Source organism: Aricia agestis, chromosome Z (assembly GCF_905147365.1).
Source record: "Aricia agestis chromosome Z, ilAriAges1.1, whole genome shotgun sequence".
NCBI lineage: Eukaryota > Metazoa > Arthropoda > Insecta > Lepidoptera > Lycaenidae > Aricia > Aricia agestis.
Genome location: NC_056428.1, coordinates 8234796 through 8306884, shown reverse-complemented (window position 1 = coordinate 8306884; position 72089 = coordinate 8234796). Strand labels below are relative to the sequence as shown.

General features: G+C 34.6%; 4 protein-coding genes across 6 annotated transcripts; 2 read left to right on the top strand and 2 right to left on the bottom strand.

Moving 5' to 3' along the window:
* Window positions 1–15214: 15214 nt before the first annotated feature.
* Window positions 15215–20017, bottom strand: LOC121738963 (acyl-protein thioesterase 1). Its single transcript, XM_042131252.1, has 5 exons — window positions 19874–20017; window positions 19752–19783; window positions 19465–19678; window positions 19128–19298; window positions 15215–15514 (listed from the first exon to the last, which is right to left on the bottom strand). Exons 1-5 carry the CDS (start codon window positions 19922–19924, stop codon window positions 15323–15325), a joined length of 660 nt encoding a protein of 219 aa, XP_041987186.1. The 5' UTR covers window positions 19925–20017; the 3' UTR covers window positions 15215–15322.
* Window positions 20018–31399: 11382 nt separating this feature from the next.
* On the top strand, window positions 31400–34270 carry LOC121738964. 3 transcript variants are annotated; one of them, XM_042131256.1, is made up of 4 exons: window positions 31400–31531; window positions 32706–32707; window positions 32885–32962; window positions 33436–34270. In XM_042131256.1, exon 4 carries the CDS (start codon window positions 33442–33444, stop codon window positions 34027–34029), a length of 588 nt encoding a protein of 195 aa, XP_041987190.1. In that variant the 5' UTR covers window positions 31400–31531; window positions 32706–32707; window positions 32885–32962; window positions 33436–33441; the 3' UTR covers window positions 34030–34270. The 3 variants fall into 3 exon arrangements, with proteins under 3 accessions (XP_041987190.1, XP_041987187.1, XP_041987189.1); XM_042131255.1 differs by lacking the exon at window positions 32706–32707 and having other exon boundaries at window positions 31412–31531; XM_042131253.1 differs by lacking the exons at window positions 32706–32707; window positions 32885–32962 and having other exon boundaries at window positions 31411–31531.
* Window positions 34271–55936: 21666 nt separating this feature from the next.
* On the bottom strand, window positions 55937–59222 carry LOC121739221 (UBA-like domain-containing protein 1). Its single transcript, XM_042131575.1, has 4 exons — window positions 59109–59222; window positions 57893–57964; window positions 57514–57771; window positions 55937–56458 (listed from the first exon to the last, which is right to left on the bottom strand). Exons 1-4 carry the CDS (start codon window positions 59214–59216, stop codon window positions 56432–56434), a joined length of 465 nt encoding a protein of 154 aa, XP_041987509.1. The 5' UTR covers window positions 59217–59222; the 3' UTR covers window positions 55937–56431.
* Window positions 59223–63765: 4543 nt separating this feature from the next.
* Window positions 63766–65727, top strand: LOC121739121 (RNA exonuclease 5). The gene is made up of 2 exons (XM_042131453.1): window positions 63766–63909; window positions 64039–65727. Exons 1-2 carry the CDS (start codon window positions 63849–63851, stop codon window positions 65697–65699), a joined length of 1722 nt encoding a protein of 573 aa, XP_041987387.1. The 5' UTR covers window positions 63766–63848; the 3' UTR covers window positions 65700–65727.
* Window positions 65728–72089: the final 6362 nt, after the last annotated feature.

Sequence of the window (72089 nt, the reverse complement as noted above, 5' to 3'; positions counted from 1 at the left end):
ATATAAAAATGAGTCGCTGAATGTGTTGCTAAGCGCAAAACTCGAGAACGGTTGGACCGATTTCGCAAATTCTTTTTTTTTAATATTCCTTGAAGTACGAGGATGGTTCTTACGTCGAGAAAAATTCTAAAAAAAAAATAATAATTTCCTGAAAAAGTCTATAAACAACACTTGTATATAAAAAAACAGTTATATATTCAAATTATAAAAATTACGAATCACATCGAGTTAAAAACAAGAATATTACGACTACCCACTCATTATCTAATAAAACAGTGACAGCTCAAATAGTAAACAGAAAGTGACATTTGACATCAAGCTGGTCAACGAAGACAATATAATAAAAAAGCGCCATCTATTAGAAATTTGATAAACTACTAAGCAATAAAGCAATAGACAGCGAACTAACACCATCTATAAGAAACCAGCGAAACTAATACGAAAGGTGACTAATCAGCACTATAAATTTCTACAGTATCGTAATAAAGAGGGCGCTAGTAATACCGAAATGGCAGACGAGAGTAATTTTAATATGATGGATATGTTAAATGCACTGAGATTACAGATAAAAGAGGACAATGAGCAGATCTTAAAACAATCCGAAGAAAATATTACACAAAAAATTAATGCAAAGTTAGATGAAAAATTCAGCAAATTCGAATCGGAAATTGAACAAATAAAGAGCTCACAATTTGAACACGAAAAAAGACTAGAACATTTAGAAAAAATTATACGTCAGCGCAACGTGATTTTCTTCGGTATTGCGGAAGAGGAAAAGAATGATCTGGAACTAGAAAATATGATGTTGAAAATTATAAGTCAAAAGATGAATATTGAATGCGACCGTAGAGACATAGAGTATGTCGGAAGAATTGGAAAGAAGAGTGAAAAACCAAGACCAATCAGACTAATTTTAACTACATTTGGTATGAAATTAATTTAACTACATTTGGTATGAAATTAAAATATACTGCACAAAAAAGCATCTTTAGAGAGGATGGGCAGGAGCCCATCCTCTCTATGTAGGAACATAAAAGAGGACTTTCCGCCTCATGTTCTGGAAAAAAGGAAAGCTTTAATCCCCCAACTCCAAAAATACAAAGAAAACGGTATTGCGGCGGTCATAAAATATGACACAATAGTTGTCAGAGAAAAATCTAGCAACAAGAGAGCTCTATCAGCTAGTCCGACCGAAAACCAAAATATTGGGACCTCATCAACTCAAAAGAAACAAATGCAGAAAAAGTCAAAAACTACGTACTTACCGGCCATACCACATACGCAGTCTACAATTAATAATAACCCATCAACTTCCAGTAATTCTTCAATCGCATCATACCTGAAAAAATATCAACTCGAAAAGCATGTCTCATCAAATACAGAAAATCAGGCATAGCAAATAAAAAAATCTCAAACAGAAAAGGACGAATACGCCACCAGTAACAATAAACCGAAAAAGAAATCAACGCTCCCAGCACGGGTGGTCGCCGCGGGAGTTTAGGACCAAAACCCTCCACTCCACCCTTTATACATTTGTACATACAATGCTAGATCATTGCTATCTGAAGAAGGATTACTAGAGTTCAAACAATCAATATCAGACATAAAATATGACATCATAGGATTATCAGAGATCCGACGTTTGGGCTATACAATCGAAGAAAGTGAGGATCACATATTCTGCTATTTTGGCCAAACTAAAGGACAGTATGGAGTTGGCGTTCTCATAAAAAAATATCTAAAATATTGTATATAAAGTTTTACAGCAATAAACGGACGAATATGTATACTACATTTGAATTATATGAATACAAAATTATCTATCATTCAAGTTCATGCGCCAACCTCTGAATCTGCAGAATCAGAAATAAATGAATTCTATAATCAAATACAGGAAAATATTAAGTACTGCTACAAAAACGTCATAATCATGGGAGATTTTAACGCTAGAGTTGGTAAAAAAATGAAAGGTGAAGATAAAATACTTGGAAAAACCTGCTTTGGAAAAAGGGACAAAAGAGGTGAAAAACTAATGGAATTTTGTTGGGAAAATAATATGTTTATAATTAATAGTCTGTTCAAAAAAAAGATAAAAAATATTTGGACATGGATATCGCCTAGTAAAAAAAGAAGTCAGATAGATTATATACTTTCAAATATAAAAAACAAATTCTCAAATATTGAAGTGCTAAGCAACTTATCTTTTTCAAGCGACCACCGATTTGTAAGAAGCACCTTGCTGCTAAAGAAAACGAAAAAGTCTAGAATTTCATTCAAAAATAGCAAACCATTATTGAAAAACTTAAGTGAACAAGAGGCATATGTTGAAGCTCTAAAACAAAATATTTCAAGTCTAAATCTAGCGGAAAACGATAATGTAGAGACATATTATCAAAAGATTAGACAAACAATCGATCAGAGCTTAAGGTATTTAAAATCAAACAATAAAAGTATACATAAACAAAGAAACTACACTATCTCAGATGAAACAAAAAATCTCATAAAAAGAAGAAATGAACTTACAAATAAAAAGCATCTATCAACTGCAGAAAAACTAGAGAATTTTTTTTTATATAAAAACATCCATAAGTTGATCAGAAAGGAATATCAAAACTACAGACTATCAAAAATTGAAAAACATCTCAAGAAGTCAGGAAGCGTAAAGAAGGGACTGAGAGAACTAACAACCACTAAAAAATGGATACCTTCTTTGAGAAACAGTACAAGCAATAGAGAAACAATATCGAGGTCAGGAATAATAGAAGCTGCCACAGATTTTTATAAGAAACTCTACGATTACAAAGAACAGTCAAACAAGATAACTGTACCTCTACAAAAAAATGATGCAACATTACAAAGATTTACGATTCAAGAAATTTTAAGCAAGATAAAGTCATTCAAAAAGGATAAAAGTAGCGGTACAGATAACATATCAAATGAAGTAATTTTAATAGGGAAGGCTTTATTAGCACAACCTCTAACCACACTGTTCAATAAGATCCTAGACGAAAGGAAAATTCCATCTGAATGGGGAAATTCAGACATAGTACTGCTCTACAAAAAAGGGAATCCTAATGATATCGGTAACTATCGACCAATTAGTTTGCAATCGAATCTCTACAAGTTGTTTGCCTCTTGTCTCGAAGAACGCCTAGCTAAGTATACCGAGGAGTACCAGCCAGTGGAACAAGCAGGATTCAGAAGCACATACTCAACTATAGACCATTTCCATTCATTAGAGTTAGTGATAGAGAAATATGTAGAAAGGAATCGCCCACTCTACCTAGCGTTCATCGATTATGCCAAAGCATTTGACTCTATTTCCCACAACAGTATGTGGAGAGCCTTGCAAGAATGTAAAGTCCCATCGGAAACCATAGAGCTTATACAATACATATATAAGAAAAGCACAAGTAGAGTAATTCTTGATAAAAAAAAGGTAGTAAAATAGATATATGTAGAGGCGTTCGTCAAGGGGACCCGCTCTCCCCAAGAATTTTCATAACCGTGCTACAAGATATCATGAAGTCCTTAAAATGGGAAAATAAAGGCATATATATTGATGGCAAATTCTTAAGCAACCTTAGGTTCGCAGATGATATTGTGCTATTTGCTGAAAGCCCATCAAAATTAGAGTTAATGATAAATGAAATAAATTTTGTTAGTAACGAAATAGGCCTAGATCTTAACTCAACAAAAACCAAAGTTATGACGAATAGCACCGAAACACCCATATATATCAAAGATGTGGCTTTAGAATATGTCCAGGAGTACACTTATCTAGGCAAATTAGTATCTTTTAAAAAATCAAGACACCATGATGAGTTATTGAGACGCGTTAATATAGCGTGGAATAAATTTTGGAGTTTCAAAGAAATTCTCAAGTCAAACACATCGATGAAATTTAAAAAAAATATAATAGATACATGTGTACTTCCATCTCTCACATATGCATCCCAAACGTGGATATTCAATAAACAGACGAGAAACAAAGTAGCAACAACGCAGAGAGCGATGGAAAGAAGCATTTTGAATCTAAGACTTAGGCACAAAAAAAGAAACGCAGACATTAGGAAAGCCACAAAATTTATAGATGCTTTAGAACACTGTAAAAAGCTAAAATGGAAGTGGGCTGGTCATGTTGCACGTATGAAAAATGACAGATGGGCCAAAAATATAACATTGTGGAAAGGACCTGTGGGTAAAAGAAGTAGAGGCAGACCGACAGAAAGATGGCTCGACGAAATTATAAAATCAGCAGGTAAAGACTGGATAGATAAGGCAAATGACAGAATAGTCTGGAGGGACATGGAGGAGGCCTTCACTCTATAGAGAGGTCCTTGATATAGAATAACTTAAAAAGTAATAAATAAATAAAAATAAAAAAATAATAAAATAAAAAGTAACGCTAAAACTCGAAAACAGCTGAACGGATTGAGCTAATTGTAGTCTTAAAATATTCGTAGAAGTCCAGGGAAGGTTTTAAAGTGACACGAAGTTCACCGGGACAGCTAGTTTTTTATATATACATAGTGGCTGAGTGGATGAGCGCATTAAAATCTCTAGCTAGGGTAGCTGGTTCAAATTCCGCCAACGGAACAAAAAGTTTTCAAAGTTCCTGGATCATGAATGTGTATTAATAAATATGAATTATGAGTATCATATTATAATAAAAATCTTAAATACAGTTTATATTTTATGTACACAATACAGTAACACACCGAAACCGGTGTGGGGAGTATTATTACAGTAACAAATGAGAAAACAAATTTAACATTTGCTTTTTTATGACTCATTCTTAACTTTCGTTAAACTTCCTACCATTGTTTTTGTATTGTTTTCTCATCAATATTGTAACCATTATATTTCGTTGACCTAAACAACGTTGTTATTTTATCGCATTCTTTTCGAATGGACTTTATTCCAATGGTAACGCCTCCGTGGTCTAGTGGTTAGAGCGTCGCTCTCGACTCCGGAGGGCGTGGGTTCGAATCCCGCGTTGGAAACATGTTATTTTCTGCGTACCTGGCCTGGTTTCAATGAAACCGGCCACCGTCACCGAAACCGGTGTGGGGAGTACCTATTATTATTATTGTTGGCGACACGACAAACTCGGCGGGGCCGTGGTCGCCGGGTGGTAGAGCAGTGGACTGTATCTTGAGGGTGAAGGATGCCGGATGGAAGATTCCTGGAGAAGGAGGTGCAGGAGACGAGAAGGAAACACAGGAGTAAAACTTGGTACTGCTTGGAGCGGAGTGTGGTGGAGCAGGGCTTACGCATGCATCTGCTTGGCTTGTCGGAAGTGAATGTGTATGCACCGAGAAAGTGCGTGTTTATATAGGAAATTTGTACCGTTAGAGCCCGTGGGGTCTATCGGTTGTTGTCGAACGAATGCTGTCCGTTTATTGAAATATAACATTTTACACATAATATGACATCAAATGGGATTCTTATAAGCTAATACAATGGTAAACAAACATTCTTATAAGATAAGTAAACAATAAAATGTGTAAATAAAGCTATGTAAAAAAGAGACAACAATAGTTCGAGTGCAACTATGCAAGAAAGAGACAGCAATACCAATTGTGTGAAACACACTACATTCCTGTGCGAAAGGGACAGCAATATTATAAAAATGAGACACAAGATAAACATTTTCCAATAGGAATTACTAATATGAAATCTTAAATCTAAGTGTAAACTAAAAGAGGGAATAAAACTAAGCTATTATTTACAATTATTATTCCAATGGTAAAGTTTATCTGGTGATTGAAAAATCAGCACTTACTATACAATAATAATAAATTTTAAGACCACAGCAACTAATTTTTCCCCATTGATTGGGCACCAGTCACGTATCTGGCAACCCGATTATCTACGCACACAACAATATTTGTGCATTGTTTTACACACACTACAATATTGAGGCACCGGCACTTGCCGCATTCAGAAATCTGTTTTGCTATATAGCGCGGTACAGCGACCACATAACCCAATAGACGCCTAATGTTTTGATTTCTCTTAACAAATTATTGTGTCAATGTGCTGAGGTAAGCGACGCGGGGGGGAGAGGTAAGAAATGCATTACGATTGGCCAATTCAAATTCACGGCGTGTCATAAATCAGAACTAGTGATGGGAAGTACGAGAAGTGCTTGTCAAAAGAAATAAAAAAAACCAGTACATATTTATTTTAAAGTATATAGAATGAAGAAAAGACTTTTATTAATTGTGGCAAGCTTCTAAAAATATACAAAAATCGGATTATATTAAAAAAGTACCTATACATACCTAAGTACTTCGATCACTAACCTAAGTATATTTAAAAATATACTTTTTTTACAAATTATATACTTATATACTTTTTTTTAACTTTTAAAGGGCAAAAATTCTGTATTTTTTTTTATGAAATAAGGGGGCAAACGAGCAAACTGGTCACCTGATGGAAAGCAACTTCCATCGCCCATGGACACTCGCAGCATCAAAAGAGCTGCGCGTGCGTTGCCGGCCTTTTAAGAGGTAATAGGGTAATAGAGGAGGGTAGGGATGGGAAGAGAAGGAATTCTACTCAAAATGACTTGAGCATATCACGCTTTGTTTCGATTTTCGATTAAAAAAAATATACCTCTGAAAGATAGTTGGTATCACATCACTAGTGACGCGTGACGATAACGGAAGAAAGGATAAGCATTACTAATTTGTATTTGATAGAAAGGGATATGACTTATGTCAAATGCTTTCGTCATGGATTCAGACCAGTGTAATTTGAGCTCTGAATAAATTGATTCTTGACAGTAAAAAAAATATTTTGTATGAAACGCACGACTTTAACGACATATTGATTGCAAATAAGTTTAAAATGAAATAAAACACTTGACACTTTACCCATTTGACATCTCTTCTTTTTTCTATCATATTGTATAAATAATTTGATTATTGTATAACAATAATTTAGACGACATTAATTAACGGCCGTTCCCAATATTTGATCTATCTCTGGTTTTGCCCTACTAGAGATAGGAATAGCTCACAATTGACATAAAATATATGTCTCTAATGTCTAATGTGAGCTATTCCTATCTCTACTTCTAGTAGGGCAAAACCAGAGATAGATCAAATACTGGGAACGGCCGTAAGTAATTATAAGATGTAAAACATTGTAGTCCGGCTATATTGGCATGTACTAATATTAATTTATTATGTTTCGTTTTCATATTGTATTGTATGACATTTGGTCATTTGACAGACATAACAAAATTATATTCTAGATTATTAACTGTTCATTAAGTATGTATTGTGATTTGTGGTCTAAACATTTATTTTCTTATCATCTTGACGTTAATATTATAATAATTGTTTTGTATGTGTGATTGACATTATAAATTTGCATCAAAAATAATAATTATGACTGCTGAATATCGCTAAATTTTTTAAGCATTGTTTTGAGATTCCAAATGTTGTTTAAATAATTGGATTAATCTATATATATAAAAATCAATTGCTGTTCGTTAGTCTCGCTAAAACTCGAGAACGGCTGAACGGATTTATCTTATCTTGGTCTTGAATTATTCGTGGAGGTCTAGGGAAGGTTTAAAAGGTGAGAAAAATTTTGGATGTGTGGCGGTACACACAAATCGCCTAATATTCCTGCATCGCGCTATCGAAGTTTTCTGAGCGCGTCGGTATATATACGACAGCTGAAATGTATCACGTGGGCTTCGGCCTGACCGAGCATAACACCTCGCTCGGTCGGAAGATCTTCCTTTAGCGTCGCCACGCATTATCCCACAGATGTATAGATGCATGGATGTATATGTAGATGTATGGATGTTTGTTACTCTTTCACGCAAAAACTACTGAACGGATTTTAATGAAACTTTACAATAATATAGCTTAAACATCATAATAACACATAGGCTACAATTTTAACCGACTTTCAAAATGGGGGAGGTGTTATGTTCGTTTTCTTATGTTCAACGATTACTCCGTCGTTTGTTAACCGATTTTCAAAATTTTTCTTTTGGGTATCATCATAAATATAGGGTATCATCCCAATTCGGTATTATATTCACAAAAGTGGTGATCTGATGAAGGATCCATAAGTAAACGAGGGAACTCCTCAAAAATTATAGGGAAATATGTGGTGACTTCGGTTTCGTGAGAAGTATTCTAAGCATATGCTACCAACAAGTAAGATTTTGAACCGAGGTATACCTGGTATACCGTGGTTCGGAAGGTGCTGAGAGAACTCCTGATTCTTTATAGATACAAGTTTGGGAGTTTCGGCGTTGTTTTAAGAACGGAAAGCATATGCTTCTATGCAAATTACATTCATCATCAACATCGTCATCATCATCACTACCATATTATACCATGTTATTGGTAAGTACTTTTCATAGTCTTTTAGATCGAGACTCGAGTTTGTCAAGCGATAATTTTAAAAAATCTATACCTACCTAATATTATAAACCTGAAGAGTATGTTTGCTTGAACGGAATCGGAGGAACTACAGATCCGATTTAAAAACTTATTTCAGTGTTAGATAGCTCATTTATCGAGTAAGAACTAAGACTATAGGCTAAGACTAATACGACCGAAGAAACTCAGGAAAATGTGGGAAAAACGGGGGAAATATTAGAAATTACGAACTACTGGAGCAATTTTTATGGCAATATTTGGCACAGATATAGAGTAGACCAAGTGAAGGGAGTAGGGACATAAGAGCTATTTTTATGGGAAAATGTACGTTTTCCGTAAAATTCCAAATTTACGCGGGCGAAGCCGCGCGGGACATCTAGTCTATATATATAAAAATCAATTGCTGTTCGTTAGTCTCGCTAAAACTCGAGAACGGCTGAACGGATTTATCTTATCTTGGTCTTGAATTATTCGTGGAGGTCTAGGGAAGGTTTAAAAGGTGAGAAAAATTCGAATAATTGCCGGGAAAATCCTCAAAACAGCATTTTTCTATTTCCCATACAAACGTTTTCTAAATAAAATGGAGAGTCAATTTGTAATTTTTTTATTTCTAAAAATAGTTTGGCGACCTCTGTGGCTCAGTGGTGAGCGCGTTGGTAGCTCAAGCCGGAGGTTGCGGGTCCAAATCCCGCCGACGGAACAAAAAGTTTTCAAAGTTCCTGGGTCATGGATGTGTATTAAATATGTGTATCATATAATAAAAATCTTAAATATATGTATAGTATAAAAGTATTAAATATATTTCCGTTGTCTGGTACCTGTAACACAAGTCCATCAGGTACTTACCACGGGGCCAGACTGACGTGGTGTGAAGCGTCCATAGATAAAAAAAATCTATACCTACCTAATATAATAACATTGAAGAGTATGTTTGCTTGAACGCGTCAATCTCAGGAACTACAGGTCCGATTTAAAAACTTATCTCAGTGTTAGATTGATCATTTATCGAGTAAGACTATAGGCTATATTATATAATATATTATCTCGCTAAGACTAATACGACCGAAGAAACTCAGGAAAATGCGGGAAAAACGGGGAAAATATTTTTTATGGGAAAATGTACGATTTCTGTAAAATTCCTAATTTACGCGGGCGAAGCCGCGCGGGACATCTAGTCTATTATATATTTATGATTACGATTTTAAATTTGTAAAGCTGACAATATTTCCACGCCTGAGAGGCAGAAATTTTGTACCACATAAACAATTTATACTTACCACCTTGTAACAAATTTCTCGGAAAATAAATAAATTCTAAATTCTAAATTCGGATGTACATGGGTCACGGATGTGGTCGATACTAAGACAGTTTTGGCTATCGTTATCTAAAGTAAGACTTATAAGTCTTACATATTGTCTGAAAGTATTCGCCTTGCATTAGGCGTCTAGAGGCTATGTGGTCGCTGGCGCGGTATCTAGTCGAGCGCGCGCGCGAGACCAATCATTTATCTAAGGTTGTGCATTTTTTTTAACCAATTTTTTATGAAAATCGATTTTAAAAAAAATAGTTTTTTTATTAATCGAAAAGCTTACAATCGATTAAATTTTTAACCCATTTTTTATGTTTTAATTATTCGAAACCCTCACTACAATCGATTACATTTTTAACCCATTTTTTATGATAATCGATTTTTAAAGAATCGATTTGTTTAATTAATCGAAACATAAAATATCGATAATCGAAAAAAACAATGGATTTTGATGTTGCAACCAGAGACATGATACTTAGTTGCAACACTACTCTCCAACCGTCTTACGGTTTTTCGATCAGCACGAGAATCTGACGCGAGTTTTACAGTTTTTACCCATCCCACAAAAGTGCGACTTTGTGGACATTCGTTGATGTCCAACTCCAAACCCAATACTAACACCAGCACCAACGCCAACGCCAATTCCAACGCCAACACAAACACTACCGAGCAGCCACAAACACCCACGGACATACACAAACACCCACGAAAGTCCAAAAACACTCACAGACACCCACGAAACACACGAACATCCTCAAACACCTACGTACGCCTACGAACATCCACAAACATCCACAAACACTCACAAACACCATCTCCAAACCCAACACCAGCACCAACGCCAACGCAATTTCTAACACCAACGCTAATACTAACGCCTATACAAACACCAACGCCAACACAAACACATTGGCGTTGGTGCTGATGATGGCGATATTGATGGTGTATGGGTTTTTGTTCGTGGATGTTCATAGACATTCGTGGATGTTTGTGGATGTTCGTGGGTGTTTGTGGAAGATCGTGGGTGTTTGTGGAAGTTTGACGGCGTTTGTGAATATTCATAATCGTCTGTTGGTGTTTGTGGGTGTTCGTAGGTGTTTGTACATGTTCGTGGGTGTCCATGGATGGTTGTTGGTGTTTGTGTTGGCGTTGGAATTGGAGTTGGCGTTGGTGGTGGATTTGGAGTTGGCATTGGTGTTGGTGATTATGTTAACACCAGCACAAACACCAACACCAACCTAAACATCAACGCCAACAACAACACAAACACCAACGCCAATACCAAAACAAACACCAGCACCAACGCCAACACAAACACAAACAAAATCACCAACAATAACTCCAACGCCAACACCAACACAAACACAAACACCATCACCAACACAATCACTAACGCCTACACTAACACCAACGCCAAAGCCAACACGTGTTGGCAACACCAACACCAATGCCAAAACTAACGCCAATGGGTTGGTGATTGTGTTGGTATTTGGGTTGGTGTTGGGCTTAGAGTAATTGGTGTTGGGTTGGTTGTCTGTGTTGTGTGTGTTCGTAGATGTTGGTAGGCGTTCGTGGGTATTTGTGGACGAGCGTGGGTGTTTGTGAATGTACGTGGGTCTTGTGGGTGTTTGTGGATGTTCGTAGGCGTTCGTGGCTGTTTTAATGTTTAGGGATGTTCGTTGGTGTTCGTAGGTGTTTGTGGATGTTCGTGGGTATTTGTGATGTTCGTGTTTCGTGTGTTTTGTGAGTGTTTGTGGGTGGTTATGAGTGTTTGTGGGTGTTTGTTTGTTTGTTTGTTGTACAATGTTTGATAATATCTCACACACGCACGCACGCAAACAAACAAACAAACGTGTTTCTATTGCTGGCACTTCACATGGCTATTAATTGTATTTGCGTATTTGATTCTCATTTCTATATCGATTTTCATTTCCGTCTGTTGCATCATTACCATCCATCTATTTATATCGTAAATATAAATAGCAGACTAAGGCAATTCAGGGATCAGAGGAAGTATACTTATACAAGCCTAAATACAAAATTTTGTCGTAATATCTTGAAAAAAAAATTATTCTACAAAAATGGCCAAATGGGACAGAAAAAATAGAACGACCCTTATATGCATTAGCAAAAAATAACCTCAAAGTTGAATAATTCGGAATATTACTTACCTTGAGTTACCGGAGCTTTAGTCACCATTGATAATAATAATAATAATAATAATAATCTTTATTGTACACCACGAATATATACAGTTATAACATACACATCAGTTACATATAAGTACAATTTTGGCGGCCTTATCGCTAAAAGCGATGTCTTCCAGGCAACCATCAAAACGTTTCAGAGAGCATCACATCTAGAAAATAACAATTAGGGTGGACAAACAAGTAAACAAAGCTTAAAATAATAATTTACACAGATTGTTGACTGATATTGTCGGTCAGGTAGAATTCTTTGAGTAGTCTTTTGAAAATGCTAAGAGATGGCGCTTTTCTTACAGTATTGGGTAATGAGTTCCATAGTCGTACGGCAACGGACGCAAAAGAATTACCATAGTATTTGGTCTTTTGAGTGGGTACATCTAGTTTGTAAGCTAGACGAGTATTCTCGTCCTCAGATGAGAATGTAAATATCTCCTTTAGGTAGGGTGGAGCCATAGGGTCAAAAAGTACATTGTACAATAAGTGCAGCACATGAGTATTCCTACGGTAACGGATCGGGAGCCACTTCAATTTAGTTCTGAACTCCGAGACATGGTCATATTTTCGTAGTCTTACTAATAATCTTTTGCCTCTAAAATTCATGTTTTCAGATTCAAATAAAGTCGAAATCACTATAATCTATATCTATACCTACTAATATGATAATTCTGCAGAGTTTGTTTGTTTGAACGCGCTAATCTCAGGAAGTACTGGTCCGATTTGAAAAATTCTTTTACTGTTAGATAGCCTATTATAGGAAGGCTATAGGCTATATTTTATCACGCTAAGACTAATAGGAGCTGAGAAATAGAGGAAAATGTGGAAAAAACGGGGGAAATTATATGAAAGGACTTTGAACGCGCTAATCTCAGGAACTACTGGTCCGATTTGAAAAATTCTTTCAGTGTTAGATACCCCATTGATTGAGGAAGGCTATAGGCTATATTTTATCACGCTAAGATTAATAGGAGCGAAGAAATAGAGGAAAATGGGGAAAAAACGGGGAAATTATATGAAATCTTAAGAACTACTGGAGCAATTTTTATGTTATTTGGCAAACATGAAGAATAGACCACGTGAAGCGACATAGGCTATTTTTTGCGGAACAATGTACGATTGTGTGAAATTCCTAAATTACGCAAACGAAGCCGCGCGCAACAACTTTATGTAATAAAATCGTAGGAAATTCAATTCTGTACATTGAATATTTTTGTACAATAAATAATACTTGGGATGTGTCATGTGATCTACTATGCTAACGCGGACGAAGTCGCGGGCAACAGCTAGTTAGTTATAAAGTTTTTAATTCCCGCAAGCGCGTACGCACGTGTCACTGCAGATTACCATAATAAACACGGAAGCTAAGTCAAGTTCCTACAGGTCAAAAGTTTTAAATGCATTTATTACACTTAGCAATACGTCTATTTGCAGGAAATGCGTGTTTTGAAGTAAGTACTGGGAGAGAATGATGTGTGCATATACTTATCATATTTTACCAGTAATTAATAAATACTTTTTTTTATAATGGACTTTTAAATTAATATCTTAATATATTAAAAAGATATATATATAAGTATATCTTTTTTCCCTTGTATCCCTTCAGCTCGAATTCAGTAATAAGTTTATTTACTTTTGTTGAATAGAATTATTTTAGATTATATTGCCATTTAGCGTTGTTGACATTTGACCAGTAAGCAGACGAGATATATATATATATCGTCTGCTGAATATATAGTCGAATACTGAATATATATATATATATATATATATATATATATATATATATATATATATATATATATATATAATTGGAATCTCGGAATCGGCTCCAACAATTGTCATGAAATTTAGTATATAGGGGGTTTCGGGGGCGATAAAGCGACAGAGATACTTTCGCATTTATGATATTAGTATAAATTATTATATTATTAGATTGTTTAGTCTATTGCGCTCCATGCGATTGATACAGGCCCGTAGTGCCGTGGGATACTGTAAAGTGTATAGTTTTATACTAAACAATCTAATCGTGCGATGTCCAAGTCGATATATTTATTTAAAACGTAAAAGATTTTTAATATTGATATGATAATAACTTACGTAATAACTTGAGACAGAAGGTCCTCTAGGTAGGGACTGAACAAATTAACCGACTTGGTATTGCATGGATAAAAACTGAATTGCGAGACTTGATTTTTTTACAGGATGTTTTTGATTTGATTATTATATCTATGCCGCGCGCGGCCGCGATGGATCGCGATGCACGGAACGGCCTTTAGTTCCTGAAACATATTATATCAGTATAATGTATTATCATTATCAGTTAACAACAAATTTCAATTAAATATGCATTAATATTATGTTGCATAGGTATTACAATTAGTGTAAATAACAATACAATTATGATTGACACTTTATTATGCGTCTAAACTTACATAGAATATTTGGTTAATTTCATAAAGAATCTGTTGTTTAGGTTTTAAATTTACTTACTTAATTACAACATTTTGAAAAATATATCATTTTGAATGCCAAACTTTACAGTTTAGTGTAGTCTACAAAAATATAACATAATTTGACTATTAGTTGGGGAGGGGAAGAGGGGATTTCGGGACTAGCTCGAGCGTGTCAGATTAAGCTTGTATAGGCTTCCGACATATTGTGTCTAGTTATCATGGTATAGAAATCAGATTTTTCAAATGGTGGATTAAAAAAAAAAAAAATATATATATATATATATATATATATATATATATATATATATATATATATATATATATATATATATATATATATATATATATATATATATATATATATATATATATATAGAAATGTCATCGGATCTGGCAGATTAAGATAGGGGATGTTTAGTATACCCTAAAGAAGCTTCCATATAAAGCACTGACGATTCAAAGGTAAGGTAAGCCTTTAGGGACATTTTAAAATATAAAAAAATAAAGCTTCATATTTTCCTAGCTGAGCTTCGCAGATATTTTATTTTGCACTAAACTAAATGATTTAGCCCTTCTTTTTCAAAACTTTAAAATGGCTGCAGTTTCTGAACCCACCGCTAAAATAAAAAACGCTCTTATTATATTTTCATCAGTTTTACCTAATGTAAAAAACCTACTAGGTCTCCATGACGCTCGAGTGACTACAAAATTAGCACCTTCCCCTCCCCTACTATAATGTTTAATGTGCCTATGCATAAAACCATAGGAATCCTATAATAGGCTACAAAATTTAAAGAGTATTTATAATAAGAGTGTTGACCACTCTGTAGCTTATCGTAAATAATAAAGTGATAGTGGCGTTCAAAAGGTTAATCAAACTATACAAGTAATTTCATTAGCCTGTCTTTAAAGTGTATTGGTAGTATTGTTAATTAATTATTAATTTGTAACAGGCAAACATCTTTGAATAAAAGTTTTCATGTCCTCAAGTTCTATCTCAGATGAGCTGTGTGACAGACCTTGGTAGGTATTGAATTCTGTGTTCTTCATAAATGTCTTCAAGTATGATGCCGTCATTTGTCCCCATTTGAATGGCACAACAGGATCGCAATCACCATGAGCTTGAAAAATCTAAACAAATAAAGTATGATGTAGTAATCAGATCCTTTTTCAGGTATATTATGCAATATGGATAACTATTATCTTCTAATACTTGAATATATCTCTATATAATAATAATATTGCAATTAATTTTATATCAATACCTACACAATCTCTTTAGGCTTGATAAAGACAAAATTATGTACGACAATAATTGATTATAAATTATACAGGGTGTAACAAGAAAAAAATTTCTCTACAAATCCCCTGTAAAAAATTATCCCTATAAAATTTATCCTTGCAAAGGTTGCCTCAGGAAAACAAACTTAGGTATCAGCTTAACAGCCTATTATATTTGCAGGGATAAATTTTATATGCACATAATAACAAAATTAATATAATTGACATTAACAATATTCTAATTCATAAAAAATTTAAGTTGACATTAGGTAGATATTATCTATCTTGTTATTTTTGAAGACTTATTTTTAGCAAGTATGCTATCAACATTTTTGTAATTGAACTCAGCCAAGTACTTGGCTAGTAAGACAGCAGCTGCTTCTATTGAGCACTAATTTAGTTATAATAATATGACATTGAGTAACAACTTGGAAAATATTCCAAATAATAAAAATTTAATACGGCTTCTATTGAGCAGTGTACTAGTAACAAGTTGAAATATGCATTTATCCAACAAATTATTTAAATTATGTTTATAATAAGACAATAGAGAATGCCTCTTGCACAAATAGTTTACTTGTACAAAATCCTACCAAAAGTAATACAAGGAAAATTAATAACAGTAATAAGTATGTATTTAACTTGGTGCATCAGAATTTAGAATGGTAGGTAAAGAGCTTGAAATTGAGTTGTTTCTGAAAGAATTTAATATTGATATTATTATTTGTATTCCAGATTCCAGAACACAAACTCATTTTCGATTTCCATGATCACCAAGTAGCAAGTTCGTTCAGTAGAATAAACGCCATCAGAGGTGGCTCTTAAAAAAATTTAAATATAAGTAACATAAAGATATTGTAAGTCTTTCTATCGAACGGATAATAGAAGTGGCCTGCATAGAGTTAAGTCAGCTTATTATTATTAGCGTATACAGGCCTCCATCAGGGTTATGCGATTTGTTTGAACAAACTATGGAACAAATATTGTCAAAAATATGTGCATCTAACAAAAAGGTTATTAATATGTGGAGGTTTTAAAATTAACCTATTCGACTTTAGGGCCTGTTTCACCACTTCCTGATAAGGCTATCCACCAATTAACCTGACAGATCAAGTATGGAGAATCTGTCAAAAAAGTTGTGAATGGCCTAATATGGCCCTTTATCAGAAAGTATCACCACTTCCTGATAATGTTCCAGATGGGCTATCCGACAGATTCTCCATACTATACCTGTCAATTTAATTGGTGGATACTGGATAGTCTATCCGGCACTTATCAGGCAGTAGTGAAACAGGCCCTTAGACTCCAATACGGTTAGATTCACATTTTTGTTTAAATCGTATAACCTTTTTTATTTGTTTGATGAGCCGACAAGAGTGTGTGACACAGTGAGTTGTATAGATAATATCATATTTACTAATCTCACACCATGTAAAAAATAAATAATTAATAATCTGATCATTATGGTCAGTTAGCACGTTTAAGCATTGTATTGTAAAAATCACATGTACTTTTTATATTTTTTTTTCGTTAAAATAGGGTATTTTAAGAATATAAATTAAATAATTTTGAAATTCATTGGCTAGTTTTTTCTCAATAAATTTTTAAAGTTTCGCTCTGACGTCATCATCGGCCGCCAATTGACCTCTGCATATGTTTTAAATTTCCTTTTAATCTTATTTATAATGGCTGGTTCGTCAAATGCAAGTTCTCATTATGTGAAAGGTGATACGAGAAGCTTACCAAAAGTTCGAAACGTAATGTTGGTCGAATTTATTGCTAATTTAACGCCATTGAAGGTCAAACAAAGGTTACACGTATTTGTTCAAAAATATAAGTAACTAATTATAAAATTTAATTTTGGGGTCGCAATATCAAAAAGGTTGCGGACCGCTGAAATAAGAGATATTCTCCAACAAGACCTCCAATTAGATCTACCAATCAAACCTACATCTCCTAAAGAAGTACTTATTAATACATAAAAAATGTCGAAAACAACAAATCTCCGGGTTTCGACCTAATCGACAAAAAAGTGCTTAGTAAGCTCCCACGGAAAGCCATAGTGTATATAACTATGCTCTTTAACGGTATCCTGAGAACACGCGGCTCGGGCTTTCGTCCACACATTCAGCATTGCTCGATAGTTTTACTCTAAGTCGCTTTGCAGACGACGGGGCGGGGCGGGCCGGTCCATTTCGCTGCGTACGCCCGTCGATGACTGCACGCCGCGTACACCCGCCGGTTTGTGTGATGCACGGCGGGCAGCCGCGGACATGCGCCGCCAGTGCCCGCCGGGCACCAGCGGCGGGGTCTTTTTGCCCGCCGTGTGCATTGGTAATATAGGATTCCCATTGTGCTATCGTTCGCTATGTATCGGGGACCCGCCCGCCCCGTCATCTGCAAAGCGCCTAAATCGATATATTTAATTCCGTCAAGCCGGCTCGATGCGAGCCTTCAAACTGGCTCGATGTGAGCCTTCAAACTGGCTTGATGCGAGCCTTCGAGCTGTGAGTTTGGGGTCCACACAGTAATTATTACTCGATTTTGAGTAAAATGAGCGAGCAAAATCGTATGTGAGTACTAATTAGTCTAACTGCCACACTCAGAGTGGAACATTAATTACTTAAATGTAATTAATTCAAACTTTTGACATAAACCCCATACATTATCTGTCAAACTACTGTACTGTACTCGGAGACATTAAGTTATGATTAACCTTCAATTAAATGAAGATTTAATTGCAGGTTAATCATAACTTAATGTCTCTGAGTACGTCAGTTACACCCTTTTTAATAAATTATAGATTGTTTCTTAACCCATCAATCTGCCAACACATAAAGCTGGCTGCCGCATAACTATTGAAAATCTATTGTGTTCGCGATAGCCACAATGAAGGTGCTAAAACTAATCTAATTTAATTTGTGGTTGTCTAGTTGACTGTTATTTTCAGAATATGATAATAAGTATTTGAAAATGGTATTAACAAACAATACCCTAATTTGAATGTAAAATTATTCAATCACTGTTATACTTCACTTAAATTAAAATACCTCAATATACACAATATGCAAAATATTTTATGTTATTTAAAATTTTAAATTTGGCCATAAAAGATAATAACCTATATTAAATAATGATTTAAATTATAAAATGCCATACTATGAATAATAAAAAATAAGGAAACGTAACTCCCATATCATACATACATATTACAGTTTTAAATTTGGTTCCTTTTAATCTGTCATGTAACATCAGCCTGATACCGCTCAAGGCCACCTAAATATTGCAAATGTATTGAAATGTGTACCTAAGGTACACTTTTTTGACAAGTATTGTCGCGCATGTTTTTTGACAAAGTTTTAGTTGATAAAGTTTACTTTTCCTCAGTTTTTATTATTCGTAGATGCCATAGCTATATTCTGAACATTAATTTTGACTGTCATTGTATAATATTAGTACTTACCGGTATATCTTTGGTCTTGGTGGCATTCGGGAAATTAGTGTGTCGTGGTAACCAGCAGGACAGCGCTATTACACCTGCCAATGCTTCAGGATATGTTAATGCAGCATGCAGAGCCAACGCTCCTCCTTGTGAGAAACCACCTAGCATTATACGGTTAGAAGGAATCCCAGCCTAAAAAATAAATGAACATTATTTTTTATTTTTTTTTATTTTTTTTATTTATTATATCCTTTAACCCACCAATCCCAAAGCGGCAGCCGGCTGCCGCATATCATTTGAAAATCTATTGTGTCTGCAACACCCACAATAGAGATATTAAGGCTTCACTTAAACTTACCTTTATTTCATCTTTGATTAATCCATGGACTAGCCCAGTCGCCCTTATTATACCTTCTTCATCTTCGGGGCCTGTGGCATCTAATGACCGCAAATCAAACCAAGACGGCATTCGAAAGCCAGCATTCAATGTTACTGGCATTGAAGCCGCGGTGGGACAGATAACTTTGACGTGAGATCCCCTGATTGCGGCAATTGTACTGGCCCAACCATGGCTACAATATAATAATAAGTACAATTAGATAAGGTTTTTATAAAGTTATGTTATTAAACTTGATAAGAACTAACCCAGTGTCACCGAGACCGTGTAAAAATATAAGCTGAAAATAAATAAAACAAACATTTAAATTATTTGTAATTCATTAACTTGCGAGGTGAATCAATTAATTTATAGAAGATATTGGACTTACAGAAGCAGTTTGTTTAGCGGTCGCAGCGATAATTACTGGATTTGGTTCCATTATCAGATTTTATGCGAAAATCAATACAAATTACTTTCACTGATTTAATATTTTTTTGTATGAGTTGTATGACCGACGTCCGACTGTAGTTCACTGCACAGACTAACAAAGAGAATGTCATATAACTCATATACTACCAGTGTTGCCAACACGACTCATACAAAATTTGCTAAACTGCCGTTAAAAATTTGCCAAAATTATGCCAATTGCTATAAAATTATGCTAAAACTTTTCAAAGTCTAAAAAAACGTTATTATTAATTTTAAATCTTTAATTATCAACAAAATCTCAATTTATTTTATGTTTTTTCAATTACGTTATCGAACAAAACATTAATATCTTATTCTTCATCGATAGCTGATGCTGCTGATGTACATGTAAACTCTAACTCTCCTTAGTAGTTAGTACCTATATAGCGGAATGTTATCCGGAATTGAGTAAGAATAACAGCATTTTCTTGTCCTCTCTAGGCCTCTCTAAAAATTATAAAATAGCGTTTAAAGTTTTCACTGACAAACGGTTGCGAAGTTTCAACTTTATTCATTTGGCTGAAAACGCGTTCAATTTCGGCGTTAGAATGTGGTAGTGATAATAATGAGTAATAAATACTCTTTTCAGAGTAATTATTACTCTGTTTTAGAACACACGCTTAGTAGTTGTATCGGATCGTTTGTTTCATGCTTAAATTTTTATTTCAATAATTATATGCTAAAAAATATGCTATATGCTAAACAACAAATAAATATGCTAAACAACGTAAAAATATGCCAAATTTAGCATAAAATATGCTCAATTGGCAACACTGTATACTACGTAATGGCGGCTCTCGACATAGGCGAACGCGTTGGCCAACGCGTCTGCAGACGCGTTGGCCCAATGTGTAGAACGGGCGTTCGCGCGTTGGCCGTAGGTATTTAGACGTTGGCCAACGCGCGAACGCCCGTTCTACACATTGGGCCAACGCGTCTGCAGACGCGTTGGCCAACGCGTTCGCCTATGTCGAGAGCCGCCATTACAAGAGGTCGGACTTAGAAGAAAAAAAAAATACCATTTTTTTTTTAATTGAAACTAAAGTTAAAAATTTTATGTGCAAAACCTTCCACTCTAAACATACCAAAAACAAAAAAAAAATAAAAAAAAAAATAAGCTCAAATAAATGTTTTATATTAATAAAAAATATTGTACATAGCTAAATAAACACAAAACAATATAACTGATTTAATCCACAAGGTTTAGGCAACAAATCCGTCTGCTGCGTATGCTCCGATTTCGATCCAGTGGACGCGCATCTTTATACATACACACATAAGCATAGCTGGGCATTAACTCGTTAATCCGTTAATCGTTAATTAACGAAGTTAACATTTTGATTAACGGATTAACTTTTAAAAATATTAACGGACTAGATAACTTCTGTTATTATGCAGAAGTCCGTTAATCGTTAATCCAATGCCTGCTATTAACCGCACGGCGCGGCACCACAGCGCGGCGCGAAAACAGGTTCAGACAGGTAGTATGATGCGACAAGTGCCGGACGGGCTGGCAGAGCGGCGCCGCGGCACGGCAGCAGCGAAACAAAAATACTATGTAGATACATTTTCAGGCGCATGCGAGTGAGAAGAGATTTGTTTCGTTTTATCATTTTATAACTCAGCGCTGGTGCTTATAGAGAGAGTGATTTGTTTATTGTTATTATAAATCATTTGCATGTTGATAAAGAAGAGTGCAGTATAATTTAGTTAGGTAGAATACAATAATTATAGAAGTATTTTGTTTTGTCCCTAATATGTTAACTTCCAAAACCTTAGACCAACAGGTTTTGTATGTACACTAACGTAATGATATAAGTTACAACAAGGCCATATTATACATATTAACGGATTAACGATTAACGTTAACTTGCGTTAATTCGTCCGAAATGTAACGCTTTAACGTTTAACGAAGCTAACATTTTTTTTAACGGATTAACGATTAACGAAGTTAACTATTTGATTAACGGTGCCCAGCTATGCACATAAGTATTATTACTTTGTTTTGTTACACCCTGTACATACGACAGCTGAAATCGATCACGTGAGCTCAGGCCAGCTGTATACCACCTCACTTGATCAGAGGAGCCCCCTTAATTATTCATTTTATTTCAATTTTATTATCAAATATTAAAGTAAGTACGTATATAATTAAGGATTTTGTGTAAATTTCAAGAGTCTTAATGTTTGGATTGGGAGTCGCCCTTAAATATTTCCTTTATTTTGTTTTTACTATTTGTTGTTATAGCGGCACCAGAAATACACAATCTGTGAAAATTGCAGAAGTCTAGCTAAAGCGGTTCTTATGATACAGCCTGGACACAGACAGACGGACAGACATCGAAGTCTCAGTAATAGGATCCCGTTTTTACCCTATGGGCACGGAACCCTAAAAATTGAACTAAAAGAAAAAACAACGTAAACGTAAACTTACAAAAAAAATGAAATCCCACCAAAAATATTTTCATGTAAAAATGTTGCCAAGATGAGAACATAATAATATTATAGTTCGTTTTGTCAAAAAGTAGTGAGATCTCATGTAGAGCCAAGTTTCTAACCTTACATACTCAGCCCTAAATCTAAAAACCTTAATTTTACACTAAAGCACGGTAAAATATTTGATAATAATATTATAATGTGTCAGCCGCACGAGAAGAATCTAAAACCTCTACATATTAGTCAAAATCGGTGGCTTGGCCAAGTAAAGGCGAATGGCAGGATCCGTACAGCATAATTTTGTTGTTGTTTTTCAACAGATTTTTTACTATGTACCTATTATGACAATAAGACTATTTATTTTGATAAACTTATGTAAATAGGTACAGTCTGTCAAGAAAGTGAAGAAATTTAAAAGTGGCAACATCGTAGTGTCATCCCCTTTTTCTTAGATTAATTTGAAATGGATGACACTACGATGTTGCCACTTTATAATTTCTTCACTTTCTTGACAGACTATAGAAACGTTTATTATGAATTATATTAAACTCTTATTTACTTAAATCTCATAATGAAAAGGATATATTACATAAAGTCAAGTTAAATTGTACCATCGAGGAAGTTGATTCCTATGCAATTGACAGACCAACGTTATTTGGTCGAATATGTCAATTCAATGTTAATTGTGATCTGTCAGCTGGGTTTGACGTAACGCAACCAAACTACTTAGGTCACAGATTACTAGTATATATGTTGGCTGCGTTCCAGATGACGTTAATTTTGACCAAAACGCTCAAAACGTCCCCTTCTGCCGTTCCCTTTGGCGACCGGGGTCGTTTTGATCGCGGCTATAACGTCACTCATGACGTCATCATTTTCGCTCAAAACGACCCTCGACGAAGATGGGTCAAAGTGGGCGTTCTAGTTTTTTTTTTAATTTTAACGTAACTATATCGCGAAAGCTATGTTCGGAAAGTTTTCAGGAGAGAGTAGATAAAAAAAACTTTATATTATTTCATTACAAATAATATTTATATAACTTAAATAAATTAAATAACATTTAATGAAATATTTTGATTGGAAAATAAATTGTTTTAAATGAAAGGTCAAATGTTTTCTTATAAAATATTATAATAATTAATACTAATTTTCATCTCTCCTATACCTGTTGATTTATTCGTACTTGACTAAACATTATGCGGTATTGTTACCTAACGTTTATATGTATATTGTGACAATTATTATAGTCAATATTCAAAGTATGTGGATTTGTTATTAAAATATGATTCAATGTGAAAACTCAAATATAATAAAAGTTTAACTATATTATAATATGATTACTTAAGTAAAAAAATGTAATACTAAAAACCTAACAAATATAATATTATGTATTTTTAAATTAAATGTAACTATAAACAATAAAATTACTTTTATTTACGACTTGAAGAAAAGGATCATAATATCCAAGTTCGGTTCATTGTACCTATCGTATATATTATGTTTATTGTACCTATGTATAAAAAAATATAGTTCTTTTTTTAAACTTTTCTCAAAACGCTCAAAACGATACATAATCCGTTCCACTTGGGTTTGTATCACTGACGCTCACATGCTAGTGGAACGGGAAAAACTACGGTCTTGAGCGTGAGCGTTTCTAACGTCATCTGGAACGCGGGGGTTATGTTGATGTTATGGCGTTGCCATGACATCTTTTGGACATGCGCAATAAAAGGTTTGTCCAAAAATACACCGACGAACACGGCCATTATTACTATTATTAAAACTACGGTCAATGCTATCCTTAGATTCCTTAGCCTCGAAAAAATTGGGTCGGAGGCTTGAACTCCTTACCCGGTACATAAAAATCTCGACCTCTAAAAGAGGACATGGGGGCCTGTCTAGAGCCCCGCCGGGGAGGCCGGCTTGCTGCTCCTTGCCACTGACTCGACCGAGGTGGCATCATAATATTTCGGGCTCGGCCTCGGCCTCTATTATAATATGAGCCTCGCTGCTTATAAAAATAAGACTTACCTTTGTTGTGTTGGCTCACGCATATAATATATATATATATATATATATATATATATATATATATATATATATATATATATATATATATATATATATATATATATATATATATATATATATATATATATATATATATATATATATATATATATATATATATATATATATATATATATATATATATATATATATATATATATATATATATATAGAACCGACCCCCTGGTCCGCAGCGCTGGGTTCAGCCGCTCGCGAGGACTCCTCGTCCTTCGCCGCTCCGATTACATCCTTGAGATGCGTGTATCTCGGGCCGCTAAAATAGTGCTAAGTCGACTATTTCGCAAGCCTCCCGTAAATCTTTTCACCGCCAATTTCTCATTTAAGGGGCGTAAGATTTCATAAGCCTTCTCTAGGGTTGTTGAGGAAGTGATTATGAGGAAGAGGAGGAGGAAGAGGAATTTTCACGCGCAAATTTAGAGGATGCGGATGAGGAAGAGGATGCGGATGAGGAAGCGGATGAGGAAGAGGATGATAGGAAATTATAAATACTAGCGGACCCAACCCAAAAGTCTTTGTCCTGTCTGTACATAACTAGGTACATAGGTACATTACACAAAAATTAATTAAAAGGGCATTTTCCAGTGGACCAAACTATGAATCTAAATCATTCTCAAAACACACACACTAAAGAATCATCAAAATCCGTCCCACAATTAAGGAGGAGTTCAGTAACTAGTCTAAGAAAATTAGTTTCAAAATCGACGATCAGACCGAATAATTCGTCTAGTTTTGAAAGTTGGTACAGATGTTCCTAAAGGTGTCCAGATGAATATACTAAAAGTCCCCGAGGGTGGGACAAGAGCCGGCGGTGGGGAAGGGGGGGAAAGGTCTCTTTTTCAAGGTTTTTGCTTGTGACTCGAAAATTATTTAAAATATCTCTTTAGTGACTTCTACCTTAATTATCTACATTACTATAAATTACGTCCAAACTGTACGATCAAACGATCATTACTTTAGGAAATACAGAGTATTAAAAGGGTACGCTCGCACTGTTTTTCCATACAAACGTATTCCCCAATTTACTCCCTGGACAATGCGTTTAGACAAATGATTTTTATACAATAAGTAGGGTACTATGATCTGTTAAAGCTACGTTAGATTTTTTCTAAATTTACTAATAAATAAAAAATAATGCACCGTACCCCGCCAATCGATCGACCATAAAATAAATTTGAAAGATGTTTACGATAAAATAAAAACGTAGTGGTATAGACTCATTCTTCCTGAAGATATTTAAAAAGAATAAATTTAAATAGGATCAACTTTGAAGGAAGAATCACGGGAATACGTTACCTCGATTAACTGGACCTAGAGACAGATACAGTAAATCGGCGTAACGTATAGTCCCCTGATTCCACCGCGCGCAGGCTCTTGTCCCACCCTCGGAGACTTTTAGTATATTCATCTGGACACCTTTAGGAACAACTGTACCAACTTTCAAAACTACACGAATTATTCGGTCTGAATTCCTTAATTTTCCCAAGCTAAAAATACACAACAACGCACACAAAAAAAAAGATGAGTGAATGATACAATTCTCTGGCTCTGGCGTGTGCGTTGCCATGATTGGATTCGCGACGCGCATGCACAGTGAAATTCGTCATAAATTCCTCTTAAATTTTGAGGAAGCGATAGCGGAAGAGGATTTTTTAATTTTTATTTTTGAGGATGCGGTAGCGGTTGAGAAACCCAAAATATTGCGGAACTTCCTCATTATGAGGAAGCGGAAGAGGAATCCTCAGCAACCCTAGCCTTTTCGTCACTTCCAACGAAATTGTCAACTTAACAAAAAGATCCTCTAGTTTTTTACCAAAGTCCTCGATAGAATTACAACCCTGACAGGTTTTCATCATTTCTACTTGTAAAGCAGTTGCAGATTGCTTGGTTAAAAGATGTTTTTTCATATCCAAAATAAGTTCTTTACATGTTTTATAGGTAGAATTAAGACGTAATTTCGCACTCTCCGATAAACGAGTTTTTAAAACAAAATTAACCAATAACTGCTCCTGAGTCCTGACTATCATTTATTGTTTGCCTATAAAATTCTAGAGCGTCAATTAATTTTTTACTGACGTCTTCTTCTCTTGTCATAGCAGGGAGAAGAGAAGCCGCAGTTTTCACCTCAAACTCAGCCATGGTTACCACATTAATATTCGCAATACAAAAGTCCACAATTTGCTTATAATTTCTCTCTATTTCCTCACAAATATTAAATAATTTTAAACTTTTATCCTCCTTAATATCTCCTTTTCCAATTATTATTTCTAACTCCTTTCTATTTTTTTTACGTCCGTGCTCCTTTCGTTTTAAAATATATTCGTCATATAAAATCTGTGTTTGTTGTAATTTATTTTCTAATAATATCTTAGTCCTTCTAACTTTACTTACCTTAAGTAAATTTACTCTTACGCTTTTTAGCTCATCACAAATATCGATAATTTCCATTTATAAAATAAAATCAATAAAATACACTTAAACAATAGTGCATGAATTACGTTACATTAGAATCAATAATAAACATTTTTATTTTTAATAGGTCAACCGTTATAATATTACCTATCAAATTAATATTTAAAAATACCAATTGGAGTCACGTAGTCCAAATTTTTGGGGAGAGTACCGCCGAAAACGCGCTGACCGAAGTGTTGGGTGTCCTGACTCGGTGACTCCCTACGCCTACTCCAGTAGATCCCTCACACTCCGACTTCCTTGGGCTAGTCCGCTCGAACGGGGCGTCTGGCTCCTGATCGCCTAAACGCGCTCCTCGCCAACTCTTGCCGGACCCATTGGATGTGGCACTTTTTGTACAGTATGTAAAGTCCAGCAACCACAACCAAAACCAGTAGGACCACAATAACAGTCAATAGTGTATTATTTCCACTTAGACTTTTGTGAATTAATTCAATGTCCGCCGAATTTACACCACCCGCGGCATTTTGAGCTATTATTAATTCTTCTTGCGATTGAGTTTTTCCCATTTTAGAATTAAAAAAAAATAAGTCTATTAAAGAGAATTAACTAAATAAGTAATTAATATTATTTTTACGCGGTGATCGCGGCGCGCGGCTGACTCCCGTCGCGGCTCGGCAGGGTCGCCGTCGTCGCGTCGATTCAAAATGGATGTTGAGTCGCTAACAGCTGTAGCTGTATATTTATTCACAGCATATAATTACTTTGTAAATGTAGACAAGAAAAAGTTTTTAAAGGGTATTCTCGAAATAAATAAATAAAAGGCGAGAAAAAGTAACAAACAAAGAAATAAACTCACTTTTACATAATATTTTATAATATTAAAATAATATAAGTAATTATTTTATTACCTACTTATTATTTATTAAGTTATTATTTTATTACCTACTTATTATTTATTAAGTTACTAGCTGTTGCCCGCGACTTCGTCCGCGTGGACTTCAGTTTATAGCGCGCGATGTCAACAAAATTGGTGTCAAAAGCTTTTATAAAAAAACCCTGGTACCCCTTAAATCAATACAGCTGTGCAGTGTGCACACAATAAGTATTTCATTTTTTTATATTAAACTTTATATTTTATGCCAAATTTTAAAGCTTATTTAGCCCTCCAATGACACAACTTTACCCATAAACTATTTATCATTGATAGATTTAAGGTTACGTCACTGCACAGATCAAGTACTGACTTATTTAATACCGTAGAATAGATATAACAATCGAAAAAAATCGAAACTTAAATGTAAGATGATACCACGTCTTCTAGAAAGACTTTTGAGCAAGCGTCAGCGCGATGTAGAAGACGCACGGCGCCATATATTATAAACTGTTGGAACTAACTTAATTTGAACAAATTTACGCATTTTCACCCCCTTACAACCCTTTTTTCCAGTAAAAAATCCTTTCTCAGGCTTTAGACTATCTGTATACAAAATTTCATTACAATCGGTTCGGTAGTTTTGGCGTTTGGCGTGAAAGCGAGACTGACAGACAGACAGACATACAGAGATACTTTTGGCGTTTGGCGTGAAAGCGAGACTGACAGACAGACAGAGATACTTTCGCATTTATAATGTTAGTATAGATTATGTGCACACTGCACAGCTGTTTTTGGGTATTTTGATTAATTAAGGGCCGCGCTACACCGGAATGGCAGCGGCGAGGCGAGCACTTTCAGCGCTGCCATTCCGGTGTAGCGCGGCCCTAAGAGGGGTACCACTTACCAGGGTTTTAAAAAGTTTTTAAATTTGACACATTTTGTTGACACCGCGCGCTATAAACTAAAGTCCACGCGGACGAAGTCGCGGGCAACAGCTAGTGTTACAATAAAGTAAAAAATAAAACGCCATCTGTTGAATCGTATTAGAACTAAAATGTTCATTGCATCGATATATTTCTGGATTTTTTATAATATTATACATAAAATATGTTTAAGATTTTTGAAATTTTATTTTAATACACATCCAAGACCCAGGAACATTGAAAACTTTTTGTTCCGCCTGCGGGACTCGAACCCAGGACCCCCGGGATGAGCGCTGGCCACGCGCAATGCGAATTCATTTTCATCGATATTTTCCCACATCAAAATGTAGCCTATGTCCTTTCTCAGACTCTAGAATAACTGTATACAAAATTTCATTGCAATCGGTTCAGTAGTTTTGGCGTGAAAGCAAGACAGATAGACAGACAGACAGAGATACTTTCGCATTTATAATGTTAGTATGGATTTTATAATATCTATATATATAAAAATCAATTGCTGTTCGTTAGTCTCGCTAAAACTCGAGAACGGCTGAACGGATTTATCTTATCTTGGTCTTGAATTATTCGTGGAGGTCTAGGGAAGGTTTAAAAGGTGAGAAAAATTGGAATAATTGCCGGGAAAATCCTCAAAACAGCATTTTTCTATTTCCCATATAAACGTTTTCTAAATAAAATGGAGAGTCAATTTGTAATTTATTACCGCTGCATAAAGTTCAAATTCGCGTGCGCGTTGGAGGACCTAATATCGCGTTCTGAAACTCAACAAAAGTGAAAGTGAATCGCGAACGCGACAAAATTGCATAGTCTCAAAATACATAGTACATAAATAAACACAATTTTAGCTAACTTAAGTTGTTACTCTGTCCGATTATTTTTTTATTTTAGCTAACTTAAGTTGTTACTCTGTCCGATTATTTTTTTAATAAGACTATATAGAAATCGAAAGATAAATCTATATATATAAAAATCAATTGCTGTTCGTTAGTCTCGCTAAAACTCGAGAACGGCTGAACGGATTTATCTTATCTTGGCCAATTTTGATGAAATTTTTTGTGTGTGTTCGTGGAGATTCGAGAATGGTTTAGATTTACAGTTTGGTCTACTGAAAAATGTTTTTTCAATTAATTTCTTATTTATAAGGAGTTGTTGATTTTGGAATGTTTTACATTAGATCCGGCGGACGGCGCTATCATCGCATTCAATATTATTCTATTTCAATTTTAGTTTGTCCTGACAGATGGTGCTACGATTAATTTGAAAAAAATTTTGTTATTCAATTCATGTGCTGATTAAAATATTAAATAAATAACACATAGGCTACAATTTTAACCGACTTTCAAAATGGGGGAGGTATTATGTTCGTTTTCTTATATTCAACGATTACTCCGCCGTTGGTTAACCGATTTTCAAAATTTTTCTTTTGGTATATAGGGTATCATCCCAATTTGGTATTATATTCAGAAAAGTGATGATCTGATGAAGGATCCATAAGTAATCGAGGGAACTCCTCAAAACTTATAGGGAAACATATGGTGACTTCGGTTTCGTGAGAAGTATTCTAAGCATATGCTACCGACAAGTAAGATTTTGCACCGAGATATACCTGGTATACTGTGGTTCGGAAGGTGCTGAGAGAATTCCTGATTCTTTATAGATACAAGTTTGGGAGTTTCGGCGTTGTTTTAAGAACAGAAAGCATATGCTACTATGCAAATTACATTCTTCATCATCATCATCATCATCATCACTACCATATCATAGTCTTTTAGATCGAGACTCGAGTTTGTCAAGCGATAATTAAAAAAAATCTATATCTACCTAATATTATAAACCTGAAGAGTATGTTTGCTTGAACGCGTCAATCTCAGAAACTACAGGTCCGATTTAAAAACTTATCTCAGTGTTAGATAGATCATTTATCGAGTAAGACTCATCATTTATCGAGAAGGTTATATTATATTATTACTCTAAGACTAATACGACAGAAGAAACTCAGGAAAATGTGGGAAAAACGGGGGAAATATTTTTTATGGGAAAATGTACCTACGGATTCTGTAAAATTTCTAATTTACGCGGGCGAAGCCGCGCGGGACATCTAGTTATACATAAAATATGTTTAAGATTTTTGAAATTTTATTTTAATACACATCCAAGACCCAGGAACATTGAAAACTTTTTGTTCCGCCCGCGGGACTCGAACCCAGGACCCCCGGGATGAGCGCTGGCCATGCGCAATGCGAATTCATTTTCATTGATATTTTCATGGAAATAATATGTACTGTACGTAGTACATATTAATTCCTTGCACGATCCAGCCTTCACCTCCAGCATTCTGTCAGACGTCAGTGTCATTAGCCCGGCCGCACATTGTCCGAAATTTCTGATCAGAAACAGTTGAACGTCCGCGCTGTCTCTTACATTTTGTACTGAGCCGAGTGAGCTCGAACTCGCCGGAAGGATATTTCGGATAGTGTGCGGGGTGGCGGTCCGGCGAAAAACAACTGTTTCTGATCAGAAATTTCGGACAATGTGCGGCCGGGCTTAATCTTGTGAGTTGTGATTTTCTAATCTTGTGTGTCTTGATTTTTTCATAAAACCTACTTAAAATTATAAGGCAGAGTTTTTTGACATTGGCGATTCACTAAGGAGCCAAATTAAAAATAAAAAGAAGAAGAAGAAGATGTTCTAATCTGTGCTTTGAAGTTTGAACGCTCGTAAAAATTTCATCAAAATATTTTGTTTGTGAAAAGATTAAAATTACGTTGACGAGGTTTATACCTATTAAAAGAACATCTTGAATTGATTAATGAATATACTATTGGTAAGCTAACATTTATGTAGTAAGTTGTAAGCATTTAGCAAATTTCTAGACCTAAATAGTCCAACTTTGATATTTGACATGTCATTGTTTGTGATTTTCAGTAAATTTATCTACAAGTTTAGGCCTAATTATAATAATAAATATTACAAAATGCAAAAAATTAATGATAGGTGAATAGATATAGCGTCGTAGCTTTATAAAAAAATAAATCATTTTACATTGGGTCTTACGTAGGGTCTTACCATTACGTACGTAGGTAGCGGGTAGCACATGTGACAGGAGCATATTGCAAAACCATTATTTTGTGTACCTAGTACATTAACTTTGCTCTGGCAACAAGCATTTTAAAAGAGATAAGCCCTATAAGTGCTTCATCAAAATATATTAACCATAAGGTTCGGAAACCTACCCCAAAATTGATGGGGAGCGGGGGGGAGGGGTAAACAACCCGCCTAACCCCTTGGCCCGTACCAAATCCACACTGAGAAACCCTCCAGTTTTGGAGCTACTCACCTTTGAAATTTTCGGAATTCTGAGGCTACATCTAGTCTTTTGGTCGCCTTTTTTAACGAATGCCTTTAACCTAAGTAACACATAAACACTAGAATACAGGTGACCTTATCTCAAGATTACAAAAATTTCAAATGTATATTTCTCAAAGTATGAAATACTTTCTATCTCTGTTCACTACAACTTTCGAGATTTTTCGCAAATAAAAATGTTGTTTGTCTTATCAAAATGAAGTCTACTCACAAAAAATTAGCTTGATAGTATTAAAAAAAATCTAGGGCTCCCGTACCCAAAGCGATTGCATCTTATAATACTTTTTCATAATTCTATTTGATGTACCAATTCATTACCTATTTTTTTATGAAATGACGGAATATGAATGTTACTCTTGCATTTTGTAGTTTTTGGTGTTTTTTGTTTAACAATTACATCACACAGAATTAGACTTGGTAACTTTGTAGAATGCTTCAGTTTGTTTATTTGCATGTATTTGCTTCCTTGGGCAAGGTGCCCAGTTAATTTCTGCTTGTTGTATTATAGGGATATGTTCTATCAGAAAAGTTTATTCATAGGCAAATGGCGGACCTTTGTAATTTGTTTGCCTTATGTCAAACCCAGTAAACAGATTACAAGTAACATTAAACTGACATAATCCCACCAAAAGATGTAGGTCCGTCAACTGCCCATGAATCAATGGGCTCAATGGTTGAAATGGCCAATGGAGGTAGAAGCCAGTATAATTTGATTTATAATATAAATTGCAATTAAGTCTTAACTCTAAAAATCAATTACCTTTTATATGTTATTAATTAATAATTTAGGACTTTTATATATATATTTCAGATATACATTAAAAAATTTGCTCAAGAAAGAGCTTCTGTAACATTTTGCAAGCCAATTTATGGTGTGTGATGACTAAAGGTATGCTGTATAATAGTGTAACACTTTTTTGTTTGATCTTAAAGTTGGTTATAAGTGCTAAAAATTATACTTTCGGAACCTTAATGTCACTGGCAACAAATAAACATGGTTCTGTAAATGTCCACAGATTTGTTTTTGTTATACTCCACTCGGGCTAACTTGTCGCTAGCGGTCATTGACTGGCTGTCAAAAACTTGTAATTTTTCATATAAAACCACGATTGACAATATCTGACACTTCATTGTCAATCGCGGTTTATATGGAAAATGACAAGTTTTTGACAGGGAGTCAATGACTGCTAGCGACAAGTTAGCCCGAGTGGAGTATAGTCAATTAGTAATGGAGAGAGCTAACATAGCTGTAAAATATTAAAGAATATAAGTTATATTACCTTACAGCTTTGTTATCTGGCTCATACATATTATAGTGACATAAACACTAGATTGTAGATCTCAAAAATATTTAATTTTCAGAGAACTATGGCTTCTGATGACGCCTCGCTGGGCTTGGACCTAGGACGCTTGGAAATAGAGAAAAGCAAAGTAATTAAGAAGGAAACAATAGAAAATCCATTTTTTAGTTCATCACAAAATAAAAAAAAACCATCACTAAATGTTAAATGTTCATGTATGGTGCAAAAGCGGAAAAGTAATAAAAAGCAAACCAATATTCTAAGGGAACCTTTTCTAAGACTGTCACAACCCTATTGTAAAAACTTTAACAATAAAGATGTAAAAAATATTAATCCAGATCTGGTAAACTTACACACACTTGTTAATAATTGCAACCAACTGTGCATATCAACAGACAAGAAAAACTTTGACTCGAAGCCAAAACAATTAAAAGATCACACCAAATGGTGGAAGAGTAAGAGAAGTAAATCAACAAGCGAAAGGAACAGTTCAAAGGTGGATTCTGACAAAGGATCTTCGAGCACTTGCTCCCAGCAAGCACTGAACCCACCACCTCCTTGTGATGTTACAATAGACGAACTAGCCAGCTATTTTGAAACTTTTGTTCATATTCCTAAGAAAATGTCCACAATGGCAGAGATGATGTATATTTAAAATTAACATTTTGTGGATAACATTTAACACTGTTCATGAATGTTTAGGTGTTTATCCGTCTACCTGCGTTTTTATATGACTAGTTTATTTCGTTTTTAATTATAACTATTGTAATATATATAATTATATTATATTCTTTTAAATGTCCTTTATCAGATTTTAAATGTTATAAGAAATGAATATTGTAACAAATATTTTGAAAGATATCTAAATGATTCTGATAGTAAATTACCATCATATTAATTCACTATATTGTCATTTTATTTGTAAAATCCTTAATCTACACTACTATTATAAAGAGGAAAGATTTGATTTTTTGTTTGTTTGTTTGTTTGTTTGTTTGTTTGAGTCGAATAGGCTCCGAAACTACTGGACCGATTTGAAAAATTCTTTTACCATTGGAATCCTGCATTATTTCTGCTGAACATAGGCTAATTTTTATTTTGGAAAAATATAAGGTTCCGTAAGATATTTGGGATTTTCGGACGCAAGGTTTAAAAAATCAACCAGAAAAGTTACTTATTTTGCGTACGCTGCCTAAACTATAAAAGATAGAGGCATAAAATGTTCTAAGTAATTATAAATCTTTTAAATATCTACAAAAAAGTCCGCGACACACTATACCTATCTATGTTGAGTGAGGCACAATAACCATTTTTTTATTAAAAAATCTAGAATTTTTTTTGGACTATATTTAAATGCGTTTATTTAAATCATGCTATTGACCCTTATCAAAATAAATTATTTCATCACTAAGTACAGTTAATGTAGATAATATTTGGTCTTTGAATGATTAAAATTGGACGTTTGGTTTTAATGTTATGGCGAAATTAAAATATTACGATTTCTGCTGCACGTTGCGAATTGGGCGTCAAGGCGCGATGCGCGGGTGTGCGTGCGGTAGGGGAGAGATTTAATTATCAGTGCCACAGACTCGCCCGGAGAGTCCACGTAAATATTACCTCGATCGTGGGAATCGCAGACACAATAGATTTTCAATAGTTATGCGACAGCCGGGTGCTGCTTTATTGATTTGATATAGACTATCGTGCTTCATTATTATAATCCTAATTTCAAAAAAGCTTTAAAAGTTATGACTACGAAAGTAATATTTTTAGAACTTTTTAAAATAAGTTTTGAATGACTATTATTTTTGATTGCTATTATAATTAATTAATTTCTTTAACTATAAATCTCCAATAGCGGCAGCCGGCTGCCCGCATAACAATTGAAGATCTATTGTGTCTGCGATACCCACGATGCCGATGCACGATGGAAGTATTAATGCATATTTTTTAATCCACACTATTTCTGCTGAATATAGGCTATATTTAATGAGAGAAAAAAGGGAACCGTATTAAGTGTTAATAATTGTGTGAAAAATCTACCAAAATATTCCTTCTTGCTTATGCTTTATAAATTATAGACTATACTTTAAAATAAGTTTTGAATGACTAGGTACCTATTATTTTTGATTGCTATTATAATTAATTAATTTCTTTAACTATAAATCTCCAATAGCGGCAGCCGGCTGCCAGCATAACAATTGAAGATCTATTGTGTCTGCGATACCCATGATGCCGATGCACGATGGAAGTATTAATGCATATTTTTTAATCCACACTATTTCTGCTGAATATAGGCTATATTTAATGAGAGAAAAAAGGGAACCGTATTAAGTGTTAATAATTGTGAGAAAAATCTACCAAAATATTCCTTCTTGCTTATGCTTTATAAATGCTATCGATCGACACCGTCACTAATATCGAAGATGCAGTCCATTATCCACAGGAGTTTTTAAATTCGCTGAATCCTTCTGGACTTCCACCACACGAACTGACGTTAAAAATCGGAATTCCAATCACGCTTTTGAGAAATTTATGCCCACCAAATATGTGCAATGGGACAAGGCTGCTTATTAAAGAATTAAAGGACAATTTAATTGTAGCTACCATTATCACCGGCCCAGCAGCTGGTCAACTAGCTCATATACCGAGGATACCGATGATTCCAACTGATCTGCCAATCCCATTTAAACGGCTTCAATTTCCGGTAAAAATATCTTTCGCATTGACTATTAACAAGTCCCAAGGTAAAACTTTCAAATTAGTAGGCATCGACCTACGAAAAGAATGTTTTACTCATGGTCAACTATACGTTGGCCTATCCCGAGTTGGAGCTGCTGATAATCAATTTATTTTGCTGCCACAAAATAAAACAACATCAAATATCGTTTACAGGGAAGCTTTAACCCAATTTTAATGGAATCTTTTACGCAAAAAGAAGTATGGTGTAAAAAAACATAAAGCGCAAAAGTACAACAAAAATACTTTATACAAAAACAAATAGAAAATTTCAAAATGTATATAATAGTAGATGTAGGTAAGCATAAAATAATAAAGCATAAAACTACAAAAAAAAAACATAAAATATTTTAAACAAAAAAAAACATGAAGAAATTGCAAAATATTATAAATAATAGTATCTTCTGCAGGTAAGGATAAAATAATCAAACATAACACTTAAAATATAAAAATATAAAAAAAAAATACAATAAAAATGTGTTATATGTACATAATAATTATAATATAGTAGTTGCAGGCTAAATAATGTAAACTATTTTTATGTTCTGCTTAACTTAAAGATTGACTACCTTTATTTAAAAAAAATAATTTAAAAACCAATGTCCACCCGTGCGAAGCCGGGCCGGGCCGCTAGTACCTATTATACAGCTCGACAAGCCTTTAAATGAACGTAGCGAAAAAGACCATGAAAAAATTTAATTGGTAAACCAAACCCTCTAACAGCTAACTAAATGATGTCACCAACAGTTTCCTATTAACCGATTCGTTGCGGATGGCACGTAAAACCCTTTTTCAATGATGCAGTTTTGAGACGAGACTGCACTCAAGCGACACTATGCTGCAGCGGAGTGACGCGACACCTCACGACCAAATATTCTTTGTATGGAATTTTACGAGCTAAGCTGCACAACGCGACAGCGACGCTACGCGTTAAAACGTCAAGAAAGTGAAGTGTCGCGTTGCGTCGCTGCCCATTAGTACAGCTGATCTATGGTGAAGAGTCCCGTCGCGCCGCTGCAGCAGTGTCGCTTAGTAGTTAGCACAGAGTACTTTATTATATACGTAGTTAGTGCGCTCTTATCTTTAGCTTTGAACGTCGCACCTCGCGATCACCTCTGTAGCTCAGTGGCCGAGTTAAGCCTGAGGTGTAGGGTTCGAATCATGTAGGGTTGCCGTCCGTCCGGGTTTCCTCGGATTTGTCCTAGTTTGAAGGGCGTCCGGGGATTTTTTTTAAGTGTCCGGGTGAAACCCCGACACTTTTGTCGAAAGAAATCCAACTTTTTAGTCATGCAACAACAAACGAAAGATAAAAACTTGCTAAGCATACTTACGTTTTTTTCTCCAAACCTGGCTGATTCTCCAAACCGCAAAATTTAGTTGTCCGGATGTACAAACTACCCGCAGAGTAACATATTAAGTAGACCTTTGTATTTTTTTTATAGTAATATAAGATCTGATCTAACTGGGCCACTTTGGTACCTACTGTAGAAAAACTTAATTGTAAATATAATTAAAATTAATTTAAAGGTCGAAAAATTGATTCCCTGGACGTGTCCTGTCCCCAGAATTCACTATAAATTCCCAAAAAAATCCCACAAATACAATGAAATTCTAATTTCAAAGTAAATAAATCGTAAGAGTATAAACAAAATATTTATAAAACAATCTATATTAATATTATAAATGCGAAAGTATCTCTGTCTGTCTGTCTGTCTGTCTCGCTTTCACGCCAAAACTACCGAACCGATTGTAATGAAATTTTGTATACATATAGTCTAAAGCCTGAGAAAGGACATAGGCTACTTTTTACTGGAAAAAAGCGTTGTAAGGGGGTGAAAATGCGTAAATTTGTTCAAATTAAGTTAGTTCCAAAAATTCATAATAAATGGCGCCATGCGTCTCCTACATCGTGCTAACGCTTGCCCAAAAGTCTTTCTATAAAAGGTGGTATTATCTTGCTTTTCGTTTTTTTTCGATTGTTATTTCTTTTTTAAATTATTTCATAAATCAGTACTTTATCTATGCAGTGACGTAACCTTAAACCTATCAATGATAATTAGTTTATGGGTAAAGTTGTGTTATTGGGGACCTAATAAGCTTAAAAATTTGGCATAAAATATAAAGTTTAATAAAAAAAATTGAAATATTATATGCACACTGCACAGCTGTTTGATGAGGGGTACCAGGGTTTTTTTTATAAAAGCTTTTGACACCAATTTTGTTGACATCGCGCGCTATAAACTGAAGTCCACGCGGACGAAGTCGCGGGCAACAGCTAGTTGTATATAAACGTATATATCGTTATATAAATAGAAAAAGTCATTTTAAGATTTGTCCTGGCTCACATAGAGATTCCCTATACGCTTCACTTGGAGGCTCGTACCTCCCTAGTTATAAGAAGCACGTGGTTGCGGGTGCGCAGGGCGGGAGGTTCGGTAGCCCTCTAAACATCATGGAAGGAAGTCACACAATTCGTAGCTCCGTTTCCGAGTTACAAAGGAAAATATCTGATTCCTTCAACCTTGGTTCCTTACACAATTGATTCCCTATTCGCTAATTACAATGTCATTTCCAAAGTTAAGTTTGCTTACGTCCGTTCCCAATATTTGATCTATCTCTGGTTTTGCCCTACTAGAGATAGGAATAGCTCACATTAGACATTAGAGACATATATTTTATGTCAATTGTGAGCTATTCGTATCTCTAGTAGGGCAAAACCAGAGATAGATCAAATATTGGGAACGGCCGTTAGATACGATGTAAACGACGATAATGAGTATGGTTTTTAGTTAGACTATTTATTGTTTAACCTACATGCACAGTTTTTGTACACCTCAGGAAAAACTAACTTTTTATTGATTCCCTCTACATACATTTTGATGATTCCCTGGGTATTTTAAGTAGGGAATCAAAATATTTTACATTTATTTATCTAATTGGTACATATCTGTTTATTTTTATTAAAATAAATTACATTATCTTCATATACTGATACAAATAAATGACACCAAAAAGTAAAATATTAAAAAAAATATTCTTAAAGTCAAAATATTTCAAATAAATTCATTTTCCATTCATTGTACTTGGTTTTAACGAACAAGTTTAGTTTGTAGACAATTTTATACATGTTTATATTTAAATTGAACATGTTTATTTAGCTGAAAAAGCTTTTTTCTATTAGCTTTGTTGATTATTAGGTTAGAAAAATTTTATATTTATATTAGGTTAGAAAAATTTAAATCAAAATATCTTCTAAAATTGTGAAGTGAAAAAAATAGATAATTATTTTTATAATTCACTTAAGAATAATATGCGATTATTGATTTTAAAAAATAAGAAAAAATAGAAATGTGGCAGGGAATCAACTAAATAATCCGAATCCGGAGAAATGCCCTTAATCAAAAAGTACGATTTCAAGGACTTAAGTTATTCAGATTTTAACAAATTCTTGTTATTGGAAAAGATAGATTTTTTGTCAAAAATTGGCAAAACGTAATTTTAAAATGTAAATACTTTTTAAGAGGTGTCCGGGGAAATAACCATATTTCGGCCAAATGTCCGGGAATTTTGTCGTGCCTGACCGGCCAAGGCAATTTAGGTGATGGCAACCCTAGAATCATGAATCTTAGCTGTAAGCCCGGCCGCACATTGTCCGAAATTTCTGATACGAAACATTTGAACTTCGGCCGGACCGCCGCACCGGCCACCGCACACTATCCGAAATTTCCTTCCGGCCAATGATATTCTACTTATACAGATTTTCCGGCTTAAACCTCTTCAGAGTTCTTTTGAGTCATAATTGGTACATTTTCGAAACACGCACGACGTCATTTTCAATTTATTTAGGTAAGACAAGACGCGGCACGTTCGTGACTGCGCTCGATGCAGACTAAACCGCAGACGGCCCAATTGGGCCGTATTTGAATCTTCATAACGCGCGCGGTAGTAACATATCTGCTTTGAGTTTTTCATCATTGTTTGCGCCTAACTATGACCCATTAAGTTAATATACCTAGCGGAAACAAAGGCCTGAGCAAGCGAGATGTCACATCTTTTTTATGTCCAGTCGGCACGTGCCGCACGTTGACAATATCTCATAGTAATCATGTTCAATCATGCTTGTGGTGTATACGTACATATATTTTTACACGCAGATGAAACCAATTTCAGTTTCGTTTGACAGCTCGAGATTGTTGCTCTATTCCGCTATTTACTTATTTTGCATACGCTGCCTAAAATATAAAAGATAGAACTATACATAATACAAATAATGTAAATGTAGATCTTCGACACACTACCTACCTATGTCAAGTGAGGCACAACCAAGGACGTTGAAATAATAGCCGGACGGATCGCCATTAAGAAAAAAGTGAAGCACTCTTAATAAGCCGAGGCGATCATACATCTTACATACTCACTCGCACTGTAATAAGCCGATCGTACCGCCATTACGCAATTAGACTGCATCGCGGTGTAACGTCTTTGTAATTCATAAATAAAAATAAATATGCCATCTTGTGTTGTCAAATGGTGCAAGAACAATACAACCTTACACAAAAAACATCAAGGAATAACCTTTCATAGGTAAGATAACATATTTTTAAAGTATTTTGATAAAGTAATGTAAATACTAATTCAATTGCTTGGAACTCAAAACCTCAACTTCAACAGGTCAGTAGTGTCCATAACAAAGTGGGGAAATTTTCCCCAAACCGGGGAAAATTTTAAATTATTTTTAAATAATTAATTAATTAATTTTATTGTCTTTTATTAGTGTCATGTAAGTATTTGGCATACTATTGACCAGTAATTAGGCAGGAATACAATAATAGGGGTGTAGGCAGTAAACGAAATCTAATACAAATTATTGTTTTTTTGAGTTTGTATTATAGAATTACCGAAAATGGACATATTTTTACTTAATAACTTTATAATATTTTTTATATTATAAAGTTAAAAGAAGCGGGAAAAAAAACGAAAGGACTATACCCAAAAAACCCATAGTCGATTATAGTTTGTGCGTTTTATGGTGACATGCGTGACACATTAAAATTGACAATAGTAGGGAAGTTACCTAACAAACGATAGTTTAAAAATATCGTATCACATCGTAAAGGAATTGCAATCAAAATTATCGATTTCGTACTGACATTTCAGTGGTGCCGGCGATTTAAGATGGCCGCCCTTTTTTATCGATTTGATTTCGATTTAACAGAGTCAATCTCTATTAACATAAGTTCCTTTTCATGCATATGACATTTTTCAAATGTTTTCGTAACAATAATAATTTTGTACTCCTATTTCACAGTTAATATTTATAATTTTTATTAATAAGTTAGCATTTAGCATCTTTAATTTTTATTCATTTACAATTAAAGGAAACATTTGTTTTTGTAGATGGAATATAATTTATTACATTTTGTTTTTTTTTTGTTTTCTTGTAAAAAAAAACCCGTAGCAAGGAACATGAAAACTGTCACCCATATCAGCTTAGAACGCACAAACTATAAAATAATTTATGTACAGCAAGGTAGCCCATAAATAGTAGATTGAAAATATGCAATTCATTTTTTTAAACCATAACCAAAACCGATAATTTGAAAAAATAAATTTGAGGTACACAGTGTGGTATCTACTTCAAATTAATAGTGTTACTTCCTTTGTTTTTGTGATCTTTCTCGTGAAAGAGATCACTTTGTTTCATTTCAAAACCATATTTATTATTTACCTCATCAACCGTGTTGCTGCATAATAAAATAATTCACACTTAAAGCTCGAAAAGGCTTTAAATGAACGTGGCAAAAAAGGAACTAACGCTGCCATTATACAAAAACGACATTTTTTACAGTTCTCCTTTACCAGCAGCGCCCCCTGGGTGGGGCCATTTAAAGCCTTGTCAGTTATCGTATTATTAACATGTCGAGTATTTATGGCTTTTGACAGAAGACATTTTGACCCGTGAAACAACTTCGTCAAATTAATTCTAGAACGGAATATAGTCGGGGAATTTTTTTACATATATGGCAACACTCAATTCTCTCATACATAGTGAAAACGGCGCCATTGTTATGCTTCACTTTTTTCCTGATGGCGATCCGTCCGGCTATTATTTCAACGTCCTTGGGCACAACCATAGGGCACAACAACCATTTTTTTATTTAAAAATCTTGTTTTTTTTTTTGACTACATTTAAACCATAAACCTATAATGCTATATTGAGTCTATGATTTAAACGCATTTATTTTACTCATGCTAATAATCCTTATCAAATCAAAATAAATTATTTCATCACTAAGTGCAGTTTATGTAGATTATATTTGGTCTTTGAATGATTAAAATTGGACGTGTGGTTTAGAAGTTATGGCGAAATTAAAATATTGCGATTTACGCCCGTTTCGAAGTGGGCGCTACCCTTTGATTATAATATACTACACTAGATAGAGCTTCACCTACGAAATACCGCGCAAAAATAGGCCAGCTTTTCTATGCTTGTGTGCGTACTGCGTGACCGCTTTGTTTTTACACTCGCGTTATGTCATTTCAAATGTCTATATGTGTGTGCAAAATGTTGCCACACACATAAACATTTCTTATGGGGCCATGTTAAGGCTCATGTCTACAGGGATAAACCAGCAACCATAGCAGGGGTGTGCACTTCTGTGTCGGTGAAAGCTCACCCACACATAGATATTTTTACACTAGTTGCGCTGGTTCAAATGTTTGCCACTATTAAAAAGAATCCATTATGGTAGTTTTATTTTTTAATTTCGTCATGTTTTCTTAGAAAATATTTGTATTGATTGATATTTCTGCAAATTGTTTTAGAAAATTTAATTGGCAAAACATCAAAGCTGTTTAAATTATCACGAACTAAAAGCTATTTCATTCTTTGAACAAAATTAGAAATAAAATATTTGTATTTTTATAGACATACTAGATGTCCCGCGCGGCTTCGCCCGCGTAAATTAGAAATTTTACAGAATCCGTAGGTACATTTTCCCATAAAAAATATTTCCCCCGTTTTTCCCACATTTTCCTGAGTTTCTTCTGTCGTATTAGTCTTAGAGTAATAATATAATATAACCTTCTCGATAAATGATGAGTCTTACTCGATAAATGATCTATCTAACACTGAGATAAGTTTTTAAATCGGACCTGTAGTTTCTGAGATTGACGCGTTCAAGCAAACATACTCTTCAGGTTTATAATATTAGGTAGATATAGATTTTTTTTAATTATCGCTTGACAAACTCGAGTCTCGATCTAAAAGACTATGAAATGGTATAATATGGTAGTGATGATGATGATGATGATGATGAAGAATGTAATTTGCATAGTAGCATATGCTTTCTGTTCTTAAAACAACGCCGAAACTCCCAAACTTGTATCTATAAAGAATCAGGAATTCTCTCAGCACCTTCCGAACCACGGTATATCTCGGTGCAAAATCTTACTTGTTGGTAGCATATGCTTAGAATACTTCTCATGAAACCGAAGTCACCATATGTTTCCCTATAAGTTTTGAGGAGTTCCCTCGATTACTTATGGATCCTTCATCAGATCACCACTTTTCTGAATATAATACCAAATTGGGATGATACCCTATATACCAAAAGAAACATTTTAAAAATCGGTTAACAAACGGCGGAGTAATCGTTGAATATAAGAAAACGAACATAACACCTCCCCCATTTTGAAAGTCGGTTAAAATTGTAGCCTATGTGTTATTTATTTAATATTTTAATCAGCACATGAATTGAATAACAAATTTTTTTTTCATTCATTTCATCAAAACATTCCAAAATCAACAACTCCTTATAAATAAGAAATTAATTGAAAAAACATTTTCCAGTAGACCAAACTGTAAATCTAAACCATTCTCGAATCTCCACGAACACACACAAAAAATTTCATCAAAATTGGTCCAGTCGTTTAGGAGGAGTTCAGTCACATACACACGCACACAAGAAATATATATATTAAGATGTATGTACTGGCAACATAAATAGTTAATTCGCTATCTGTGGTTAGTTCTACAAATATATACTAGTAATCTGTGGGTTAGTTTATTTTCAAGTGAAATTCTGAGGTTATATACCTATTTAAATATTTTCTCATATTTTGTTCATTAACAGCAAATTTACGTTATGTTGACTATAATATTATGTCCTCCGTAAAATCCTGTGTATGTTTTATGCCAGTTAGAAGTTGAGACACTTTAAATATTGAAAAATAGACTCCTGCCATGTTTAAGTTGTTGTGTGTTTGTGTTTTGTTTATATTGAAAAATCGACTTCGAAACTGTTTTTCTTGTGCGTTAAACAAATAATTAATATAGAAATTAATCATAATCCTAATGTGTTATAGTGTTATTGAATTTCACGCAATTATGATTCATATATTTTCATATGGCTAACCGGATATCAGTGAAAGTTTCCTTTGGAATAAATAAAAATTTTGAAAAATTTTATAAATCTGTTTTATTTCTATTTGTTTTTATGCGATAACTGTAAGAATGGATCTGTCAGAATATATTATTCCAATTAAAATGTGGTATAATATATTCTAATAGTTCCATTCTTTTGGATTTATTAATAAAGAGTATCGCCACCCCATCCATGATCCAGCTAAAAATTCAAATTTCCCGCTATAGAGAATGGTAGAATTTTAAATTTCCCGCCAGCGACGTCATCGCCACTTCAGCGCCCTCTGCCCCTACTTCACAGGTACTAAAGAATTTGAGGGGTACACTTTTTTCTATGAAGTTCCGCTTCTTCTCCTTGTGAGTATAATATTCGTTGAACCATAGTGATTATATTCTCTTTGCCAGCAACGATTGACGCACTGGCAAGTGGCAGCCAATATTGAAGCATATTTATTCGTGAAATACCGGTCGATATGTTGGAGAGAGAGTGCCAAAATTGGGCTTATTCCACTTTTCCCCGTTGACAATCCCCGTTAACGAAAATTTTTCTTGTAATAGGGATTAATGAACTTTTTTATTTCATAAATCCCCATTACAAGAAAAATTTTCGTATATCTTCGTATATTAAATAAAATACTAATGTAAGAATCAGGTACCTTTTATTTATCTTCTATCTATATATCTATATACCGTAAACCGGGGTGAATAGAATTGAAGGGGGCAATAGGAAAAAAACTTAGGATAAGTTTCAATGTTTTTTATGGCAAACTCGGTATCCCCAGTAAAAAACCCGCAACTTTATAAATTTGTTGATATCATTCTCCTTAGTCTGGCAAATTTTTATGTGTGGCTACATCGCTAAAACTGCCAAAATTTAATTTCAAAGTTGACAACAAAACAAGTCGTTTTAGACGAGCGAGTTTGAACCTCCGTATTTCGGTGAATTTTGGTCATAATAGTTTATAGTTTTCTTCAAATTGCGGTCAGTGCTGTTATAATATATTTTGATAAAGTTATTAAGGCAAAAATATGCAGTAAGTATACAAAATTGTTCTTTATCCGTAAGCCTTATTTTCTTTAAATTTTTGGGGTGATATCTAATCACCCCTTTCGTGTATCTACACGAAAGGGGTGAATAAACACGCCTGAGAGGTTAATAAGCACGCAAATATGGTTAATAGACACGGCCAAGGGGTTAAAGCGTTTTTAATTTTCTTGATTATTTTTTAATCCATTCAATATTATTTAATTTTATTCATTCTTAACAGAATAATATAAATTAGTAAGGTATTTCATTTATTTTTGTAAATATTTACATTATTTTATTTCTCAGATACAATAATGCCTCGAAAATATATTAATATAATTTTACTTTTAATTTATACTAATAAATAATTAAAGAAACTTTCCCAAGTTTGCTTGCCTTTATCCAATAAAGAATATATAGGGAAACTGTAACGAGGCAGCCCTACGAAAATTTTCCAATCACCCCTCAGGTGTGTCTTTTGTCCCCTGATAAGTAGTAATTAGAAATTACGTATATTTTGTGTCTTTTTTTAATAACTACAAACATATCCGAAGAGAAACAAATTTATATCAATAGTTTGGCCTAAGACTCAATATATACACGACTAAAAAAGTGGGTATCCGTTCTGCAACCTTACGAAAATAATTACCAAACTTCGAAGACCTATCTATTCACCCCAAATTACGGTACTTATAATAAAATCGTAGAGGTAAAATTTTTGTAGGTACATTGAAAATAAACTTGAAAAAAATGAGTCAGGGGCATAGTAGAAGAGTAATTAACACATTTTAACTGTTTTTGAAATTTTTGTTTCTCTGTCTGTTTGTCTGTTTGTACAGGCTAATCTCTGAATCCGCTGGACCGATTTCAATGAAATTTGGCATGGTGATACCTACCTTACGTCCCTGGTCAACATCTTAGATACTTTTTTTAACCTACTTTAAAAAAAGGAGGAGTTAATGTTTACTTTGCTGTTTGTAGTCAGATTTTCAAAATCCTTTTTTTGTTGTATTGATTGCCCGAATTTGATACCATGTTTACAATAAAATCGGCCAAGTGCGAATCGGACTCGCGCACGAAGGGTTCCATACCGTATAGAGAAAAAATAGGCCAAAAGTTGTGTTTTTGTATGGGAAAAATTAAAATTTTAATTATATTCAATTTTATTATTAATAATAAAAGTACACATATTATTAAGGATTCTGTGAAAATTTCAACTTCCTGCCTGTAGTCATTATTGATATCGAGCAAAAAAATTATGTTTGTTGTATGGGAGCCACCCTTAAATATTGATTTTATTTTGTTTTCAGTATTTTTTGATATAGCGGCAACAGATATACACACAAAATCTGTAAAAATTTCAGAACTCTAGCTATAACGGTTCTTGAGATTCAGCCTGGAGACAGACAGACGGACAGACAACGAAGTTTTAGTAATGGAGTCCCGGCAGTTTTTACCCTTTTTTGGGTACGGAATCCTAAAAACGGTGACTTGATAAGTAATGGAATTAGGAAACTCCTCGAAATTGTGATTTAATTGTAGATTATGAATCTGAGATTATGAGGTAAGTTAAAGAGGGATAGATGCCTACATATTTAAATCCCGTCTTCTGAAGTCTATCCTCTATCTCCGTCACATGTTCCTTTCCTCTGTCCTGTGGCCCCATTCACCTGTCCACGCCAAGCGGTCTTCGAAGAAAGGATTTTTCAAAACGATAAGTATCTGAGGTTCAAGTTTCGTGGGTCTTTGATGTAAATTAAAAATTTCGTGTGTAACATAGATCGAAATAAAACAGTCGTAATCAATTAATCAATTAATCAATCATTTATTTGCATTAGATGTTCACATAAGTTCATTGGTCAGGTCTTACACTTTTAACTATGAAGATAGCATGCAAATATTTTAAAAGTCATAGAATCTAACAACATTTAACTAATAATACAAGGCAGTCTGTGTGAAAATATTCAGAAAAAACAATAAAAATGTCACATCATTCCATAAAATTATTAAAATAACAGTTAGTAATAACTGCATAACATTTTTAGAATACAATAGGACAGTTACAATTATACAATTACAATAAATACAGCAATGTCAAGAATAATAAATTTAGTTTAAGTTACAAGATTAATATGTCAATGTCAATCATTAAAATACAATAATATAATATAATTAGTTAAAAGTTTAATATTATAAAATTATGTCAATATGATTATAAGATTCATTCAGCCTTACTATTAAATAACTCTTTGACTGAGTAGAAGTTTTTACTTAACAACCATTTTATGATTTCCCTTTTAAATTTGTTGTATGGCAAACATTTAAGGGTCGATGGAATCGCATTGTATGTTTTTATGCACATGGCATAAAATTGTTTTTGGTATAAGGTTGTTTTGGGAACCACATCTAACACTAGTCGGTCGGAGATAAATGTCACGAGCTTCTTTAAAACTATGATAGTTTAACTTAGTATAATTTACTAATTCATAGATGTACAAACTCGGTAAAGTTAACAGTTTTAATTTTTTAAATAGCGGTTTACACAAATCATATGGTGGCTTACCACATATAGCTCTAATACATTTTTTTTGAGCGATGAAGGCTTTGTCTATGTCCGTAGAATTACCCCAAAGCGATAAGCCGTACCGCAAAACTGAAGCGACATAGCCGTGATAGGCCGCCAGGACCGTTTGTAGAGTCGCTACTTGTCTGAGCCTATTTAGAACGAAAACGAACCTATTTAATCTGGCACATACATATTCGATATGAGCCTTCCAAGTCAAATTTTCATCAATATGTAAACCGAGAAATTTGGTTTGTGTTGTTCTTTTGATAATTTCATTATCGAATAGTGAGGAGCTAACTGACTTGGTTCTGCCACTTTTAAATTCAATATAGTTGGTTTTTGTCAAATTAAGATTTAAATTATTATTATTCATCCAATCAATTACCTTTTTGATTAATTTATTTATTTCAGTTTTAATATCTCTACAATTGTTCATGAGAATAGATATGTCATCCGCAAAAAGTGTACATATAAATTTCGTTATTTCTGGAAAATCATTTATATAGAGTAGAAATAAAAGTGGTCCTAGGACGCTTCCCTAAGGAACACCTACTCTATTAATTTTAAGTTTTGATTTTTTGGACGTTAAAAACTTTTTGTCACGAATGTACTTAATTTCTGTGTAGGTATTGTTTTCGGTCAGATAAGTACGACTCAAGCCAACTCAAGGCAGGACCTCTGATGCCTAAATTATTCAATTTCCTTAATAACAACGTATGTGACACGAAGTCAAAAGCCCACATGTCAAAGAAGATGCAGATAGCTGATTTATTGTTATTAATATTAATAAGTATATTGCGTATCAATGTGGATGCTGCTGAGACAGTACTTTTATTTTTTTTAAAGCCAAACTGTTCTTCTTTTATGATTTTATGTTTATTTAAAAAGGATGTAAGCCGCTTGTGCATTAACTTTTCAAAAAATTTTGACAGTATAGGTATAAGTGTTATTGGTCTATCTATAGTTTTCTAATTTACATTTATCGCCTTTCTTAAATAAAGGTTTTATTATCGAAGTCTTAAATCGATCTGGGAATCTTCCTGTTTCAAATGAAAGATTCACCAAGTAGGTTATTATGGGCGTAATTTCACGTTTGCAATACTTTATTACCTTTGTAGACAGTCCGTCGTATCCTTCCGATTTTGTATTTTTTAGGCTATTAATGGCGTCATAAATTTCTTTATCGCTGCAAGGAGTCAGAAAAATAGAATTTGGAATAAACGTAGTATTAGTATTGGGTAAATTGTCAATTTCTTTTTTATTATTAGTTAAATTTATAAAATAATCATTGAATTCGTTAGCTATGTCAAAGGGGCTAGTTATTATGTCATTATTTTTATTTTTTATTCTATTTATCAGGTCAATATTACATTTGTCAGTAGTTTGTCTATTAATAATATTCCATGACGCTCTACACTTGTTTTTAGATGTTGTTAAAAAGTTGTCATTAGAAATTCTTTGTGACTGTAACATACTTTTACGTAACAATTTACGGCCGTTCCCAATATTTGATCTATCTCTGATTTTGCCCTACTAGAGATAGGAATAGCTCACATTAGACATTAGAGACATATATTTTATGTCAATTGTGAGCTATTCCTATCTCTAGTAGGGCAAAACCAGAGATAGATCAAATATTGGGAACGGCCGTTAGAGTATGTCTGGTATCTAAGTTTAGTCACATTGTTTTTGTTTCTGTAATATGCGAAGCGGAGCTTTCTTTTAGTTTTACAACTTACTTTTATACCTTTTGTTATCCAGACAGGTGTTTTGTATTCAATCGATTTTTTTTTATTATTTTTTGGGAAAAACACAAATTATATAGTAGAGTAAAGTCGTCATAAAAAGAGTCCAACGCTTTATTTATATCTTTCGTCTCAAGTACACAACGGAAAGACAGACAGCTTAGGTAGCGGTAACTTTTGTATAAATAAAGTAAGTCGAAGGTAGAGTATTTTTACGCATAACTGGTATATCTAATATTTGAGCCATGTTATGGTCAGAAAGATGAAGTTCAGACAAGGAGCCTGAAGCATTTTTTATGTTGCTAATAATATGGTCGATACATGATTGCTGTCTGGTCGGTTCTGTAATATGAAAAATAAGGTTGTAGTTTTCTATTAAGGATTTAAGGTTATTCGTTGCATTAGAAACTTTTAATATATTAATATTTAGATCGCCTGCAATAATTAGTTTCTTTTTATTATTTTTTGTGAGGTTAAAAAGCATGACGTCCAATTTATGCAGAAAAATAATAACGTCGGAGCCGGGGGTTCTGTAAAGGCCTATTATAATAGTATTGCACGTTGGAATTTCTATCCCGCAACATTCAAAAACTCTATCTTCCGCATAATTATTTCTTATGGAAGGCAGGTCCCTGTAGCACATACCGTTTTTTAAAATCAGACAGACTCCACCTCTATTCTTATTGTTACTTCTGCAGAAGCTAGAAACTACGCGATAGCCTGCTAGTTTAACATTTTGTATGCTTGTATAGTTTAAAAACGTCTCTGTGAAGCAGAGTACATCTGGTTGGGTTAATAGTTCGGAAAACGTAACATCTATTAGGTCTAATTTTGAGAGAAGCCCAGAAATATTTTGGTGTAAAACTTTAATGGATGAATATGCTTTATTTAGGTTACTACTATTTACGAGATCACAAGACGAGGTATTGTTTTGATCGCCAATATTTAATAGGTTTACTGGCATATCAGTAGGGCTGAAAAAACTTTTCCACTTTATTAATAACGGGAAAATAATATGGGATAGTTCCTTTAATTAGCTTTTTTGGTATAGTAATCAATGTGTCCCTTTTATTTTGCCTATTTAGTGTATTTTTATATAATGAATATTTTTTCCAATCATAAATGTTTACATTCTGGTATTTTTGATGTTTACATATTTTTACATATTTTAAGTTATAATCTAATTGGTCTATTGCAAAATTAATACCTTGGCAACAATATTTAATAAAAAAATTATAATTCGAATTCCCTTCTAACATTTTCTTATAAATATCAAGAAATTTACTCTTAGGGAAGTGGTTACAAACGTTTTTTATCATGTTGTTTAGCTTTACTACATTTAGTTGTTTATTGTCTATAATACTTAGAATAAATGAGGGACAAATTAGACCTTTAAGAGCTGAGCCAAGCTCTATCATGACTTCCAGTGGATTCCTGTCGTGTTCACCAATCGATAGTATGACTCTATCCTCTTCCGTGAGAGTAAACTGTGCGATTGTATTTAAAATTTCTTGTGATGTAGCTCCAGGCTTGATAAACGAAATTATTTTATATTTTTGGCATTTGCTGCTTATCCTTGATTTTATTAAGTTAAGTGCTAGGTTTTTGCATTGTTCGCCTCCAATGATGTAAATATGTTTAATAGTCTGTTAAATATATAATATATAAAATATAAATTAATGATAGAGCGGATACAAAATAAATTTATCAGGTACTTGTACTCGAGACTACACGGTGTTTACCCTGGGTATCCGTTGTTGTATCCGTCCTTATTTCTACTGGGTATGACGGGCTATTACAAACTCGAAGTACGTAGGGAGGTTGCACTCGCTACGTACTTGTTTAAGTTACTTAGAGGTAAGATAAATAATCATGCTGTTCTGGAAGCAGTCATTGTGTTGTGTGTCCCGGATGGGTATGCGCAGCGCCGGCGCCGGCCGCCTCTGTTGCTACTTGCTGGTATCTCGTGCGCGCACCAATTTACTCAAAATGTTGTCTTTATAAATAGACTTATTTTCTTGTTCCCTGAGTGAATTCACAAGAGCTGCATTTTGTCTTCTGACATAGTGTAAAATGTATATTATCTATAATAATATTATAAATGCGAAAGTATCTCTGTCTGTCTGTCTGTCTGTCTGTCTCGCTTTCACGTCAAAACTACTGAACCGATTGTAATGAAATTTTGTACACATATAGTCTAAAGCCTGAGAAAGGACATAGGCTACTTTTTAACTGGAAAAAGGGGTTGTAAGGGGGTGAAAATGCGTAAATTTTGTCAAATTAAGTTAATCCCAAAAATGCAAAACAGATGGCGCCAAGAGTCCCCTAGATCGCGCTATTGCTTGCTCATGCGTATTTCATAGAGGCGGTACCATGTTGAGTTGGATTTTTGGATTCTTTCGATTGTTATACACGTTACTAACTAACAACTCACCTACAAACTTAGATATCATTTATCAAATTAAAAAACAACAGCGCTAAAACTACTGAACCCATTTTAATGAAATTTTGTACACAGATAGTCTAAAGCCTAAGAAAGGACATAGGCTACTTCTTACTGGAAAAAGGGGTTGTAAGGGGGTGTTTATGCGTAAATTTGTTCAAATTAAGTTAGTTCCAAAAACTGGAACAGATGGCGCCAAGGGTCGCCTAGATCGCACTATCGCTTGCTCATATATGTATTTCTATAAAATGCTTCACCTATGTATTTCTATAAAAGGTGGTACCATGTTGAGTTAATGTTTAGATTCTTTCGATTGTTATACATGTTATTAAATAACTCACTTACCAACATAGATATCAGAAACAACAGTCTACCAATAAGAAAATATACTTATTAAATAGTTTATGGGTATTGGGCAAAGCTAAAGTTATGTAATGCATTATGCCGCTAATTTGTGTAAGTTGTAAAGCTAAATAAGCTTGGTATAAAAAAGTTTAATTTAAAAAAAATATATTATGTGCACACTACACGGCTGTTTTGGGTATTTTGATTTAAGGGGTACTAGGGTTTCGAAAAAGCTTTTGACACCAATTTTATTGACACCGCGCGCTATAAACTGAAGTCCACGCGGACAAAGTCGCGGGCAACAGCTAGTATTAATTATAAATAGAGTTCCTAATTATACTTATTGTGCTATTAGCGGTAAGTTGTAATTAAATTTGTGTTGTAATGTTTAAGTTCCTATAAATATCTTCTGTATTGGGTTATCCTGTAATAGTAGATAAGTTTGTTTAATAAATAAATAAATAAAAATCTTTTGTTTGACGGTAAGTTCAATAATGCAGTCCTTATTTTTAATTAATAATTGAAACAAACTGTGATTTTGTTAGGTGCATTTAGTAATTTAACTATTAAACTGTGATTGTAGGTATTAAGAAATGTAAAGTCTGTGATTACTTGACTATCTATATTTTATTTTAAAGTACGTTTTCTTAATATATAATAGCTCTATCATTTTATTGAAGAAACGTAACTAATAGTTAAAAATCTGATTTTATTATTAATGGTGATGAACCGGTTGCTCAGGCTTAGAGGAGCTCTGAATGTTTTAAAAATAGTCAGGGTAATATAAAAGTTGATAGCAACGTTTGTGACTCTGATTTCTGTATTTTGTAAATTTAGTATTTTTTTAAGTATTGTAATCGGGCTTAAATTAAATTAAATTTGATTATAAAAATAAACCAATAAGTGAGTTCTTATCCAATAATAAATAAAAGGTAGGTACCTGATTTTTACATTAATACTAGATGTCCCGCGCGGCTTCGCCCGCGTAAATTAGAAATTTTACAGAATCCGTAGGTACATTTTCCCATAAAAAATATTTCCCCCGTTTTTCCCACATTTTCCTGAGTTTCTTCTGTCGTATTAGTCTTAGAGTAATAATATAATATAACCTTCTCGATAAATGATGAGTCTTACTCGATAAATGATCTATCTAACACTGAGATAAGTTTTTAAATCGGACCTGTAGTTTCTGAGATTGACGCGTTCAAGCAAACATACTCTTCAGGTTTATAATATTAGGTAGATATAGATTTTTTTTAATTATCGCTTGACAAACTCGAGTCTCGATCTAAAAGACTATGAAATGGTATAATATGGTAGTGATGATGATGATGATGATGATGAAGAATGTAATTTGCATAGTAGCATATGCTTTCTGTTCTTAAAACAACGCCGAAACTCCCAAACTTGTATCTATAAAGAATCAGGAATTCTCTCAGCACCTTCCGAACCACGGTATAGCAAAATCTTACTTGTTGGTAGCATATGCTTAGAATACTTCTCACGAAACCGAAGTCACCATATGTTTCCCTATAAGTTTTGAGGAGTTCCCTCGATTACTTATGGATCCTTCATCAGATCACCACTTTTCTGAATATAATACCAAATTGGGATGATACCCTATATACCAAAAGAAAAATTTTGAAAATCGGTTAACAAACGGCGGAGTAATCGTTGAATATAAGAAAACGAACATAACACCTCTCCCATTTTGAAAGTCGGTTAAAATTGTAGCCTATGTGTTATTTATTTAATATTTTAATCAGCACATGAATTGAATAACAAAATTTTTTTCAAATTAATCGTAGCACCATCTGTCAGGACAAACTAAAATTGAAATAGAATAATATTGAATGCGATGATAGCGCCGTCCGCCGGATCTAATGTAAAACATTCCAAAATCAACAACTCCTTATAAATAAGAAATTAATTGAAAAAACATTTTCCAGTAGACCAAACTGTAAATCTAAACCATTCTCGAATCTCCACGAACACACACAAAAAATTTCATCAAAATTGGTCCAGTCGTTTAGGAGGAGTTCAGTCACATACACACGCACACAAGAAATATATATATTAAGATATTATAAGATTTTATTTTTAAAGTAATGGGGATTAATGAACTTTTTTAGTTCACAAATCCCCATTACAAGCAAAAATTGTCGTCAACGGGGATTAGTGTACAAAAAGTTCACTAATCCCCGTTGACGGGGATTCCAAACGGGGAAAAGTGGAATAAGCCCAAAATTGGACCTTGTGCAAAGCAACGATATCAAAATACGTTCTAATTCTATGGTGCATGGACCATCTAAAGCGGAGCCGCTGCCAAAATTTGCGTGAAATCATCTTTAAACATTAAATTATATTCCAATAAAAATTTAATCATTTTTTTTATTTTTTTTGTGTTTTTTATAAAAAACAAATCCTACACTACACCTCATAAAAATCACCCATTATTTAATAATATTTTAAATATTACTAGATGTCCCAGCAAACGTTGTTTTGCCATATTAATTCATTAAATACTTTTTAATAAGTACTTAAAATTTTTTATTTTTTTTTATTTTTTATTTTAGTAAAAAGATCTATATTTCTAAAACCTCCATGTCTAGTGTTTTTTAGAGGTGGTAGCCCTAGATATACTAGGGTCTCGCTTCGCTTGCTCTGACAACATAGGCATTAGCCAGTAGCCACATGGCTATTGGCCACACCCTGTTATATTGACTATCCCTGCGTTCAGAGATTTCCTCTATACAGGGTGTAACAAAAATAAGTGATAATACTTTAGGGTGTGTACGTGTTCCTTGTAGAGAGTTCAATGTGAAAGTAGCAGCGTTGAAAGACCAAAAATTTTTTTCACTTTTGTATGGGGAAACTCGTGACGCTTGGGCCCTTGCCCATACAAAAGTGAAAAAAAAAAATCGTCTTTCAGAGCTGCACTTTCACAGTGAACTCTCTACAAGGAACACGTACACACCCTAAAGTATTATCACTTATTTTTGTTACACCCTGTATATTATCTATATTTAGGCATAAATGGTGCTCCAGTCTACTATGGAAATTGGAAGCGGATGCGCGTATCGCACACTGTGTCGGGGCGCAGCGGATTTCCGCTTCCATACAAATTGTATGGTAGCGGATTTTTGCGATGAGCCCCGGCACGGCCCGTCTCAGTGTGCTCACTCCTTAAAAAGACAAAACTAATAAGAAATATTATGAGGAATTTATGGGAAGTATTAAATTAATCGAATTTTTACATACTTAAATTTATTTCAAAATTACAATATTTAATTGATTTGCAAAAATTACAATGAATAATTCTTCAAAACAAGTCACTGATTACTTGATATTGTCTTCAAGAAAAGCTGTATAGATTTAATTTGTTAGAATACAACAATGTAAATCGAAAACTTTATTTTTATAATATCTAGCCTACAAAAAATGTAAAGTAATTATGAATAGTGATAAATCTTTAAAATAAAACGAAATATTTCATTACTATACAACCACATTCATAATTTTATACATGTAAATAATGATACCAAACATTATAATCACAGTTACAGACTCCTATAGGTTATCAAAACTGTAACATAATTCTATAGTGCATTAATAGTATTAGTAACCACTATGAACAGAGAAAAAGTTTATAATAATATGTTGAAACTGTAGCTCAGTGGATGACACCAATTACACACAAGTCCACAGTTCACCATGCGCACCATTAAAAAAATAAATTATAGATGTACCTAACCTAAATTTTCTATTTATCTTGGCATTTGTTCTCTGCGAATCTGAAAAAATAAAAAAAATTTAATCACTAAGACAACTTTTAAAAGTAATGAAATAATATTTACTGCCCTTAAGTTTAAATAATTCCTAAGACTGGGTTGCACCAGCTAACTTTAACTTTAACTGTAAATTTAACTTTATTTTTAACTACAGTGCAAAATGTAAAATCTTTGGTTAAGAGGATACACCAGGGGCTACAGAAATGAAAAAAAAGTACGTGTAATATCTATAGCTGTCTCCCTTACCTCAAGCCTATACCGCAGAAAACGATAGAGACAACTGCAGAAAATCAATGATTCGTTGTCCCCTGATTCCTTCTCCAAAACTTAACCGATTTAAGAACTTTTTTCACTAAAGATTAAAGAAAGGCTTGAGCTGTGTTCCTATGTTTTGCTTTTTTTGTATAATCTAGCCAAATCTGTTTTCTGGACGTTTAAACACAGCGGAACATCTGGCCATTTTTTTGGGGTTTTTGAACGTTCATATTTTATTTAATAATTAAATTATGAAAAAAAAGAAAACATAGGGACATTGTATTAGTGGCCATAGATATTCAGGAAAAAAATTATAACTCTACTAGCATTATCCAGGGAGGAAACAGGGGACAGCGTTTGTATGGAAAAAAGGGCGGTGTGGACTCCTCTTAAAGTTAAATATGGCGTACTTACCTCCGCTCATACGTGAATTTCTCCTGTTAAAGTTAAAGCTTAAGACTGGGTTGCACCAACTAACTTTAACCTTAACTATAACCGGAAAAATTGACAGATGTCGTATGAGAATATGGGGTGTTTGGACGCCATAATTAACTTTAACTTTACCCACGCCTCTGGTGCAACCCAGTCTAAGGATGCCATATTTAACTATAAAAATAACTTTAGTTAAACTTTAACTTTAACCACGCCTCTGGTGCAACCCAGCCTAAGTGTAAAGCGATATTTTAGTCCTTATTTATTGTCAAGGTGTGTCAAAATATATTGTGATACTAACAACAGTTGCACTTATTATTACTTACAAGTTACTAATTTGAATGTTATATTATGTTGTAAAGTACACTTACAGCTGTGGAGCATGATAGAGGTGAGTAATTATTCTGTGGATTGGAAGGGCCGGCAAACGAGTTTGTCTGCATCTGCATCATCTGTTGTTGATGTTGAGGTGGAGGGTGGGTAGCAAGGGGCGAGACCGGAGGAGCCATGCCATTGACACCTCCGCTAACATTGTTCGGACTTCCAGTAGTGGAGAGACGTGAAAATGCAGCCAGTGCATCGGGAAAGTTTGGAGGTGTTGCAGGTGTATTACAGGGCGTCATAAGTTGCTGAAACAAGAAATCATAGCTCAACAAAAACACACATAATAATAATTAATAACAAATTACAATATAATTTTATACATTTTGTATTATATAAAAAATAGGCCTGGATATTTGTATAGCCTACCTGATAATGCTGCGCAGCACCATTTGCACCTGGTGGTATTGCAACTTCTTGAAAAAATATTGATAAGGCAGTCTGAAAATAAAAAATTAAGAGGATAGTAATTTTATTTCTTTTTGAAAGGATTACAATATTTTATTCTAGTATTTTGCCTTTATTTTAATAAAAGATCTTCTCTTATTTAATAAGATATGTGATTAAAATACCTATATGATTATCATGGAAAATAACTTGGACATAAATGCAGTTCTGGTGGTGATTACACAAAACAAATCAACACACATTCTAGTATGTAATTGGTTAAATAAATCTTCTGTGACACTACATTAGATACATAATGATGATGTCTATATATATATATATATATATATATATATATATATATATATATATATATATATATATATATATATATATATATATATATATATATATATATATATATATATATATATATATATATATATATATATATATATATATATATATATATATATATATATATATATATATATATATATATATATATATATATATATATATATATATATATATATATATATATATATATATATATATATATATATATATATATATATATATATATATATATATATATATATATATATATATATATATATATATATATATAGCCCAAACCACTGGACCGATTGGGCTGAAATTTGGCATGCAGGTAGATATTATGACATAGGCATCCGCTAAGAAAGGATTTTGATCAATTTCACCTCCAAGGTTTTAAAATACGGGATGAAAGTTATAATAATACTTGTTAACGCGAGCGAAGCCGCGGGCAAAAGCTCCTTTGAAAATATAACCCCATCAGTATGAAGTATCATATTTTGGTGACATCAATTCCACACAAAAACTACTTAGCATTATAAAGAAAAACAATTTTTGGTTTGGTTTTTGTAATTTTGAACTGGTGTTGTTAATAAATAACAATAATATGTCACTGGTATTGTTATTGTTCGCTTATTTACAAATTACAAGTCGTCACTATCAGAAGTCAGAACACACTTTGATATGGTCAAGGTAAAATGGTTAATTTAATGTACCTTCGAAGTACAAAACAATAATCTTAATCAATAGTCTAAACAATAGTCAGATAGTGTAGTCGTACTTGTGAAAACATAGATAATTAGCGAGAGAAGCCATTTCATGATTATGTTATTTGTTTACATGGATTATTCCAATTTACCTCAAATTGCCATTGAGCAGCTTGTAATGACGATTTCGCTTGTTCACGGGCGCAACCAGCTGCTAACACAAATTGATTTATCATAACTTGTTCACGTAGGGAATCCATGATATTTATTGCTCAATATTCCTAAAAATATAACAATTTAGCAAGTTACAATGCGGAGGAAAATGTATGTTTATTCACATAGTACGGCAGACGTAATATTTTATTGGCGCTAGTGAGATACAATAACACATGAGGAACAGAGACGGGTAGATCTGTTTTCTACAAGATTGACCGAGTGTGATGCTAGTGTTTACATAATAGGTGCCCAGAAAACTTGCCAATCGTCATTATTTATTTCAGTGTAACCTTGACAAAAATTACTGAACTACTTAATTCATCACTAGGCTATTATCCTGATTTCTGATGCTGTTAATTTATAATGTTGTTAAAATAACCTAAACATAATATATTTTTACACTTGTCCCTGCTTTCGTCATAATTATACAGTACTAGCTGTTGCCCGCGACTCCGTCCGCGTGGTCTTGAGCTTGTAGCGCGCGGTAGTTCCCTTCATAGAGTAACTTATATTATAGTAAGTAGTTCCCGACTCCCGTTGAATCATGTTTAATAGATTGTAGATTGTAATTTGTAGGCTACATTACTGCAAATTGCAAAATTTGCACGACAGAGGTGTTTCCGCGGTACGCTTACTTCAAACTTCAATGTTTAAGCAGCCTCTATTTCACCCCCTTACATCCATTTTTTCCAGTTAAAAAGTAGCCTATGTCCTTTCTCAGGATTTAGATTATCTGTACAGTACAAAATTTCATTGCAATCCGTTCGGTAGATTTAGCGTGAAAGCGCTCGACAGAGATACTGTCGAATTTATATTAGTATAGATTTTCAGGCAGACAGACACATCACACATAAAACGCCCCTATTTTTGACCGACTTCCAAAAAGGAGGAGGTAATTGCGTAGGGGTTATTAAAAACGGGAGTGGGCCGTGGCCCGTAGGGTCGAAGTCGAACATCAATGATCAACTTTCCCCAATAATTTAAAAAAATGTAAAAGGAAGTTTCATCCTTACCACCTCTTATAGTAACACGTTTTGAGCAAGCGATAACGCGATGTAGGAGACGGCACGGCGCCATCTATAATAAATTTTTGGAACTAACTTAATTTGAACAAATTTACGCATTTTTAACCCCTTACAACCCTTTTTTCCAGTTAAAAAGTAGCCTATGTCCTTTCTCAGACCTTCAACTATCTGTGTACAAAATTTCATTACAATCGGTTCGGTAGTTTTGGCGTGAAAGCGAGACAGACCGACAGACAGACAGACAGAGATACTTTCGCATTTATAATATTAAGTATATCTTATAATATTTCTCTATGAATATACAATATTAGATGAGTTATCAGTTATGACATGGGTTTAAACGTTAACCAAACGGTAAAAGCACACAGCGCGTTATTATCGGTCAATATTAAATTAATAACGCATGCGTTATTGCGATATCGGCGGGGCTAAAATGGTAATTTTTAGCAATTCCTCTCAATCAATTCAGCGACGATATTACGAGCAATGTCGTCGGTGATTCATCTAATATTGTAAAATAACGTCCTACGTCAATGGCAATTCAATTCATTAGCAGATTCATAATTGAAACTGTATTGCCATTCTGAAAAACATAAAAACGAAATGAAACGACTGGTTTTTTTTCTACATTTTATGAATGATCCACGAAATATTTGATATAATTGTTATATTTTATGTATTAAACTGTACATTTATTGTATATTTGTTCATTAAAATCATTTTATAACTAAAAACAAAATGTTGTTTAATAATTTCACCATAATCTTCAAATACCTATCGTTATATTTTCGTAACGTTACTGCCGCAAGGGTATCTATGCCCATAAAACAATATATATGAAAATTTAACCGATACTTGAAATTATTAATTATATGGAAACATAATATGGCGATTTTGATTTAGAGAGAAGTATCCTAAGCACATGCTACCAAAAAGTAAGATTTTGCACCAAGGTATGCTATGGTTCCGAAGATACTAAGAGAACTCCGGATTCCTTATAGATAAAAGTTTGAGGGTTCCGGCGTTGTTTTACGAAGAAAGCATATTATTATGCTACTATGTAAATTACATTCATCATCATCATCATCACTACCATCACACAACAGACCAATTATACATAAGACTCTTGAGTCCCATAAAAAACAGCGTGTCTGCAGTTTTTAGTTCTCATCTGAACGATAGATGGCGTTGAGTGTATCAAATTAGCCTAACAAATAAAAAATACAATAAATAAATGCACCATCTAGAAGACTATTTTTAAAACACGTTCACAAACTGCAAAATTCTCCCAAAGATGTCGCTGATTAATTTTAATCGGAAATGACATTTATTAAAGCTTTCTTAACTCTTTTAGTTTTTGGCTCTTTTAAAATATCTATATTTTTTTATAAATATAGATACTAAAAAAAATTGATTTTATTTATTCCGTCGGCGGGATTCGAACCCGCGACTCCCGGCTTGAGCTACCGCTCATCCATCTGTTTTTCTGACATTATGTATTTCTATTGCCGCTATAATACTAAATAGGTACTAAAAACAAAATAAATTAAATATTTAAGGCGGGCTACATGTAGATTTACTCTGCATCCTCTATCAGTTGTATCACGGGGAGTGCTCTGAGGAATTGTTCGGAATCATACCTCCTGCAACTTTTCGCCATCGCCCCACACGAAAAATATACTTACCATCCTCATCACCTTGATGAGTGGCAGTCTTCCACCGTGCATTTTTCGCGTAACTTTCTGCCGCGCACTGTAAAGGACATCAGATCCCTGAAAGAAGAGTTGGTCGAAGCTCGAGGTAGACTGCAGGCATCGGAGTCTACGATCAGCGATCTACGTAATGAATTATCTCAATTAAAGAGTGGTAATTCAATATGTAGGTCACCTGATGCCTTGTTTGTCACTCGCCGACGTGGTGCGCAGGCGATCACATTTAGCCCGTCAGCACTTTCAGACGGGTCAACGCCCGAGCACGTCATCGCCGCCGCTGCCGCTGCCCCCGCCGCCCGCGCCCCGCCTGCAACGGAGCCGCGGCCGAACTACGCAAGTGTCGCCGCTTGCCCCCCGCCTCCTGCCCCACGTTCCAAAAACAAAGGGAAAAAGGAGGCCCCTGCAAAGGATTGTCCTCCCTCCGAAAAGGACCGAAAGTGCGATGATGACGGGCTTATGAGAGTGGAGAGGAAGAAGAAGAAACCCGTCGTCCGCAACCATCGCGGCACCGCACCCGAAGGACCCGAGCAGCTGTTGCGGCGTGAGACTCCGGCGACGCCGCTGTACGTGTCCAGGCTGCACTGGTCCACGACGGTCGAGCAGGTCGTGGACTACATCAGAAGCAAGACCCACTTCGTCTTGAGGGTCGAGCGCTTGGAGTCCCGCCACAAAGTGAATTTTAGTTCCTTTGTGGTGAGAGTCCCGACGCACCATCTACCGACCTTCAAGAAGGAGGAGTTCTGGAGTCGTCTACAGGAGGTTCCGAGGACGACTTCCGAACACGTCGCGCCCCACGTCGCAGACAATACGTGTTTAGTGTTTTAGTGTTAGTGTTAGTTTTTAGTATAATTGTATGTATGTTAGTCTATAAGGTATTTATAATATGGGCCAAGATGCCTGAGTTAAATAAATAAATAAATAAATAAGTGGAATGCGCAATAAAAAAAATTGTGACAACTGACAGTTCACAAATCACAATAATCACAATTTCACAGACAATTGACAGATTACAGGCGTGGACAGGGTTGCCAGATTGGAGGTTTTTTTTCGCAATTCTGGGGAAAATTTTGACTCTAGGCGAAAATTTGGGGAAACAGTATCTTTGGGGAAATGTTTGGGAAAATCAATACACTATGGGGATTTTTTGGGGTTAGCACTTCTAAAAAACATAACAAACAAATGAAACCAACGTCCTTTTCATTCGATTAACATCCTGGCAAATTTGTTGTTTGTTTGTTTTGGTTTGTTTGGTCGAGTGCGTATAAGGCCTGACAGACGTACGAAATTAAATTACGCGGTTCGCGAACTTACTCGGCTCGCGTCGGTGACACACGAGAATCGCTCACACTGGATTACCATGCCCCCAGGCTCGCGGCTCGCGGCTCTCTGCTGACACACAGGCGATTAAGGCTGGTATAAATAGTCAGTACTCAAGATGCATCTCGGTCTCAAGACAAAGTTCAGGCTCTGTGATTGGTTGGCTGTCAAAATTTGGACCAATCACAGAGCCGAACCGAGTCTTGAGACCGGGTCGCATCTTAAGTACTGACTATTTATACCAGCCTAACTCCTAAGATCGTCGAGCCATAGTCCGCGTACTTACACGCACGTCTGTCACACCTTTAAAAAAAATTCTCTTTGGTCGAGCGAGCGATCATGTGTTGTGTATCTGTTTAACTGTCGAGTGATTGAAACTACTAAATCGAATAAAAGTAGTTTCAATTTTATATTCGGTTTTTTTTTCTGTAACAAAGCGATTGGGGATTTTTTTTTGAAAACGTATCATTTTGGGGAAATATAAAAATCAGTTTGGGGGAAATCGTAAAATTGCATCTGGCAACCCTGGGCGTGGAAACATGTTAGTGCATACTAGTGATCTGTGGTTAGTGCTATTTGAAAAGGAGGTACCTATTTCTGAAGTTCTGAACATTACTTTAAAATGAGTAAGGACAAACATAACCACGAAGTGTCTCCTAAACGCCGACGATTAAATACTAAAGGTAAAGTATACATATTTTAAATAAATATAATTATATTATACGGAGAACATATTGTATTCATATCAATTTAGTAACATAGAATATCATTGATTCATATGCCTATTTAAACCATAATATTCCTTATTTCAGATGTGTCAGCGTCAAAAGAGTCAATACCAGAAGTTAAATCTGAAAACATTAACCGGAAAATAAATCCTAAACATAACCCAAAATTTAGATTGAAAACTGTAGGAGAAAACGCTTCATTGAATACTGACACAGAAGCAAGGGTCCCGCTTACCCTTACAGACATTCAACATCTGTTACTGCATTCCCTTCTAGGCAACCTCAATGTATCCCAGGCTCCTCGCTGGTATGTGCTTGATAAATGTAATCACATTAGCCAAACTACGTGCTTAATTCTTGAAGGTGTATCTGTTAATGATTGGCTAACTGGCAAAGAAAATGCCAGCAACATAGACAAAATATTTGAAGATGTTGTTGAGGTTATAACACCATCACTCTACAATGGTTCCCTTGTTAGGGAACTCGCTTTAGTTCCCTTGTCAGAAACAGAGAAGGAGAGTATAATCCACAAATATGGCAGCATGAACTTAGCACTAGAAGCAAGAAAAGATTTGATGATTATGATGAGGGCTGTTTTTCCCATTGCTGATTCAAATTCTTGTCCATTGGAATTTGATTCCAAAGAAAAGTTTCCCAGAACACAGCTTATATTGTCTGCGTGGCAATTGATTCAAGAAAATTATCCTGTACCCCTAAAAGGCAAGCTAAAAACCATATACTCCGATTATGTTTTTTCTAAGGATCAATACGCTCCCGTCACTTCAAAATCACCAATGTTTGGTCTAGATTGTGAAATGTGTGTTACAAGTGCAGGATCTGAACTAACTAGAATATCAATTGTTAATGAAAAATATGAAACAATTTATGAATCATATGTAAAACCATACAACAATATTGTAGATTATGTTACACGTTTTTCTGGCATAACAAAATCAATACTAGATGATGTAACAAAGAGACTTGAAGATGTCCAGAAAGACTTAAAAGAGCTACTTCCACCTGATGCTATTCTTGTGGGACAATCGTTGAATTCAGATCTTCATGCCTTAAAAATGATGCATCCCTATGTCATAGATACTAGCTTAATCTACAATTTTACAGGTGAGAGAACTCGTAAACCTAAACTTAAAGTATTGGCTAGAGAATTTCTAAATCAAGATATTCAATCAAATAAAAACGGCCACTGTTCTGTTGAAGACTCCATTGCTGCACTAAAATTAGTTCAATTAAAACTGACCAAAAGCATTCAATTTGGAGATGCCGTCCACACTAATAGACAGGGATACAAGGATAATGTTGTAAAAATGTTAACCAAGAAAGAATATGCACTCTCAATATTCAATCATATTATAGAAGAAAAGAAGACTTCTTTGGTTGTTGGCTGTGATGACATAACTGGCGATTATCATACATTTCTTATGCAGGCTAAAGAGAGCTTTACTATGCAGTTAAAGAAAGTTAAGCCAAAAAAAGTTAAACTAAACACATGTGATGGAGTAGAAGAAGTCATAGCCACCGCTGCCGAGGCGACAAATAATTATAATTTAGTGATGGCACATCTGAAAGTGAATATGGACGATAAGCTGCCACAACTTTCAAGTATTGATGGTTGGATCAAATCTATATGGGATAGTCTTCCTAAATCAGCCCTTTTCGTAGTAATTTTTAGTGGAACAACTACAGATAATGGAATTGCAATGGCAAAAGTGAAAAACACTTTATAATATTTGTAATAAATATATATTAAATATACCTGATTAAGTTTATTATTAATTAGTCCTTGCCTTAATTAAATACTCAGTTGGTTTAATTTTGATAAATCTTTTTTTTTCTCGTGAAAGAAGAGTGTCGACGTAATATTAATATCCCTTCCGAAATATACTTAACTCCTCCGTCAGTAATTTGTATTCTGGTGCTTAACTCCCCTGCTCCAACCAGGGGCGTAACTACCGCCATATCTGCCGTATCGGCCCCGCCAAGGCATGTTACGCTTCTGACTCCAACCCACCATACAACCCTTATCCCGCGGCCGCACATGCGTCTGCCGTACGAAGCTTCGTGCTATCACTTATGATGTCGGCTGTACACTCTTGCCGAGAGCTCTCGGGCGAGGGTTTCGTGTGAGAGTCCCTTGCCCGAGTGCGATCATGTACATTCTCGCTTAGTTCAATCGCAGTTATGAACTCAAAGAAGATGGACCATTATTTTTCTCTATGAGATGGATAAAAACACTTCTCTTGCAGCTGCCGTAGCTCTCTGTGCTATGAGCTATTATAAATAATTAGTAACTACCAAATATTTACACAATAAAAAAAAAAAAATGGTGAAAACGTATCTACGATCAATGATCATTGATCACCATTCACCATGCATCGAAAGATATCATTGTACGGCCATTCTCCGGTTTGGCGTTATTTGCCTAATTACCGTTACCATTTTTTTTCTTCGCTAATTTGACTTAAACTCATTAAATTATGAAAGTAATGAAAGATACGAATACAATAATAAATTTGGCGTTGTACAGTTAATTATAGTTTTTTAGAATCTAATAAGACTTAAATATTTTATGGGTACGGTAATTAGACAAATGTAAAATTTTATGTAACGGTATTTAGAAAGCATTATAATTCTATCTAAAAGTTAAAACATCATGGAAAAACACTGATTAATAAGTTGCACATGTATAATTGTCACAAAAGGGGTAGAATTAACGATGTCCTATACAACCATAACCTAAGTACCAATAGTAAAAAATAGACACTTTCAAATAAAATCTGAAAAATGAGAAAATAACAACAAACATTGTTTTAATCGGTAGGTATTTTATTAAGATCCAGGTACGATGAACCTAAAAATAATTATATTCTAAATCTCTTTGGAATAGCAACTCAAATGTAGCTCACAGCTTTTACAGCTCGAAATTTACTTATTTTTGTTTTCTCGTAATTTCACAAGTTCATCTCTATTTATGAACACTTATTTCTCGATTTTATTCCATTTTTTTCTTTTCTTTTTGTCTTTTGTAATAAGCTCTAAAGTTTATTCGGCCTTCGGCCAAAAAAAACACCTTCAGCGAAACCTTCGGCTTCGGCCTAATGCCGGCTCTTGATATAGGCGAAATTGAACGAAAGACTGAGTGAGTCGTGAGAGAGCGACAGTATATATTAAGTCTATGGACAGACCGGTCGTGTACGCGGAGGCCACTGGGAGTCACTGTCAAATACAATAAACAAACACTAAGACTGGGTTACACCAGAGGCGTGGGTAAAGTTAAAGTTATGGTTATAGTTAAGGTAAATTTAAGTTTAACTTTACCCTTAACTTTGCCCGGAGAAATTGACAGATGACAGCTGATCCAACAAGGTTAAACATGCGCGTGGGCGGGGGCGCTGCTGGTAAAGGAGCACTGTCAAAAATGGCGGTTTTTGTATGATGACAGCGTTAGTTCCTTTTTTCGCCACATGCATTTAAAACCTTGTCGAGCTCTATGGTTATAGTTAAATATGGCGTCTTGATGGCGTGCATTTTTAACTTTACCCAAAGATTTGACATTTTGCACTGTAGTCAAAGTTAAAGTTAAGGTTAAAGTTACAGTTAAAGTTAAAGTTAGTTGGTGCAATCCAGTCTAACTTCTTAATAAATACTTAATTTAATTTTTTATTAAGAAGTTAGTGTTTGTTTATTTTATTTTTTTACGGCCGTTCCCAATATTTGATCTATCTCTGATTTTGCCCTACTAGAGATAGGAATAGCTCACATTAGAGACATATAGTTTATGTCAATTATGAGCTATTCCTATCTCTAGTAGGGCAAAACCAGAGATAGATCATATATTGGGAACGGCCGTTAGTCTAGTTTCGGTCTAGTCGATTGTCTGTCTGTCTGATTGGTCTATCTAGTCTAGTCTGATTGATTGGTCTAATTATTGTTATTTGTGAAATAAAAAAAATAAAAAAAAATTTTAACCGACTTCAAAAAAGGAGGAGGTTATATGTTCAGCTGTGGATAGGTATTTTTTTTATTTTATTTGTGTATGTTCAACAATTACTACGCCGTTTGTGAACCGATTTTCGAACCTGATGGTAACCTGATGATGGGATCATTACCACGTCAGGGTCACCAATGTCACCAAAATTAAACATAACAAATTCCGCCTTAACTCCAGAGCGTAAGGCACACGTTTGACATTACTTTGAGAAGTAAGCTGCTTTGATAATACAAGTAAGTACAAGCATGTCTCCGAGGGATATACGTGGGAGAGCCATGCTTCGGCACGAATGGGCCGGCTCGACCGAAGAAATACCACGTTCTCACAGAAAACCGGCGTGAAACAGCGCTTGCGCTGTGTTTCGCCGAGTGAGTGTGTTTACCGGAGGCCCAATCCCCTACCCTATTCCCTTCCCTTCCCATCCGTACCCTCCCCTATTACCCTGTTCCTTCTTAAAAGGCCGGCAACGCACTTGCAGCTCTTCTGATGCTGCGAGTGTCCATGGGCGACGGAAGTTGCTTTCCATGAGGTGACCCGTTTGCTCGTTTGCCCCCTCATTTCATTAAAAAAAATGTCTCACTTCCATACAAGTAATACAAACGGCGCGAAATCGCCGAGATATTATTCACCTACTAATCTGGAAAACAACCTAATTTCAACCTTATGCCTTGCGTTTAGCGTTCATTAGTACAATAACTGTTTGCTGTCTCGCCTGTGGTCTCGCTTCATCTGTCAAGCGAGCGGCGCGCTGCCTTAGTACCTATGCAACAATCCGTGTATATACTAGTAATCTGTGAATCCGTGTATGCAACCGCCCGCGCCATAGACCACGCGCACCTGGGGCACAATTCTCAGGATGTGAGAAAAGTTCATCTTCGAATAAAATACCGAATTATGAGATTTTTACGAGCGTAACACAGTTTGTGTATTCTCAAAACTTTACATTCAAATATTTCGTGCAAAGATCGCTCGAGTCGAACGAGTGGGACCGGTTATAGATGTCCGAATTCGTACACCACATGTGGCCGCTTGGGAGTAGAAGCGCCCTTCGCCAAAACAAAAACAAACACAATCCAGAAAGTCCAAGAGTAGGTTAGGTTAGGTTAGAACTTAGACCACAACACAGAGGGAGCCGAGCGAGCGCAGCGAGCGTGCTGCAGTAGCAGCCGGCGACCGTCTTACTTTCGCTTTAAAACGGTACGGAACCCTCCATGGGCGAGTTCGACTCGCACTTGGCCAATTTTATTATATTTTGCCACCTCATTGTTTAAAAAAACTGCTTAGAATGAGATTTCTTACTGACAAATTCCGATTCGTTACTGCCCACATGTAACCACTCATTCATTAATTTAATTATTTTACTGTTCAATAATGTTTTCAATAATCCATATCATTATTTTTTATAACTCATTTTTGTTTACTTTACTGCTTAGTTTTAACTGCTACACTAGTTATTACACGTGCCATTTATAATTTTTAACTTACCAAAACTGCAATTTAAAAATTTACTGCCCCTTTAAATAAGTGCCTCATAATATTAATATTTAATACAATAAATAAGTACATCTTCTTATCTTCCTAAATTATTTAAAATTCTCGTGTCCTTACTCCTCCGAAACGGTTTTACTGATTATACTCCCATTAATCCTTCGATCGTGGATTCTTGGAAATATATTGTTATTCTATTGTGTCTCGCTCACCGGTGAGCTTATGATACGTAGCGTACATACTTACGGAGAGCGGTCTTATGATACGTACTAATAATACAGGGTGCAATTTAACCTTCCTGCCAAATTTGGATATATTGATCCTTGTTAAAAATAAAAATACACGTATTTCTTCTTTTATAATCACTCAGTACTAAAATTTTGAGAAATAGCCTCCGAAAGTTAGCCTACCAAACACCACAAAATATGGACACATGCGCGGCCCGGCCCCGCCCCGCCATTCCATTGACATTCTTGCAGTGACGGATTAAGACTACTTGACGCCCTAAGCAATCCATGCCTGTGGGCCCCCCTATCCGTATCTCGACCGACTCGATCCGTATCCGAATCGGTCTTTGAACCTTTACTCTTCTGGTGCCCCGTCAGACGTGATGCCCTAGGCAATTGCTTAATTTGATTAATCCGTCACTGCATTCTTGTTATTATCATAAGTTGCGAATTTTCTCTGCATACTTTGACGGACTCATGACCGTCAAATGTAAAGGAAGTAGACAGGTATGTTTAACATAAAATTAATTGATACACATCAAAAGAATGATACACATCAAAAGAATGGAAAATTACAACTTTCTAATTACGAAAAATACGCACTTTAGAAATTTATAATAAATCTAAACCACATCCTTTGCATTTAGGCGTATTTAAAAAATCAATTAACTTATGTACACAGTACAACTAATTAAAAATCAAAATAACCCACCTCTAAATCTTATTTACTTCCATCTTGTCTACACTTAACATAGTTCAAACTGCAATCCGTTTTGCTCTAAGCAGAGTCTAGCGCGTTTTGCACATTGTCTTTAAAACTTTGTTAAGCACAACTTTAGTCACTTTTATTTATTTATTTATTTTATTTAATCATTTATTGTGCACAAGAAATATTCACAAAATAACAATTTACACACAGTAAGACGACACAATAGGATCTGCTTATTTCTAATAGAAATCTCTTCCAGCAGCCCTACGGAGAGAGATTGGATTAGGATAGCAGATATGACGTGCACAAACATGAATTTAATATTGCATCAAAATAAAATAATAGGATAATGACAAAATTAATAAATTACAAGTACATATATATCGAGATCTACAACAACAACATACTTACAACAAACAATAAAATTAAAATATATAATTATAAAATAAGTAATGTAGCTATAATAAATAAATACTATATGTATATATTATTATATATTATATATGGTATTTAAATGGATAGAGATTCGAGGTAGTGCTCTTTCAAGCGTCTTTTAAAAATAGCAATGGTGGGACTATCACGAATGGTGTGAGGGAGTGAGTTCCACAATCTGACAGCATGAACAGTAAACGAGTAGGAGTAAAAGTTGGAGCGATGGGAGGGAAGGGAGAGATTAGACCGGACATTGGACCTACAGGGGAGATCAGGAGATCGGGAAAAATTGAATCTATCAAGGAGGTATGGAGGAGATAGAGGATTATACAGGATATTGTAAAGTAGGCAGAGGATGTGGGAGTTGCGGCGGAGACGGATGGGAAGCCACTTGAGTTTTGAACGGTAGGCTGAGATATGGTCGAACTTTCTCAAGCCAAACACAAAGCGTATACAGAGATTCTGTAACCGTTCAAGTCTACTTAACTGCTCCTCAGTGGCGTCAAGGTAACAGGAATCGGCGTAGTCAAGGATGGGAAAAATGAGTGTCTGGACAAGGGAGATTTTGGTATGTATAGGTAGGAAATTTTGGAGGCGCCTCAGCGTGTGTAGTGAGAAATGAACTTTTCTGCTTACTTCGGTTACTTGTGGGTTCCACGACAGGTTATGGTCAAGAATTATGCCTAGGTTTTTGGCCGACTTTGTGTAATTGATAACAGTGCCATCAAAAATTACATTCGGTACATTGCATAACCGTTGAGACATGTATCTGCTGCCTATGATCATAGCTTGCGATTTTCTGGGATTAACCAACAGGCCAAAAGTATTTGCCCAGTTGGCTATTCGCTCAAGGTCAGAGTTGATGTCATTGACTGCAGATACGATGTCGAGAATGTGAGAATTGCGATAGATTTGCAAGTCGTCTGCGTAGAGATGGAAGTAGGATTTAATTATTAAAGTGATATTATTTATAAATATTGAAAAGAGGAGAGGAGAAAGAACGCCACCCTGGGGTACCCCCGCATCAAGAACACACCAGTCTGAGGTAGCCTCGCCAGAGCGGACTCGCTGCGAGCGTCCCCGAAGATAGGAATCAAGCCAAGTAATCACTGACGGGGATAATTTAAGGGAGCGCAGGATGGAAAGAAGGATGTCAAAGTCAACAGAATTGAACGCACTGCTGAAGTCAAGCAACACTAGTATAGTGACACATTTATTTTCTAAAGCTAGGCGCAGATCATCAGTGACCTTCAGCAGCGCAGTTACAGTA

Coding starts and splice junctions, on each gene's coding strand:
- LOC121738963 (XM_042131252.1), bottom strand. CDS start 19,924: ATGGAACCAAATCCAGTAATTATCGCTGCGACCGCTAAACAAACTGCT. Junction 19,679..19,751: donor CACGGTCTCGGTGACACTGG/GTTAGTTCTTAT, acceptor ATTATATTGTAG/CCATGGTTGGGCCAGTACAA. Junction 15,515..19,127: donor CCAAGACCAAAGATATACCG/GTAAGTACTAAT, acceptor TTATTTGTTTAG/ATTTTTCAAGCTCATGGTGA.
- LOC121739221 (XM_042131575.1), bottom strand. CDS start 59,216: ATGGATTCCCTACGTGAACAAGTTATGATAAATCAATTTGTGTTAGCA. Junction 57,965..59,108: donor CTGCTCAATGGCAATTTGAG/GTAAATTGGAAT, acceptor TTTTATTTTCAG/ACTGCCTTATCAATATTTTT. Junction 56,459..57,513: donor CTCTATCATGCTCCACAGCT/GTAAGTGTACTT, acceptor TTATTTTTTCAG/ATTCGCAGAGAACAAATGCC.
- LOC121739121 (XM_042131453.1), top strand. CDS start 63,849: ATGAGTAAGGACAAACATAACCACGAAGTGTCTCCTAAACGCCGACGA. Junction 63,910..64,038: donor CCGACGATTAAATACTAAAG/GTAAAGTATACA, acceptor TCCTTATTTCAG/ATGTGTCAGCGTCAAAAGAG.